The 72,089-nt window shown below is 37.7% G+C and overlaps 1 protein-coding gene across 2 annotated transcripts; it reads right to left on the reverse strand.

The window, feature by feature from the left end:
- Positions 1-6,448: 6,448 nt before the first annotated feature.
- On the reverse strand, positions 6,449-48,346 carry MTMR6 (myotubularin related protein 6). 2 transcript variants are annotated; one of them, XM_044249431.1, is made up of 14 exons: positions 48,155-48,346; positions 34,905-35,021; positions 31,204-31,366; positions 29,532-29,689; positions 28,869-28,997; positions 22,058-22,192; positions 19,787-19,919; positions 18,489-18,598; positions 17,951-18,076; positions 15,222-15,271; positions 14,599-14,799; positions 12,508-12,639; positions 12,296-12,422; positions 6,449-9,829 (listed from the first exon to the last, which is right to left on the reverse strand). In XM_044249431.1, the coding sequence occupies exons 1-14, from the start codon at positions 48,176-48,178 to the stop codon at positions 9,569-9,571; spliced, it is 1,866 nt and encodes a 621-aa protein (XP_044105366.1). In that variant the 5' UTR covers positions 48,179-48,346; the 3' UTR covers positions 6,449-9,568. The 2 variants fall into 2 exon arrangements, with proteins under 2 accessions (XP_044105366.1, XP_044105367.1); XM_044249432.1 differs by lacking the exon at positions 48,155-48,346 and adding an exon at positions 45,154-45,205.
- Between the last annotated feature and the right edge of the window lie 23,743 nt (positions 48,347-72,089).

Genomic DNA, 72,089 nt, shown 5'->3' on the forward strand with positions numbered 1-72,089 from the left:
GTGGGAATGCAAGCTGGTGCAACCACTCTGGAAAACAACATGGAGGTTCCTCAAAATGTTGAAAATAGAACTACCCTATGACCCAGCAATAGCACTACTGGGTATTTACCCTAAAGATACAAACGTAGTGATCCGAAGGGGCACGTGCACCTGAATGTTTATAGCAGCAATGTCCACAATAGCCAAACTATGGAAAAAACCTAGATGTCCATCAACAGACGAATGGATAAAGAAGATGTGGTATATATACACAATGGAATACTATGCAGCCATCAAAAGAAATGAAATCTTGCCATTTGCGATGACATGGATGGAACTAGAGGGTATCATTCTTAGCGAAATAAGTCAAGCAGAGAAAGACAACTATCGTATGATCTCCCTGATATGAGGAAGTGGAGATGCAACATGGGGGGTTAAGGGCGTAGGAGAAGAATAAATGAAACAAGATGGGATTGGGAGGGAGATAAACCATAAGTGACTCTTAATCTCACAAAACAAACTGAGGGTTGCTGGGGGGAGGGGTTTGGGAGAAGGGGTGTGGGGTTATGGACATTGGGGAGGGTATGTGCTATGGTGAGTGCTGTGAAGTGTGTAAACCTGGCAATTCACATACGTGTACCCAGGGGGATAAAAATATATTGTATGTTTATACGAAATAAAAAATTAAAAAAAAAAGAAATTCCACATACTCATCAATGTAACTGTAAAGATCCACAGGAAGAACTGATTAAGTCCCTCTTGGCCCTCACTTGCAGCGTAACTAAGAGAAGTTTAGAGATTTCAATTTAAATGTGACTGGGGGACATAAAGATCTCAGACCAGTAGAGTTGATTCCAGTTTCCAAAGTACACACCAAATACCAATGAGGTTTCAGTGGTGATGGGACAGTTAACACCAACTATAGTTCATTCCCATAGACAGAGGGTCCCTCTCTAAGTGAGGAAATATTGACAGCATATCTGAAACTATAGAGTCAAAAAGAAGGGGCTTGGAACATATGTTGTGATCTTAGAAGGATGCTACCTCTAAGGGAAAGAAAGCATTCTGAAAGGTGGAGATCCTGGGAAAGAAGAAGACAACTAAAGATGAGCCTTCTATTGAGACAAGATAATATAAATAAATCAGAGGACAGACAATAAAGGCACATTTATTAAAGAAACTGTACTTCACTACAGCAGCAGAAGAGGAAGGTCTTGAACTAAGAAACCTGGTAAGATATACTAATTCTTCCATTCTTCTTCATTGGATCACCTGCTACAACTGCTCCAAGAACAGCATCTAAGATATTTAGTGAAAAATTCTAGGGTACAACAAAACCGAGGATAAGGATGGAAGGATATTTCGGTAATGTAATATGCTCTGACAAAGTAAAAATAAAACACAGCTAAACAAGGCTGAAGAAGTGAGAGAGAAAGGGAAGAGTAGAATCAGCTCATTGATTGACATGTAAGTGACAAAGGAGAGCCAAGGATTATTACATATAGAGGACAATCAAAAATCAGAAACCTAAGGAAGGTAAAAAATGAACTGGATGCATTATATATAGTATCACTAGAAAGGGAACCACTTGAATACAAGTCCCAATATGTAATTAGTAAAAGAAATGTTTACAAATTTTAAATTTAAAAAGTCTACATGGTAGGAACAGAGTAGAGAGCCCAGATATGGACCCTCAATTCTATGGTCAATTAATCTTTGACAGAACAGGAAAAAATATACAGTGGAAAAAAGACAGTCTCTTCAATAAATGGTGCTGGGAAAACTGGACAGCTATATGTAGAAGAATGAAACTTGACCATTCTCTTACACCGTACACAAAGATCAACTCAAAATGGATAAAAGACCTCAACGTGACACAGGAATCCATCAGAATCTTAGAGGAGAACATAGGCAGTAATCTCTTTGATATCAGCCACAGCAACTTCTTTCAAGATACGTCTCCAAAGGCAAAGGAAACAAAAGCGAAAATAAACTTCTGGGACTTCATCAAAATCAAAAGCTTCTGCACAGCAAAGGAAACAGTCAAAAAAACAAAGAGGCAACCCACGGAATGGGAGAAGATATTTGCAAATGACAGTACAGACAAAAGGTTGATATCCAGGATCTATAATGAACTCCTCAAACTCAACCCACACGAAACAGACAAACACATCAAAAAATGGGCAGAAGATATGAACAGACACTTCTCCAATCAAGACATACAAATGGCTATCAGACACATGAAAAAATGCTCATCATCATTAGCCCTCAGGGAGATTCAAATTAAAACCACATTGAGATATCACCTTACACCAGTTAGAATGGCCAAAATTAACAAAACAGGAAACAACATGTGTTGGAGAGGATGTGGAGAAAGGGGAACCCTCTTCCACTGTTGGTGGGAATGCAAGTTGGTGCAGCCTCTTTGGAGAACAGTGTGGAGATGCCTCAAGAAATTAAAAATAGAGCTTCCCTACGACCCTGCAATTGCACTCCTGGGTATTTACCCCAAAGATACAGATGTCGTGAAAAGAAGGGCCATCTGTACCCCAATGTTTATAGCAGCAATGGCCACAGTCGCCAAACTATGGGAAGAACCAAGATGCCCTTCAACGGATGAATGGATAAGGAAGATGTGGTCCATATACACTATGGAGTATTATGCCTCCATCAGAAAGGATGAATACCCAACTTTTGTAGCAACATGGACGGGACTGGAAGAGATTATGCTGAGTGAAATAAGTCAAGCAGAGAGAGTCAATTATCATATGGTTTCACTTATTTGTGGAGCATAACAAATAGCATGGAGGACAAGGGGCGTTAGAGAGGAGAAGGGAATTTGGGTAAATTGGAAGGGGAGGTGAACCATGAGAGACTATGGACTCTGAAAAACAGTCTGAGGGGTTTGAAGTGGCGGGGGGGGGGTGGGAGGTTGGGGTACCAGGTGGTGGGTATTATAGAGGGCACGGCTTGCATGGAGCACTGGGTGTGGTGAAAAAATAATGAATACTGTTTTTCTGAAAATAAATAAATTGGGGGAAAAAAAAGTCTACATGGTAAAAAGATACAGTAAATATAGAAAGTTTCAGTAAATGTACACATGATGAAATAAGAAATTATGACAATGCTAACACCAAAGATGAGTCCATGTTAATGTAAATAAATGAATAAATTGAAAATTTGATAATAAAAAGGATCGTTTACATAGGCTCAAAATACTTTTCCACAAAATACTAATTAGTTTTAAAGAGAAAAAGTAATTTTACACTGAAGAAACCTGGGACATACTACTCTTTTAAATTATTTGTTTGCTTGCTTGCTTACTTTTAGAGAGAGAAAGGGGGAGGACAGAGGGAGAGAATTTTTTTTTAAAAAGATTTTATTTATTTTTTTCGAGAGTGAGAGCAAGCAGGGAAGGGCAGGGAGAGGGAGAGAGAATCTGAAGCAGACTCCAAACCCAGAATGGAGCTCAGTGCAGGGTTTGATCTCACAACCCTGAGATTATGACCTGAGCCAAAACCAAGAGTCAAGGGCTCAACCGATTGAGCCACCCGGGTGCCCTGGAACATACCATTTAATCAGGGGATCATAATGAATATCACCAGTGGCAGAATAAACTGATTTCACCTGATAGTACAAAATAACTCACGAAATTCAAGAAAACACTGAGAAACTGTTTGAACTGATTGCAGAAGCAAAGAGACTGGAGAACCAAATTCAACACGTGGATTCAACAGCTGGATTGTCTTTTCAAATAAAGATAATTTAGGGAACAGCTGGAAAATTTGGGGGTCTGAGGATTATACAGTGGTTAGCTTTCTGGTTTTGATGGCTGCATTGTGGTCAGATGAAAATGTCTGTAGGGAAAATACACTAAGTGCCCACTAAGGAGATAAGACAACATGTCGGCATTTTACTCTCAAGGGGGTTCAGGAAAAAAGTTCCTTTTGTACTTGCAACTTTTCTGAATAGTTGAGATCGTCTCAAAGTAAATAATAAAAATAAGAAGAAAACCCTGAGAAAGAAAAGTGACAAGGCAGGGTTAGCTTTACCATATAGCCTTGATAAATACAACTGTATGGCTCTGGTACACGAATAGACACACCAATTCTAAGAAAGAGAATCCAGAAGTACATAAACACAATGTCTGACATCACTGACAAGATGAATTTATTAATAAATGAATGAAACAACCAGATAACCAGGTGGGAAAAGATAAATTTGGATCCATATTTGTTTGTATATACCAGAACAAACTCCAAATCAGTCAGAGTGAAATGGAGGCAGGTGGGGGGATTGGGAAACCCTGTAAATAAAAACTAAAAAACACAAAGGTGAATTCTTTTATAGCTTAAAATTAGAAAGTCTAACTATAACTCAAAACAAGAAGCAACGTAAGATTAATAGAATTCCACCTCCAAAATATAAAGCTTTCTTTTGGGGTGCCTGGGTGGCTCAATGGGTTAAGCCTCTGCCTTCGGCTCAGGTCATGATCTCAGGGTCCTGGGTTCAAGCCCTGTGTCAGGCTCTCTGCTCTGGAAGGAGCCTGCTTTCCCTTCTTTCTCTGCCTGCCTCTCTGCCTACTTGTGATCTCTGTCAAATAAGTAAAGTCTAAAAAAAAAAATTCTCTTTCATGGCAAAAAGCACCAGAAGCAAATGACAAACAAGGAGAATATATTTGGCACATTATATCATAGAGAGTCTCCCTAAAATACAGAAAACTCTTAAGACAAAATAGAACCTGTTCAGAAATAAAATGGGCAAAAGACATGAACACACAATTCACAGAGAAGTTCAAATAGCCTTAAATATATGAAAAATAAAAAATATGTTGATGTTTTATCCATCAACCAACAGTATTTACCATACCTTCCCATCTATCTATAATCTATCTATCTACCCACACACACATTTTGAACAATTTGGGTAAAATGTCATGTCTGAAATCTGTTTGAATATATGCTAATAACAAAAAATGGTGGCGTATCAACCAAATGTGATTAGCAAACTGCCATTAATAATTGGTTCTAGAGAGATACATGAAAGTTCATTATACTACTCTTGTTTTTGAACTTTTGGACATTTGCATAATAAAAAGTTAAAAAAATAGGAATGACTTGAAGTAACTAATGAAGAATCTATACAATGAAGTATTATGCAGCCATAAACAAAGAAGAGCCTCAAGAGCTACAAGCTACAGGACCTTAACTAGATAGGAGTGCAAAAATAAGGAAAGGGCCATCTGGAGTTAATGAAAGACTGGATTTTAGATGAAATCAGATGATTATTAACTTCTTAGGTGTGCTAATGATTTCATCATTCAGGATGAACTAGGTTATGCTACAGTAACAAAGAACCCAGACTCTTAGTGGCCTAAAACAAAGGTTTATTTCTTACCCCTGTTGTGTAGCTCTTTTGTAAGTTTGATGCCCCCAAGCTACTGTTCTTCATACAGGAGTAATTGTGCATTTCCTTTAAGAACAAGAGGAATGCTTACTGATTGGGGTAGGTGGTTTAGAGTGTGATTCTTCTACCTTCTGCAACAGAATCTCCAAAATATTGTTAAATGCAAACGCTTCTGGGAGTTGCTTTCAGTTACCCATTCTACTATTTTACAAAAGTTGCTGTGCAAAGGGCATTTTACTTGCTTAGAAATAACTAGAGTAGCACTAATGTGTTTATACAAACAGAAGAAATTAGTGTTTTATTTTCTTACAAGACAAGTAGTATGTTATATATGCTGTTCTTCAGATATTCAGTGATTTTAGATTACAGTTGGTCTTTTTCTAGAGCCAGATTTTTTTTTAAAAGATTTTATTTATTTATTTGACAGAGAGAGATCACAAGTAGGCAGAGAGAGAGAGGAGGAAGCAGGCTCCCTGCTGAGCAGAGAGCCCGATGTGGGACTCGATCCCAGGATCCTGAGATCATGACCTGAGCGTAGAGCGTAGAGCCAGATTTCTAAAGCTTATAGATATGTATTTTTAAAAATAGGTTCTACATTTTAACTAACCAAAACATGTTAATGCTATCTGGAACTACGGCATGAAAACGCCAACAAAATAGCTAAAACTTGGCCAATAAAAATGGATCAATACCACTACTCTACCAAGCCTGTAACTGCTTTCAATAGTTTTGCAAATGAACAGAATTTCATCCAACTTAGAAGGCCAACTGAAAATGTTTCAGTACTCTCAAACTGACCTGGAAAAAAAAAAAAGAGGTCAGAAAAGGCTATTTGAGTGACCAAAATGCAGAATGCTGGCAACACTGAGCACTGGTGAGGATGTAGAACAACAGGAACTCTCTCATTCGCTGCTTGTGGGAAATGGAGCAACCACTTTAAAAGACAGTGTGGCAGTTTCTTACAAATTAAACATGCTCTTACTACATACATCCCAGTGATTACACTCCTTGGTATCTACCCAGAGGAGCCAAAAACTTTTATCCACACAAAAACCTGCACACAGATATTTAAAGCCAACTTTATTCACAATTGCTGTAACTTGGAAACAAGCCAGGTGTCCTACAATAGGTGAATGAACAAACTATTTATCCAGACAATGCAATGTACATCCAGACGTTGGTATATTACTCAGTACTAAAAAATGAATGAACTATCAGGACATGAAAAAACAGAACCTGATATGCATTTATTAAGTAAAAGACATTGATCTGAAAGGCCATACACTATATGATCCCCACTATGTGACACTCTAGAAATGGTAAAACTATGGAGACAACATAAAGATCAGTGGTTGCCAGGGGCTTGAGCACAGGGTGGGATTAATAGGCAGAGCACAGTGGATTTTTGGGCCATGAAAAATACCCTGTATGATACTATAACGGTCATTACACAGTGTCCAAAACCCACAGAATATACAATAACAAGAATGAACCCTAAGGTAAACTTTGGACTTGGGGTGAATATGATCTATTAGTGCAGGTTCATCAATTTTAACAAATGTACTACTCTGGTGGGGTATATAAGAAATTTCTGGACCTTCCTCTCAATTTTGTGGTGAACTTAAAACTTCTCTTAAAAAAAAAAAAAAAAAAAAGAGTCTTCAAAGAAAAAAGGAGGGGTTCCCTGATACTAACCCCCTGCTCTGCTACTCTACCAAGTAAAGAGAACTTTAACAACAACAAAAAAGACTTCCCTCCATCTTTATTTAGTTAGGGTTCCCTGAGCTACTTCTGGCCTAGCTAACCTTTCAAAAACACTTCCATATAAACTCTTTCCTGAAAGTCATTTTCTTCATCATGTTTATCTCCCGATCTACATTTTACCTTGAATTACAACTGGACACTGCCTTCCACCAAAATTAAGTGACATTATCAACTATATCTGCTGTACCTTTTAGCCCATTATGCCTATTTTAATATTTTGGAAATTATTTTTTTTGGAAATTATTTTTATATGTTGTTACTTATCAACATTGTCAACCTTTTGGAAAATGACTTGCTTAAACCTTATAGTGTTATGATTAGTATAATGTGCAGGTCCATTTGCCTAAGTGAGGAAAGAAAAAAACCAATCACAACTTGATCCCATTTGTTTGTTGTTTTTTTTTAAAAAGAAAAACATCCAAACTAAAATATGAACATTTAACTACCTTTAAATAATATGTAATAATTTACATGCTATACATTCCCAAATACACTGAACGTAAATTTTTCTAAGACATATACATAATCTGCTTTTTGCCAACATATACCCCGTAGGGCACTTAAGATGTTAACCGACTTCTCAGTCCATGAGTGAGCACATAAACACACATTTATATGCCTGAAGTTGAAGATACTAAACAACAACAAAAAAACACTTGAATATAAGAAGTCTGCCATGGAAGATTCTAAAACCATAATCAGTAACTAGAACCAAGTAACAAGGCACAAAAGTTTCCCTTTGTGGTCACAAAGATTAAGATTCCTGTCCCAGTGCTTAAGTATGGAAATAGGCTTGGCTAAATCACAAACTATATTTTATGGTACATTTCTGTTACTGTTTAAAAAGAAGTATTTTTCTTATTACATAATACATTACACAAAAGCATTGGAAAAATAAACAGATTAGTTAAGTTCTCATACAATAAAGCTTTTTTTCCATTTGAAAAAGATATTTATGCTCAAAACTAATATAATAGATATAAGTACAGTAAAGAGAAGCATTAGGGATTCTACACAGGTTACCTACTACTCCTGAATCATACCTCTTGCCAGTTATGTTACTTAAACCTTCAATTTTAAAAGCCAGCTGGGTGATACCATCAATTGCATGTGAATTGTTGGTTTGGGGTTTTTTTTTTTTGCCTTTTTTTTTTTTTTTTTTGGTCATTTAAAGATATGTTACTAGCACACAGAACAGTTAATTTAATATGGCAAAATGAAACTTTTCCTAGCATTTAAGTTGTTTTTGCTAAACATTAACTTTGTACTAGGCTATTCTTAATTTTCCTTTTTTATTCCTATGTTAACAGAGAAGAAAAAAATGTTCCACATAGAAATGGCTGCTTTAAAATTCATGCAACCAAGCAAAATCTAAACTATCAGTACTTCCCTTTAACCCCCAAATTTGGGGGGAACGGAGTTTGTTCTAGGAAGAGCAGCTCACTGAAAGATAAAACAGTATGTGTGTGTGTATACACACACATTCTTCATTGCGTCTAAGAACAGTTTTAGAGAGCCTTAGCTTTTTAAAGTTACACAGTTATCCAAAGAATAAAGCCAACTGAAGCCACCAAGTAAGAATTAAAAGGATGCAGTAATCCATACATAAAAGATACTCAAATATGTTTGTACATATTCAAGATATCAATAATCTAAGTTGTAAATAATGTCATCAAAGGTAGTACTGCATAAACTGTAATCAGAATAAAACCTTCAGTTTCGTTAATTTTGAATATGGACGTGGGAGCAGCTGACCATGAACTTAACAATGTACGTGCACATCTGTTTCCACAGGAGTGTTGTAGCATGCAGCCCCCTTAGTAACAACACTGCAATTCTTTCCAAATAAAACAAGGCTGACCAAAAGAAAAAAACCCAAAAAACCAAAACCTGCTCTTAGCTATAAAACTTAAGGGTAAAGAATAAACCGAGATTTTAAGGCTTTCTTAAAGTATTTTTCATGGCACTTCAATGTTAACATTACTAATAGGCAAAATATGTAAATACCCATAGTTACAGAGTTATATAATCAAAAGTACATGCCATGTCAATTATTAAGTAAGGGAGAATTTTGTCGAGTTTCGTTTCCTGACAATTATAGTTAAGGAAGGCTATTCATGTTTGGCTGTAATTTTAACATATAAATCATACAGAAATGTCAATTCACTAGTATACAGTACAAATTGTGTTTTGAATGAATCCACCACCACCACTCACTTCTTAAAGAACTGAAAGTCATTCTCCGCTGGAAATGCAATTAAACGGACTTATTTCTCTCACAAGAGCAGTTATTATCCTTTCTTCAACTATTAAGCTCTAAGATCATTACTTGACAAATTCCTTTTGGTCACGTGCACAGATCATTCTCACAAGAATCCACTTCTTGCATTACAGTCAGTCCAGAAAATACTCTGCGGATCTAACAGGTCATTCTGGCCACACCATACTCCAAGCTAACCACACCAGGTTCCGACTTGGAGAACTCTTCAGCGTATTCCCTGTAACGATTATCTGCTGGGTTGCTGCCCTCTATAGTTCGAAGAGCGTGATTCACAGGCAACAGAGTTTGCTCCTTGAAACACAAGGACGTTTTGAGGGTAGGTGATTCAGGATGAACTGAATGCAATAACTCCTTGGTGAGAATTCCATCTGTTTGCTTATTTTTACATTGCTTAATTTTCTAGAACAAATCCAAATTTGAAAACAATTACTAATTCCACACACTACATGTTCAACATAGCTTAGATGAAAGAAGAAACCATGCTTTTGTAAGTGTTCTCTCTTTATGAATACAAAGTTAAATCTCAAGAAATAAAGTCTACTGCAGAAGAGTAAGATGGTTGAGAATCCTAATAGTTTACAACTTTTACAGTGGAAAATGGTTATTATGCTTGACTGCAAAAGATCATTAAGTCTTGATATTTAAAAAAGGCACAGATTACCTAGGAAGTATAAAAAGACAGTATTTTATAATAAAAGAAAGGTATATAAGACTTCACCCTGAATCATAATTGTATAATATAGCAAACACACGCTTACTTACCTAAAGAGCTTTCTTACATGGTTTTCTTACAATGATTTGTTAGGTGAACATAACCAGCTTTAGAACACAACAGAATTTTAAAATATTTTTAAATTTTTTTTTTTTAATATTTATTTATATATTTTTGAGAGCAGGAGAGCAGGGGAGGGGCAGAGGGAGAGGAAGAGGGAGAATCTCAAGCAGACTCCCCACTGAGCGCAGAGCCCAACTCCGGGCTTGATTTCATAACTGTGAGATCATGACATGATTCGAAACCTAGAGTTCGAAACACTCAACTGACTGAGCCACCCAGGTGTCCCAACAGAATTTTTTTTCAGACAGAATCTAAGATTTTAAAAAGTATTCTTTGGCAGAGTATAATGCTCTCCAAATTCCTGGACTGATTTCTGGTCACTCTGCTTATATTTACCCATGTCTTGGATCTGCCTCTCTTTTTATACAACCCTCCTATCGTTTCCTCATGCAATCATTAATTACCTTCTTATGCAAGAGATGACTAAGGAACAGCCCAGCCTGACAGGCAGACACGACAGTGAGTTATACAACTGTCTAGGATTTTTAAAGTATGTACTCACTGATCCTTTTTGTTTATATGTGATGACAGAGAAAAAAATTACAAAAAAGTCTTACTGTGGAGAGAAACTTTTTAAACAAGATACAAAAGAAGGTATAAAACAAAAAGACTGATCAATCTGACTGCATTAAAATTCATAACATCTATACAAAACATACCATATATAAAATGGAAAAGATGAGAACAAACTGAACAAAACCACTAGTGATATATATATAGATATATATCTATATGTATCTATATCTATATATATATCTAACAGAGAATTAATGTCTGGAACTTTACTGTGAAGTAAAGAACTTTTACAGATCAATAAGGAAAAGGCAAACACGCCAACAGAAAAATGAGTGGAGGTTTGAATAGGCCATTCAGAGAACAGGAAAAATGAAATGGCCTGTAAATATTGAAGTCATTCAACTTCCTTTGTTATTATGGAAATCCAAAACTGAAAACCAGTTAAATGTTCTGCAGAGGCTGAACAGACTGTGATACATGCATATAAGAGAATTTTATATAGTAGTTATTAATAAAACACATGAGTTAAAGCTCTATGTATCAACATGGATAAATTTCAAAACAATATGGATAAAATGAAGCATGACAGTATAACCATCTTTATATGTTTCAAAACAGTTCTGTAAGCTGGGTGAGGGGTACATGGCCATTCATAATCTGCTGCTCTTTTATACCTTATAAAAATATATTCTTTTGTACTTCAATATAAAATAAAAATACTTCAAATCACATAAAACAGTATTATAAATTGTGGATAAAAACATATATAGTAGAAGTAGAAAAATATGCACGGGAATAATTAACAACAAATTCAGCCCAAAGTAGATGGAGAGGGCTATAGAGGGGTAAATTTCTTCAAATATATTTCATTTCTTAGAACAAAAACATGAAAGATCTAAAGCGAGTATAATAAATGTTAAAATCTTACAAAGCTAGTGGTAGATTCCCTGGTATTTATTATGTTCATATCTCTACTTTTCTCTATACAGTTGGCCCCTGAACAACACAGGGGTCAGAGGAATCAACCCCTCATGCAATAAAAAAATCCACATATAACTTTTGATGCCCCAAAATATAACTACTAATAGTCTACTGTTGACTGGAAACCTTACCAATAGCATAAACAGTCAATTGACACACATTTTTAAGTTGTATGTGTTAATACTGTATTCTCACAATAAAGTAAGTGAGAGAAAAAAAATGTTACTAAGAAAATCACAAGAGAAAATAAGTACATTTATAGTACTGTACTCTATTTATCGAAAAAAATCCACTTGTAAGTGGACCTGTGCAGTTCAAACCTATGTTGTTCAAGGGTCAACTGTACTTCGAATACTTCAATGCTAAAATTCAGGGAAAGCAATTCAAACTAACCTGAAAGCAGAGGAGATCTGATTTTGAAACAGTCATGTACTTAATGAGGTTTCTATATATACAAATTTACACAGAGAACATAGGAAATACACTAATTTAATATTCCAAGTATATTACATTAGACGCTTCAGAATACTTACAGATTCTAAGTCTTTAATGTCTTTCTCTAACTGTTTATTTTGCTCATCCATATTCATAACTATATTAAACACGGACTGTCTAGGATGCAATGTTCGATCAAATTGGTGGTACATGTTTCTCCAAAACCTTTATGACAAAAACAAAAAACAACAACTCAATAAATAGTGTTTGAGAAAAATCAAGTATAAATACCTCAATGATGCCAACTTACTTAAAATTGAAAGATACTGTATTTGGCTCCAAAACTGAAAATTTCGGAGATTTAGAACTGTAGAGAGGATTTAAGTACTTCTTTTGGTCATCCAGGAGAAATGGCCACAGGGAGTAAGTCTTTTCCTTTAACCTTAATGTAATGAGAAAAACAAAGATCTTTTCCACAGATGCTAATATTTATTTTTATAAATCAGGCAATTGTTTCTCAAGAAGATTTAAATTTTAATTTTTCCTTCTCTTTGCAACCTAACCTCACCTTGTCTCTGAATTGTGTATTCTCCCTTTTCTCCTTTCACTTATAAGGATGAAATAAATAAAACCATGTCTCTCTGAATATAATACAGGTCTACCATTCTCTCACAAACATACACATTAAGAGATTCCTTTCAACTCACGGTTTCATAAACATGGTCTCTTATACCTATTTCAAATCACCATACACATGTATAGAGCAAACATGGGTATCATTCTTTGGCCTCATTCTTAGCCCTATATCTGGGTTGTAGTAACATGTATTATTAAAGCAGGGATAAATTTAAGCGTGAGAGAGTAGCAAAAAGGGAATTAGGAAAAATCAGAATGTTATTCAACAGTAAAAAGATGCCAACCATACTGCAACTCTAAGAGTAAGTGAAGTAAGTGGATAAAGGGTAGAATGGTTTAGATAGTATATTTACCAAATAAACATAAAATAGATAGGATTACGGGGAAAAATGGACTTTGATCATTTTTCTATGACCCCTAAGATGACCAATAAATAAGTTCTTAAGAGAAAAACCACTAGGAAATAAGTGCTTTTATTATCATCTTCCTTTAGAAGAGGATGTGTGGCCCAGACTGAAAAGAGTTATTCCTAAAAGAGCTCTGTACTCTTAACAGTCCTCTGGTCTGGGACGCCTGGATGGCTCAGTGGGTTAAAGCCTCTGCCTTCGGCTCAGGTCATGATCCCAGGGTCCCGGGATTGAGCCCCGCATCAGGGTTTCTACTCAGCAGGGAACCTGCTTCCTCCTCTCTCTCTGCCTGCCTCTCTGCCCACTTGCGATCTCTGTCTGTCAAATAAATAAATAAACTTAAAAAAAAAAAAAAGAGAGAGTCCTCTGGTCCTAATTATGATACACTACTGTGATTTACTATAGCACAGCGCTAAAGTCTGAATGCTCTTGGATTTGTTCACCTCTGTCATACTCTTGTTCCACTTGTAATTCTCTTTACACATTTTTAGAATCTTCCAAGTGCTCTCAGTTCTGCCTTCAACTCTGCTGAGAGTTGAGAATATGTGGCTGTCTTCAAACTACTACCAGATTTAGCTTCTCTAATATGTCACTTGGACATTCAAGAATCTCTAACTGCTCTTTATTGATTTAGATTTATTAAAAGAAATCTAAACTCAGAAACCCAACCTAAAAAAAATTTATATTTAATCACTTCTCACAGCCTTACCCCACATTTCCCTTGCATCAAAATTTAGCCAGAAACCTCTATTCCCAAGACTGGTTAGGAAAGAAGAGGTATGCGACCCAACTCAGGGACAGACACACTACAGCCAACATAGATCTATTTTCCCCAAAGAATTATCTGCTTTGAAATGTGAGGAAAACTATAAGGCCTCATTTTACCTTAAAACAGCTTTTACCAACAGTTTTTAAATCCTTTACCAAACCTTAAAGCTTAGTGACCAATACTTTCTACGAAATGAAATAATGTTAAGATTTTTCTGTTCTAAATATATATGCAGAATAGAAAGGAGTAGGATGGTGGTTTCCAGGGTGTTGATAAGGTTTCTTGTTCTGGGTGCTGGTTACATAGATGGATGAATTTCAGATTTACTGAGCTTCACACTTACGCCATATCACTTTTCTGTATGTACGCTTCATTTCAAAACAAATTTTTAAAACGTGTTTTTACTATTAACCTCAGGATATGAGGGATAGAGGGTACTTAGCTTCAGAAATACCAGACAATAAAATCTTCACAATAAAATTAAGTTCTATTATATAGTGCCAAGATATTTTATTATATTCCACTATGATTTATGTTAGACTTCAACCAAGTAGGAAAAAAAGAGCCCATTTTATGCAAACTATCTTACTTGAGCTCTTCTCTTTCCTTCTGACAATTTCCAAGGAAGTTTCCAAACTGGCACGAATGAATATGTTCATGGATCTGAAGAAGAAACTCTTCATTGAATTCAAAGGCTTGTGGGAACTGTTCGGTCAAATGCCACACACACTCCAAGAACTGAGTAAACACCGGTGAGACTTCCTTTGGGTCACCATCCAAATGGCCACACCTAGCCCCCCAGAAAGTATAAGCTTTTAAAAATGCCTCTGAAAGAAGTCAATTATTCAGGTATTGTCAAATTTAAACACACACACACGAACCTAAAACTCAGTATCTACTGTCATAAAAAAAAGCATAATGTTTTTATTTGAAACAATTTAAATCTATGAGTTTTTCAACCACAACTTTAAGGGGTCTATTACCCTTCTAAGTACCACAATCCAGACAAAAAAGGAAGGTAATAAACTGCCACAAAAATTAACAAAGGTCTGAGAATTGAAAGAAATCACAGAAAAAAACTGAATCAGTTTTCATACAAAAACAAACAAACAAACAATAGCACGCTCACCTACGCAAGTTCATGAAGAACAGAAATATTTTGGCACTCTAAAACGGTTTTACAAAATATATAAATGTAAAACTATGACTCACCTCTCTGAAAACTTATGTCCAAAAGAGATCCAATCCTTTTCTATTAAAACCTTAATGAGAAAAAGCAAAATCCATTTTACAACTACTTTCAATTTCTTCTGTTTAAAATGGATTGAGTCCTATTATCTTAGCAGCATTTACACTTTTAACTTATAGTTGCAAACAAAACAAACTTTTGTGTAATTATAGGCAAAAGATAGCAAGAACCTGGATTAGAGATTGGTATAACAAAGGGTAGAAATGACACTTAAAAGAAATACAGTAGTTCTTTGACTTAAATAATTTAGGTTGTATTTATTACATTTTAAGTGCAAACTACATGTTATAAAGTGCTAACACATTTACATTTCTGTATGTCTAATGATGATATCTGCATAGAAGAAGGCTAAGAAAATGTAAATCAGAATGTTAACAGTTAGCTGTGGGTGGTAGACTGGGGTGTATGCTTTAAACCTTTTGGCTTACTTGTACATTACTTACACAGTACTTACCAGAGAAAGAATGATAAAAACACCAATAAAAAGTGTATATTCAAATTCAGATGGTGATATCTAACCTCTTGAATGGACTATCTTTATCTGTTTTCTCTGTCACAGCTCTACTGAAGTAATGGGCTTCTAATTTTTTTCAGTCTAATTTATACAACATATCTTCTTAGTATTTAACATATCTCATAATTTCATTATATAATCACCAAGTACATTCTTTACAGTGTCAAAACTGTCACCTTTGGGGGGAAAGCTAGATGGCAGCAGAGTAGGTGGATCCTAGGCTGGTCTTGTCAGCTGAACACAAATAGGTAATTATCAAATCATCCTAAATACCCAAAAATCGGCCGGAAGACTGACAGGACAAAGCCCACAACTAAGGGGAGAGAAGACTCATCAAAGATGCACTGAGAGGCAACATGATCTTTACCTTCAGCTGTGCACACTCTGGACAGGGAGGTTAAATTCCCACTGGACAAAATGAAAAGACAGAGAAAGTCACCCCAAAAGGAGCAAGGGAGGTAGTACTCACTGCCAGTGATTTAAAAAAACAGCCACCTTTAGCTTCTCCTTGTTGTAAATCTTTCCAGAAGGTGATATAATGATAGGGAAAGATACAGTTATCTGGAACCATGTTGCATGGGCTCAAATCCTAGCTCTGCCACTTCCACACCTGTGGTCTTCAGGCTTGGACCACAGGCAAGTGGTCTTCAGGCTTGGAGCTCCAGATTTTACTGTGGGCTCTCTGCCTGTCCTCTACACACCTACCTCTAAAACTCAACTCAGTATCTTTCTCACTGAATTTAGACTTCTGCTTCTCTCAGTAGGGAGCAAGAGAATGCCCACCCATCCTAGCAACTGAGTCCAGAGATGTTAATTCATCCTGGAAGAGGCCTCCTCTCTTCCATATCCAAACCAGAAATAATTCTTACTGATTCTTTCTCAACATCCCTGGAGGTTGAACCTATATACCTCTTGCATACACGTGGTATGGCCTTACTCCTGGCCCTCTTTTCTCTCCTGAGTTATCTTACCAGTTTCTACACTGGTCTCCCAGCCTCCATTTCTACTACCCTCCACCTAGAACACCAAGCTGTCTTTTTACAAAGCAGATCCAAGTAAGTTTCTGTTTCCTCTATTTAAAGTACTTTAATGGCTCTCACTACCCGAAAAGGTTAAAGGCCAAATTCCAGTCTTCTCTTACTGAAGCCTTCATACCACCATATCCTTCTGCTCCCAAGTGTCCCATTCTAACACCCTGAACTCCAGCCATCACACATCACCTGCATTCAGCCTAAGGAGCTATGCTTTGGTTCTCACTGTTCCTTTTGCCTGGGAAGCTCTCACATTGTCCCTGGGCATTTATTACATGATTTCATTTGAATATCTAGCAAGCCAAACATGGCAGAGAAAGTATTCCTCATCTTATACTCTTTCGGTAAGCTGCACATAATTTTATTAGTGGCACTTCCATTCAGCCTGTCTAAGACTCAGTATGTTAGTGCCATCAAATAATGGTGCTGCAAGGGATCTGGTGATGCTAAACCTTGCCCTGCTGTAAGATGGCACAGCATTTCATTATTCTAAACCAATGAAAACTTTCTACCATCTCTTCGCTTACTTTAGTTGTCATGAATTAAGATGTAAATTTTGGAAACATAAGTTAATCTGATCATGTGTCAAAAGACAAACAAAAACAGGAGGCAGAGTTTTAGCTTCACAAAGCAGAAAATCTATTCAACGAGAAATTTAATCTTCGGATATAAAACATGCCTCCTAATGTGTAATTACAATTAACGAACGAAGGCATTTGAAACAGAAAGTTTGCTCTAGAACATGATTTTTAAGTACTCTTATTTGTGCCTTGTTTTACATCACTCACATTTGTCGGATAAAAGTGAAGGAGAAAATACTGAATATTTCTACTATAACATTTTAGAAAAAAAAAACTTTTAAATTTAAAACTTGCTGTCAAACAGATGGCACAAATGGAAATCAGTCCAACTCAAGGTTGTTCAACCACAGCTACTACACACACTTTGGGCCAGTTAGGTCTTTGCTACGGGGCTAACCTCTGTAGTACAGAACTTTAGCAGTATCCCGGCCCCTACCAGCTAAGGGCCAGTTGCACTCTTCTCTTTGTAACAACCAAAACTGTCTCCTAACATTGCCAAATGTCTCCTGGGAGGACAAAAATCACTCCTATTTGAGAATCACTGGTCTAGCCAAATCACTCCTTACCATGAATCCTTTGATTGTTCTGTAGTAGGAATCCAGTAAAAGAGAGCCAAGGGAACAAACCTGGGAAGTCCTATCCCAACCATCAGAACAATGTACCAACACACTTGCATTTTCAACCATTATTGCCTGAAAAGAAAGATCACATACTTAGATTACAGCAGAATACATTTCTGGTACATCAGTTAAATTCTACTTATTCAAAAACTACACTAGCAAGTATTGCATTACACAGAAGAGCAAGGACTGTAATGATAATGCTGTCACAGCATAATTTCCAAAGAACAAGACAAAACACAAAACAAACAAAAAAATAAAACCAAAATTGTTGTTTCCAAGTGTCTGGTGATTTCTTTTAAAGTCCTTACATGAACTGCTATGTGATCTTTTAAAACTCAAATTAAAGTAAGCCTCATTAAAGAGGTAAAACATAAAAGTTCTCTGACTGGAAAGGGTACCAGCACCAGCAGCCAAGAGAATAAATTCATTCCTTCCTAACGATTATAAATCCCCAAACAAAATATGAACAACGAAGAGTTACTTTGGCTAAGAAGATTGCAGCGTCCATAACAGCTTTGATATGGCGAAGCCATCCTGAGCTCTCCAAACCAGAGTAGAAATCACTGACAGAAAGCCCTTTGGTACCATTGACTATGAAGGGGAAAAAAACATTTCATTAGAATGAGGCTAGCGTCTCCACTTCTCCTATTCAAGTTCTCTTTGCGTAAATTGGGAGGAAGAGGACAAAATAAAAAAAGAGACTGTATAAATGAAAAGATGCTATTAGGACCTCAATATTGGATTTTTCAGGTACATTTTTTTGGTCATTCCTTGTGCTTAAAAAAAGTTCCAATCTCTCGGGACACCTGGGTGGCTCAGACAGCTAAGCCTCTACCTTTGGCTCAGGTCATAATCCCGAGATCCTGGGATCGAGTCCCATTTCAGGCTCTTTGCTCAGCAGGGAGCCTGCTTCTCTCTCTGCCTCTGCCTGCCACTCTGCCCGCTTGTGCGCTCCCTCTCTCTCTTCTTCTTCTTTTTTTTTTTTAAGATTTTTTAAAAAGATTTTATTTATTTATTTGACAGACAGAGATCACAAGTAGGCAGAGAGGCAGGCGGAGAGAGAGGAGGAAGCAGGCTCCCCGCAGAGCAGAGAGAGCCCGATGTGGGGCTCGATCCCAGGACCCTGAGACCATGACCTGAGCCAAAGGCAGAGGCTTTAACCCACTGAGCCACCCAGGAGCCCCTTTCTCTCTCTCTTCTGACAAGTAAATAAATAAATAAAATCTTTAAAAGAAAAAAAGAAAAGTTCCAATTTCTTTTTTAAAAAAATTTGTGGAGTTCAAAGTATTTAAAAGTCTGATATTTTAATTGTTAAAACTCCACACCACAAATGGAAAGATACTTTAATACTTAAACGGAGCGTTATTTTCAACTAATCTTCACTGTACACACTAAGCAAGCATATTTATCTAATAATGACCTTTTTTTTTTTTTTTTGCAGAACCATTAGAACTGTCCTGTCCAATACAGTAGCCACTCCCCAAACTGACACATGGGTGGTATAAACTGAGATGTGGTTTAACTGTAAAATACATACTCATCAATTTTTTAAGACTTAAAGGAAAAAAACTAATGTGTCATTACTGATTTTTTTATACTGATTATATGTTAACATGTTTTAATACATTATGTAAGATATATTATTAATTTCCTTTTTTTTTTTACTTTTTTGAATGTGCATATAGGGAAATTTTAAATTACATCATTTTAAATTTTATAATGTGCTAACATTTTATTTCGATTAGACAAAGTTGCCTCAAAGGCAAAAAATAATCATACCTTCCAATAATTTTTGAAGGCTGGACCGCATGACATGAATATTTTCAATTCCAACAAACTGAAATCTAATGTTAGAATAGTTGTCTTCATTTTCATAACCTTTTCCAGCTGCTCTGTTGGCCATTGCATTCAGCTAAAATATAAAGTTTTAGAACTTTAGAGACAAATTGCTTTTATCACTTAACCTAGTTTACCAAAAATCATGAAAATACTAAACAAACTACATTTTAGCAGAGTTTAAAGAACTCTGAACTGAATATGTTACCATTTTTTTAATAAGCAAAAGTGTCACATATGTTATTAAGAGTAAAAAAGGACACTTTATATAAAGTAACAACATGATTGCTATATAATGGAAAGGTCAGACAAGAAGTTCCCCCACATATAATTTATGAAACTAATTCACTTATGTTTTTACTCAGTTTTCCGCATGTTTGTAATATTTCGAAATTTAAAAAAGAAAGAAGTATCTGTCATCTGAATCCTAAATGATTCAGAGATGAGCCAAGCTGGGAAGTTTCCTGTTATTGAATGAACCTATTAGATTCATTTCAGAGCAAGCCTGGGGAACACATGATCATTCAGAGAGCCACAGGGACCCTGAAAAATCAGATCTGAAATACATGTCAGATTATCTGAGATCCTCCATATTAAAAATTACTAGAGGCCCACACAGTATATACCATGGCATATAATCCCCTAGCTTGATACACCTCCAAGAACTGGGATAAAATTGGTCTCTAAGAAGAAAACAGACCGCCGGTAGGTCACTAGATCAAATGTTATCAGAGGCTCATTTAAGATTTGGTATGTTTAATTTTTTCAGACTTGGATTTCATATTGTACATTATTACAGTTTACAAAATATTCTTATGAACTTGGATGAAACAAAATCTAAATTGGAAGATAAAGCAGCTTTTCATTCAGTAGATGGGGGCCCAGGTTGGTAACAAGGAAGTTCAACTCTACCTACTGACTCCCTGGTTATTCAGCACCTATGATGACTAAGGTGAGAGTTAGATATTAAAATGCTTCTGCCTTATTACTAGTTAAGCTGAAGTTTAAACAGTATAAACAAAGCAATCTAAGAAAGGCCTGTTTTCTGTGTAGAAGGCAATTATACAGATAAGAGGTACTAGGTCTTGGGAAACAGATCATCCTCAGGCTTCATATTCAGAAACTTGTATTATAACCAGCTTTTATATCTATTATCACCTAAAAGTAATTCTGACCATTGAATCCACCAGATTAAAAAAGGAAGAAAAATAAAATTTGTCTTACAAGAGATATCACCAACATTCTTGACTTCTAAGAAAGTCTTTTCTTATTAACAAGATAAAAAATTATCAAATTATCAATTTCTAGTTTTTAATACTTCTTAATTTACTCAAGTTAATCTCATCTTGTTTCCTCCATTATCTTTTGTGAGAATGAATAATGATGAGAATAACTTCTAAAATAGCTACCATTCCTTTCAACAAAGCTGCCTAGAATTGTGCTCTATATCGCTCACTCGCTTTTTCTCATCGCTTTCTCTTATTTTCTCATCACTCCAGATTTTTGAAGAAATCCTCACTATAATTCTGCCAATGTCCTTTTGTGTAGCCCACCAGCTCTGCATTCGATGCTATAATAAAAATTAAAAGTAATGTTAGCTATTACCATTGAAGATTTTAATTACTTTAGTTTCAGGATCCTATATGAATTAGTGGCTTAACTGTGTTTATAAAAAGAAAAGGGGATTCTGACATTTGTCTCAATGACAAAAATTGAACCTAACATTACAGATGCCTAACAGAACAACTATTTCCTGTTCACTATTTAAAATTCTCTAGTTCAATGTTTTCTAACTCACTATTTTCCTTATTTTCTTGAATATTTCAAGTTAACACCCATTATTTTAACATGAAGTGTTCTGACAATTAAAAATTCTACTGAAAAAAATTAGTAAGATTTTCTAATTTTTCACAACACACTATTTAATATTTCTTCACAATAATATAAGACTTCCACACGATCAAGAGTTCCCAACATAAAAATCTGTTTTTCTAAATTTATACATAAATCAGAAGACATAAGATATCACCATCTGGGAAACAGGTCTCCTAAGTTGGTATTCTTTTAAAGACTGCCTTCCTCAGTGTCATTAGCCTCAGTTAATTTAAAACTGGGATTCAGACAGGTTAAATATGGGCAAACTGATCAACTCTCATTAATTAAAGTAACAAAGATAATTAAACTAACAGACTGTACTAGATTCAAGACACATACTTTGGGCCTGGTATCCATGACATACATATAGCGATTGACTGGATTGGCTTTACTAATGGCTTGAAGCAAATGTTCGTCCTCCAGGCACCTGGCACTGAATCCTGATAGTGGTTGACTACATCGACAAATGGCAGCCTAATTTTAAAGGACAGAAAACAACAGATTATCCAAAGATGTCTAAAACATGTCTTTAAAAAACGCTTAAAAGAAAAACAAAAGTTCAAATCAAATGTGTAATCTGTTTAAAAGTTGGCAGGACAATTCGAAGACATTAACTTTGAAATCCTATTTTAATTCAACACTATGTGAACATCTTGATGTTACATAAGTTTTCCCAATATTCTCTTCTGAAAAAGTGAAATGCCTCCTTATGTAGTTTGATGAAAAAAATCTTAAGTCCTAAGAAGCAACACTTCATCAATTCTCTATCATGTATCCTACTAAGATACTTGCATGCTACGCTCCAGATTACAAGACACTTTCAACTCAAGTTCAAGTAAGGGATTAATCAATAAAGGTAGAACAGGATTTTTTAAAGTAGTAACATTTGAGCTTTTATATTCCAAAAGTCTTCAGATCTCTATTTAGGAATCAGCAATCTTTATATAAAATGAGAAAAATGAACTTTAATTCAAGTTTGTGTTAAAATATAAATCTAAGAGGACAAAAATATCTGTTAGAGAAGTAGTGAATGGTGGATTAGATATTTACTCTTGTTCCAAGTCTTAAAAAAAGATTAGCAGATTTAGACCCATATACTTTTTCTCCAATCTCATCCATACCAACTCCAACTTAACCATAGCCCATCATTCCAACCATAGGATCATTAAGGGGAAAGAAAGTATACATAAATTCACACATTTTAAATTCACACACAAAATAAAACTATGTGAATTAAATAAAATAGAAGAAAATGAAATATAAAATATATAATTATTTTCAGACATACTTTCTCATTTGTTAAGTTAGGCACTGAATATCTGTTTTCAGCCTAGCTTTCCAATAAACAAGGTATACAAACATGGGTGTGTCAAACAGAGGCCATAACCAGTCATCATTCTCTATGACTTTTTTATGAAGAACAGATTAGGAATTTCTGTTTAAAATTTTACTTTTTACCTCTGGCTCCCTTCTAAAAGCCAACTAAAGTTCTAATTGGGACATCTAAAATGTATAAAATTAAAAGGTCAAAGAGAATGGAAAAGGAGAGAAAAATAGAGATGTTAACAAAATTTCAGAACATGAAAGCAGATTGAGAAGTTAGTAATGATCAATTTACCAGAACAGAGAAAGTTGTCAAGTTGTTAGGAGTCAACAATAAGCATTTTGAGCAGCTAAATCCCAGAAAGGCTTAGGATTTGGTACCTCTAAAAGCCTGATCTGGAGTATAACTGAAAATAGAATTGGTTGAATATCCATATAGCGACTGGTTAAGGCTCCCAGATCTTTGCTTGCCCTGAACACAAAGTTTACTCTATGAAAAGGATTAACCTGAAGACTCTAGACAATATGCACAGATGTAGGTAGGAGCGAAGCTCTATACCAGCCCCCACCCCCGCCAAATACAAGAGGATGAAGTAAAGCCTACAAAACAAAATGTGAAATCCTCCCATCCACCTTCCCACACTTGAATCCTAGAAAGAACTAACACACATATTGGGATGAAAATTAACAACAGAAAAGAATCCAAAGACAGAGATCACTCCTGCACACAAACTTCTAAAAAGCTTGTGGTACTTCACTTTTTAAGTACAAGAGCCTAGCCAAGAATCAGATACTTGAAAGACATGAAAAACAACAACAACAAAAAAACAAAATAAACAGAAAAAAGGAACTCTGAGCAACAGACAACTAATGTGGGGAGCAAAAGAATTCTTTTAAAAATACCCTTAACATCTTCAGAGAACCCAGTCATCATAGCCAAGAATAGAAAAAGGTCTAAAAAGTTCAGAAAATAGGAAGGAGAGCTTAGATTTTTAAAAATGGAATAGTAAAAATAAAGAGGTGGACAGGACGCCTGGGTGGCTCAATGGGTTAAAGCCTCTGCTTTTGGCTTGGGTCATGGTCCCTGGGTCCTGGGATCGAGCCCCGAATCAGGCTCTCTCTGCTCTGTGAGGAGCCTGCTTCCTCCTCTCTCTCTGCCTGCCTCTCTGCCTACTTGTGGTCTCTGTCAAATAAATAAATAAAATCTTAAAAAAAAAATAAAAAAAGAAAGGGGGTAGATTGGAAACAAAGTCAAGGAAATCTTCTAAAAACTACAAAGAGATGGAAAATAGAGAAAATTAAGAAAAACGGAGGTTTACAAAAGCCCACTTGCCAACTCACACACAAAACACAAGTACAAAGAAAAGTGACAGAAGAGAGAAAGTTACCACAGAAATAGAGAAGTAATTTCCCAGAAGTGAGTTTCTAGATAGAATTTTAAAAAAACACACTAAGGACTTCAGAAATTTCAGAACACTGGAGAGAAAAGATTTGAAAAGCTTCCTGAGAAAAAAAATCAGGTCACAAGCATTGGGAGTCAGAACTAAACTCCACAACTGGCTGGCTGTTGATATAGGAAAAGTGATTTACCATCTCTTTACAGGTTGAAAGTTACAGGTAATCAGCAGAGCCTACTTTATAAAATTATCATGGGACTTCTTGCATATAAAGCATCTAACACGGGGCGCCTGGGTGGCTCAGTGGGTTAAGCCGCTGCCTTCGGCTCAGGTCATGATCTCGGGGTCCCGGGATCGAGTCCCACATCAGGCTCTCTGCTCAGCAGGGAGCCTGCTTCCTCCTCTCTCTCTGCCTACTTGTGATCTCTGTCTGTCAAATAAATAAATAAAAACTTTAAAAAAAAATAAATAAAGCATCTAACACATAGTACCTTGTGACCTACTGTTCCAAGCTACAAAGGAAACTTTTGCTGTAATGAGCAATCCCTATTACAGCATCTCAGTATAAAGATGTCTCCTCCACCTCTTCGTACCGCAAAATCCTTCTGATTAGAAGTGCTTTCTATAAAAATTGTGAGCCTGAAATACCCTTGGCTCTCTTCTTTTTCTCAATAGTTGGTTTGTCAAAGCTATCTTCTCTTCTCAAATATAAGCAGGATCAAGAGAACCACAGGAAAGAAGAACCTATCTGTTCATTTTATTATTTTCAAGTCCCTACTAAAAGAAAGGAAAGGCTGAAGGAGGGTGGAGGAGGAAAGAAAGATGAAAAGTATGAAAGTTTCTATACATCAGGGTAATTTTAAAATTTCAAAAACGTAATCAAGAGAAAAGCCTTAGCGATTCGGGGTCTCTTCTGATTCCATACAAATTTTAGGATTATTTGCTCCAGCTCTTTGAAGAATGCCGGTGGAATTTTGATCGGAATGGCATTAAAAGTATAGATTGCTCTAGGCAGTATAGACATTTTAACAATGTTTATTCTTCCGATCCAAGAGCATGGAATAGTCTTCCATCTTTTTGTGTCTTCTTCAATTTCTTTCATGAGTGTTCTATAGTTCCTCAAGTACAGATCCTTTACCTCTTTAGTTAGGTTTATTCCAAGGTATCTTATGGTTCTTGGTGCTATAGTAAATGGAATCGATTCTCTAATTTCCCTTTCTGTATTTTCCTTGTTAGTGTATAAGAAAGCCACTGATTTCTGCACATTGACTTTGTATCCTGCCACGTTGCTGAATTGCTGTATGAGTTCTAGTAGTTTGGGGGTGGAGTCTTTTGGGTTTTCCATATAAAGAATCATGTCATCTGCGAAGAGAGAGAGTTTGATTTCTTCATTACCAATTTGGATACCTTTTATTTCTCTCTGTTGTCTGATTGCTGTTGCTAGGACTTCTAATACTATGTTGAACAAGAGTGGTGAAAGTGGGCATCCTTGTCTTGTTCCTGATCTCAATGGGAAGGCTGCAAGCTTTTTCCCATTGAGGATGATATTTGCTGTGGGTCTTTCATAGATAGATTTGATGAGGTTCAGGAATGTTCCCTCTATCCCTATACTTTGAAGCGTTTTAATCAGGAACGGATGTTGGATTTTGTCAAATGCTTTTTCTGCATCAATTGAGAGGACCATGTGGTTCTTCTCTCTTCTCATATTAATTTGTTGATTCACATTGATTGATTTGCGAATGTTGAACCATCCTTGTAGCCCAGGGATGAATCCCACCTGATCATGGTGGATAATCTTTTTAATGTGCTGTTGGATCCTGTTGGCTAGGATCTTGTTGAGAATCTTAGCATCCATATTCATCAGTGATATTGGTCTGAAATTCTCCTTTTTGGTAGGGTCCTTGCCTAGTTTGGGGATCAGGGTAATGCTGGCTTCATAGAAAGAGTCTGGAAGTTTTCCTTCTGCTTCAATTTTTTGAAACAGCTTCAGGAGAATAGGTGTTATTTCTTTTTTGAAGGTTTGGTAGAATTCCCCAGGGAATCTGTCAGGTCCTGGGCTCTTGTTTTTTGGGAGGTTTTTGATCACTGATTCAATCTCGTTATTAGATATCGGTCTATTCAGGTTATCGATTTCTTCCTGGTTCAATTTTGGTAGTTTATATTTTTCCAGGAATGCATCCATTTCATCTAGGTTGCTAAGCTTATTGGCATATAACTGTTCGTAATAACTTCTGATGATTGTTTCTACTTCCTTGGTGTTAGTTGTGATCTCTCCCTTTTCATTCATAATTTTATGAATTTGGGCTCCACCCCCAAACTACTAGAACTCATACAGCAATTCAGCAACGTGGCAGGATACAAAGTCAATGTGCAGAAATCAGTGGCTTTCTTATACACTAACAATGAAAATACAGAAAGGGAAATTAGAGAATCGATTCCATTTACTATAGCACCAAGAACCATAAGATACCTGGGAATAAACCTAACCAAAGAGGTAAAGGATCTGTACTTGAGGAACTACAGAACACTCATGAAAGAAATTGAAGAAGACACAAATAGATGGAAGACTATTCCATGCTCTTGGATCGGAAGAATAAACATTGTTAAAACGTCTATACTGCCTAGAGCAATCTATACTTTTAATGCCGTTCCGATCAAAATTCCACCGGCATTCTTCAAAGAGCTGGAGCAAATAATCCTAAAATTTGTATGGAATCAGAAGAGACCCCGAATCGCTAAGGAAATGTTGAAAAACAAAAATTAAAGCTGGCGGCATCACCTTACCTGATTTCAAGCTTTATTACAAAGCTGTGATCACCAAGACAGCATGGTACTGGCATAAAAACAGACACATAGACCAGTGGAACAGAGTAGAGAGCCCTGATATGGACCCTCAACTCTATGGTCAATTAATCTTTGACAAAACAGGAAAAAATATACAGTGGAAAAAAGACAGTCTCTTCAATAAATGGTGCTGGGAAAACTGGACAGCTATATGTAGAAGAATGAAATTTGACCATTCTCTTACACCGTACACAAAGATCAACTCAAAATGGATAAAAGACCTCAACGTGACACAGGAATCCATCAGAATCTTAGAGGAGAACATAGGCAGTAATCTCTTTGATATCAGCCACAGCAACTTCTTTCAAGATACGTCTCCAAAGGCAAAGGAAACAAAAGCGAAAATAAACTTCTGGGACTTCATCAAAATCAAAAGCTTCTGCACAGCAAAGGAAACAGTCAAAAAAACAAAGAGGCAACCCACGGAATGGGAGAAGATATTTGCAAATGACAGTACAGACAAAAGGTTGATATCCAGGATCTATAATGAACTCCTCAAACTCAACCCACACGAAACAGACAAACACATCAAAAAATGGGCAGAAGATATGAACAGACACTTCTCCAATCAAGACATACAAATGGCTATCAGACACATGAAAAAATGCTCATCATCATTAGCCCTCAGGGAGATTCAAATTAAAACCACATTGAGATATCACCTTACACCAGTTAGAATGGCCAAAATTAACAAAACAGGAAACAACATGTGTTGGAGAGGATGTGGAGAAAGGGGAACCCTCTTCCACTGTTGGTGGGAATGCAAGTTGGTGCAGTCTCTTTGGAGAACAGTGTGGAGATGCCTCAAGAAATTAAAAATAGAGCTTCCCTACGACCCTGCAATTGCACTCCTGGGTATTTACCCCAAAGATACAGATGTCGTGAAAAGAAGGGCCATCTGTACCCCAATGTTTATAGCAGCAATGGCCACAGTCGCCAAACTATGGGAAGAACCAAGATGCCCTTCAACGGATGAATGGATAAGGAAGATGTGGTCCATATACACTATGGAGTATTATGCCTCCATCAGAAAGGATGAATACCCAACTTTTGTAGCAACATGGACGGGACTGGAAGAGATTATGCTGAGTGAAATAAGTCAAGCAGAGAGAGTCAATTATCATATGGTTTCACTTATTTGTGGAGCATAACAAATAGCATGGAGGACAAGGGGCGTTAGAGAGGAGAAGGGAATTTGGGTAAATTGGAAGGGGAGGTGAACCATGAGAGACTATGGACTCTGAAAAACAGTCTGAGGGGTTTGAAGTGGCGGGGGGGGGTGGGAGGTTGGGGTACCAGGTGGTGGGTATTATAGAGGGCACGGCTTGCATGGAGCACTGGGTGTGGTGAAAAAATAATGAATACTGTTTCTCTGAAAATAAATAAATTGGAAAAAAAAATTACCTATGTGTAAAAAAAAAAAAAAGGAGAGAGAAAAGCCAACACTTCTCTATCAGCAACATTATAATAATGACCTTCCTATGTAAAAATGAGTGTTCATTTGGACATTTAAAACTGAAGAGGGGTTATGCCACATTTGTAAAAAAAAAAAAAAAGAAAAAAGAAAAAATATCTTCTTTTCTTACCTCTTTATTGTGATGATAATAGGAAAGAACTGGGAATCTTCCCTTGCTCCGGAATTTGGAACTACCAACAATTATTGGTTTGCTTGCTATTCGGGGAACATAAAGTTCTCTGGGATAAGTTTCACAAATCTGTAAAAATCAAATAAAACATATCCATTCTACACACAGTTCAAAAACTATGAGGTTAAAAATCACCTTTAAAAAACTTTAAGACTTATTAAATGCAAGAACAGTACATAGCAATATCTAGACAACTTCCTACACTACTATAACACTCTCCATCTCAGTACTAACATATTCTGAATTTCTCCAAAGGTTGCTAAGTTGAAATAAGTCAGTCAGAGAAAAACAAATACCATATGATTTCACTCATTATGTGGAATTTAAGAAACAAAACAGATGAGTAAAGGGGGAAAATGGGAGAGTGTGGCAAACCAAGAAACAGACTCTTAACCATAAACAACAAAGTGGTTACCAGAAGGGAGGTGGGTGTGGGATGGGGGAAATAGGTGATGGGGATTAAGGAGTGCACTTGTAACGTGCACTGGGTGTTGTATGTAAGTGTTGAATCACTATACTGTACACCTGAAACTAGTATCACACTGTATGTTAACTAACTGGAATTTAAATAAAAACAAACAAACAAAAATGTTGCTGAGTTACCTTGTATTCTCGGTTGGCATCAGACAGCTGCCAGTTTGAATTTGGCACTCCCATCCTCTTATATTCCTCAGCAAGATCAATGAGCTCCCAACCTTGTAGTCGTTCTGAATCATTTTGTTTGGGATTGTAAGAGAATGCATAGAGATCTTCGTATTTTGCTATCGTATACAAAATACATAAATGTTATGATGCAACTTCTAAGACTTAAAACTCTTATAAATAACAGTAATTTTTCTTTTTTTTTTTTAATTTTTTTCTTTAAAATTTTCAAAGAGATAACTAATACCCGAACAAATCTGGACTCAATTTATTTTCTCTGTCCTTCAATTCAAAGGATCATATCTAAAGGCATACACATTAAACTGAGATTCAATTTATTTAATCAGCAAAAGCTAATAAACAATAATTTTATATCAAATACTCTAATGTAATACTTCTTTTTCCTAAAAGTATAATTTTAATGACACAGATGCAGGTACGTCTCACCCACCACACTTCCCAAATGATACATAAAATGGAAATACTAAATGCTGAGATAAAAAACTAGAGGTGGCCTAAAGAACATGAACTTGCATATACATTCCTATATAGGGCAGTGGCAATGGTTGCACAAAGCTTCAGAGAGCACTTAGTCCTGAATAATATTAAGCCCCTAAAGTGACGGAACCATCTTTACTATAAGATCTGGCTTAACTTGGGAAAATGGGTAAATGCTACAGGCTTTATGTGTTAGGAGAGAAGGATGTGCAGATCCCTGCTCCTAGACACACCCTTCTCTCCTAGATCACTGCAGTCCAGGTGTTCAACAACAAAGTAACATTCAGTAACCAGTGTGCTATGTCTCCTGGAGAAATCTACATGGAGAAATCTACATAATTCAAGTCATGTTGGTGGGGGCAGCCTCCAGATCCCAAAGGCATAGTGACAGGATTCCTTTCTCTGGCCTACACTCTTCTCATTCCTCCTACTACCTACCTCCTGAAGTAGGATTCACCCTCTCTTTTCCCTCTGGTCATCTCACTTGTGCTCCACTATGATCAATTAAATTCATTGGTCCCAGTGCTACCAGAGGAGTTTGACCTTCCTTAACTTTTCATTTAACAATCAATTCCCAAGTTATTCCCAGTGGTTGTGGATACCCACTCGGGGGGTGGGGGTGGGGGGAGCTGCACTGTTGGCCACCGACAAACTTTAAAAACAGTAATATAAATCAATAGTTTTAAAAATCTGTATTCTAGGGGTACCTGGTGGCTCAGTGGGTTAAAGCCTCTGCCTTCGGCTCAGGTCATGATCCCAGGGTCCTGGGACTGAGCCCCACATCAAGCTCTCTGCTCAGAAGGGAAGCCTGCTTTCACCCCTCTCTCTTCTACCTGCCTCTCTACCCACTTGTGATTTCTGTCTGTCAAATAAATAAGTAAAATCTTTAAAAAAACAATCTATACTCTATTTTTTTTTTTTTAATGCTTAACTTTTTTCCTTACTCTTACCCGTTCTTTGGAAATCATTCTAAAAATTTAGAGCAGAAGCATCTAATTAGTTCCAAGCCCAATTTTTTGGAATAGAGTACACAAGAACTTAAGGGTAACTTCAATTATAAAGTAACAATGGCATATTACGTATCTTAGATAATCCATCTCAAAATTAAGTAAGCTTTGGTCTCTAAAAACAGTACCTTGTTTTGATAGTTGTAGCAAAGAATTGTAAATATCATGGCAATCTCTTTCTCTGGGAACAATGAAATGCACAATCCTGAAGTTCTTGCACTGAATCACAAGTGGGCATCCAGAAGTAGTCAAAGCTAGTTTCTCTACTAAGGCAATATGGTGGTGCAATATCTACAACATGAAAAAAACATGATCAGCATCATAAAAAAGGGCTAAATATCGTATTCTACTCCAGAACACATGCATGTTAGAAATGCCCTCTTCAAACAAAGTACTCAAAACTTGTGACTGAATGCCTAAGCCAGAACTATGCTCTCTGACTCGTTGTCCATCACTCCACATACTCAGTACATCATCAAACCCTGAGAACTACATCTCCCACATACCTCTGTAACCTCTCTACTTCTCTCCATGTCCACTGTCACTCCCCTAGCTGTAATGCTCCCATTGTAAGTAGCCTCCTAAAAGTTCTCCCCATATCTACTCTTGACCCCCTCTAACCCATTTTCTACAGGGCAGGTGAGTGACCGTTAAAAAGCAATTAAAAAAAAATAAATAAAGGGTAATCTAGTCATGTCATTTACTAGACTCTGGCTCTAGACTCATTTCAAGTCCTTCCCCACATCAAGTTTGAGTGACAGAGTCCTCTCTTTGGCTCCTCAAATGCACCAACCTTCTTTATATACACTGAGTTGCTCCTACTAACTAGGAAATCATAGATCTACTTCTTCATCTAGGGACTTCTAGTATTATTTCTGGCCTTTGTTTAAACCTCATCATCAAGAAGAACAGCCTGAAGACCCCCATTGCCTTTCCCAAGTAAGTTAGATCCCTTCCATTTTCTTATGCCTATACTTTTCCTTCACTTAGAACATGAGTAATTCTTTGTATAGTGAATGTGTATTTCTCTAGCCAGATGCTGGGAACTTCGTAAGGAGCAATACTATGACTAAGCTGAGCATCATTCTATCTCTAGCACTTACCACGGTATCTGAAGCATTATAATCACCCTATTCAAAAAAAAGTTACAAATGTTATACCTTATAAATCCAAACTTAAAATTTGACCAAATGAGCACTACAAGTGTCTTTGCTTATACCTCTATCACAATGTTTATTGAATGAACAGAAAGTCCTACTATAAACTCAGTATTTTTAAATATGATTATCATTCATACCAGTTCTAATATTGTTTGCTACTAAAAATAAAAAGTTTTCTTTTTCTCAATCCCATTCCTATGAATTTAAAATATTTATAAGATGTTTTTCTAGAAAGTCAAAGATCTTAGAGTCATAGCAGGTTCCTGAGTGATAAAACTCAAACATGGCAAGAAATCAATGCATCACAAATTAATCTAAAACTTTAATACAAGTACAGTAAAAAAATCCCAGACTGCTTTTTCCTTTTTTGTGGCAGAGTAAGAGATGGATGATTATATATACCACACATATATATTATATGATTATAATATTAAATGTTAATATTAATTACTTGTATTTTCTAAAGTTCTCATGCAAGATTCAGTGCATAAAATAATGAAGAAAAGCTTAAAAAAGATTAATAAGAACTTGTTCTACAGACATAAAAAGTATATAAAACACAGATATTTAGTACTTGCTACAAATAACCCAACCGGTGGCTAAGATTTAGCACTGACATTTATATTAGCAGGCCTGTGCCAAGTTATTCAAAATGATCTGAATAATAGTAACATCAAAATAGAGAATAAGAGACAATAAGCTACTACATCACTATTGTGTTTCTAATTAAAACCCAATATTATTTGCAAGAAGAAAATGTTGGAGAGACCTGGCTCTGCCGCTAACTAGTTATGTGATCTTGAAAAAATAATAATCTGTAAAATAAGAAAAATATAAAGTTAGTAAGCCTCCTTCTAGATCTAAAATGTTCATTTTTATGGACCAAATGTACTAAACAGATTTTATTCAGGAGAGACATATGGGAATATACTGACAAAAAAGCATTTTAAAGACAATAATCAGAGAGAATAATACAGACTTTTTTGCTGCTCCCAAACTATGTTCCCGACATCTGCAAGAGGTCCATCGGGGAACTTCCCTGTCTATCTCTAGGAGATGGAAAACATACTGAGAAGACACTGAGGCAGATGGACAAATGAAGGGTAGACTGAGTGAATGAGAATGAATGATCTGACAAGGCAGGCCCTGCTTGGTGAAACCCTTGACAGTTCCTGGGCCAGCACTGGACAGGGAAGAGCTCCAGTGCCTTGAGGGAATACATCTCTGAGATCAACATCTCAGGTAAATATCTTGACTTATTTAATGCAATCACATATAAATTGGATGGCCTTCCTGGGGAAATGAAGAGAGTACAATAAAAGAGAAATTGTATTAAAAAGCTAGAGTCAATAAAGCAGTATGCTCCTGTAAGTGGAATCAATATATCAAAAGAACAGAACAGAGTTCAAAAGCAAACTCTCACTGTATTTATAACAGAGTTGATACTACACATTAATGCACTGAAACTGTCGATAAATGGCACCAGTATACATATAATAATAAAAAGAATAAAAATAAAAATGAATCCCTAAGTTATATCATCGAAGAAAATATTTTCCATATTATTAACAACTTATACTTGAAATACAAAATGTAAACTTTTAGAAAAAAATACAAGAGAATCTTTATGACAGTTAGAATCCCTAGTCAGAAAACAGCATAAACCATAAAAGAAGAAATGAAAAATCTAATACACTAAAATTTTAAACTTTAATTCAAAGACATGTATACATTCAAGATAAGCCACACACTGGGAGAAATTATCTACAAAACACATACCAGACAAAACATTAAAAACCAGACTCATATAAAGCCAATAAAAAGACAAACAGCCCAAGAGAAAAAGCAAAGGAAATCTAAAGTCCACAATATCCGAAAGGACAACTTCCTTGTAATCAGTAATTTAAAATCACAATTGCACATCCACCAGAGAGGCAAAAATTTTAAAGCTAACAGTATCAATGGTGCTGACGACGGTGGACAATATATCACACTCTACTGATGAGAATATTTTGAGACAACTACTTTGGAGTGGGGCACATTTAGTGAAGGAAAATACATACTTATCTAAGCACCAGTAATTTTACTCCCAGGCAAATACAGGAAGAAATAGACACAAAATATCCATTACTATATTATTTGACCTACAATCGATTAAAAAACACCATAATTGCAATTTAGTATAAAGATACCATGGATCAGGTGCACTTTTATTCTCTCTCTCAAATAAATAAATAAAATATTTTTTAAAAATACCATGGACTATGCCATTTAAACTATTAAATATTAAACATGTACATCTATTACTTAAATCATTTTTAAAAACTGAAAGGAACAAGCAGGTATTTTATAATTATTAATGCAGATAAAGAATCGTGCTATATCCTATAAAAGAGCTCCATATTCTCCCATCCAAGTACTAACCAGGCCCGACCCTGCTTAGCTCTGAGATCAGACGAGATCAGGCATGTTCAGGGTGGTATGGCCATAGACAAGAGCTCCATATTCTACACGGTATCCTTGTTTTATTAGGAGAGAGAGGAGATGTGATCATGTGACTATGAAAAATTTTTTCATTAAATTTTTTGTACTGATCAAAATGAAATACAGCAATAGGCTAAGTCCATTACTCTAAGTATGGTAGGCAGTACAGCAGATGCCCTTCTTACCCAGGTTTCTTTCTGATGAGTGTCTATAAATAATAGATGTGTGGCCGTAAGATAGAGTGTTCCTGTTAGCGACTTGTTGCTGGTACTGAATCGGTCAAGTAATTTCACTTGCTCAACCTAGAAAAAAGGAAAAGAAAAGAAAAAAAAGTTATCTGTCATTTCAAAAATCATACAAATTCTTTGTTATCTCATGATTTAAATGCACCATTTTCAAATTTTTCCCCTTTCTATTAAAAAACATGAGTCTATTTAATGTTGAACATTAAATTTCACATATCTTGGGGAACATGTAAACCACAAATAACAGGTACAATTTAGAGTTAGAAATACAACCCATAAAGGAACTCTGTTAAAAAAAAAAACAAAAAACAAAAACACACAAATACTAAGGGGAACAGGAAAGAGGCACATGATAAACAACAGTTTTCATATCCAAGAGCCCATATATTTTTTAATTTAAATATTATTTAACATACAGTGAATACTAGTTTCTGGAGTAGAGTTCAGTGATTGATCACTTACATACAATACCCAGTGCTCATCACAAGTGCCCTCTTACATATCCACCACCTATCTAGCCCATCCCCCACCATCTCCCAGTATCAACCATGAATTTATTCTCTACCATTAAGAGTCTCTTATGGTTTATTTCCCTCTCTTCTATGTCTCCTTTCCTCTTTCCCATATGTTCATCTGTTTTCTTTCTTAAATTCCACATATGAGTCAGATCATAAGTTATTTATGTTTCTCTGACATTATTTTACTTAGCATAATATCCTCTAGCTCCATCCACATCATTGCAATTGGCAAATTTCATAATTTTTGACAGCTGAGTAATATTCCATTATATATATATATATATATATTCACACACACACACACACACACATTTTCTTTATCTACTTATCAGTTGATGGACATTTGGGCTCTCTCCATAGTTTGGCTATTGTTAATAATGCTGCTATAAACACTGAGGTGCATATGCCCCTTTGGATCTGTATTTTTATATCTTATGGGTAAATAGCTAGTAGCGCAATTGCTGGATCATAGGACAGTTCTATTTTTAACTTCTTGAGGAACTTCCATACTGTTCTGCAGAGTGGCTGCACCTGTTTACATTCCTACCAGCAGTGCAAGAGGGTTTCCCTTTCTTCACAACCTCACCAACACCTGTTGTTTCCTGTGTTATTAATTTTAGCCTTCTGACAGATGCAAGAGTCCATATATTTAAGTTAGCAAATCAAGTAATATATCGAGCATCATGGAGGTAAACTATCAGAAAAATTAAATCAAGAAACACTTAAATGGTTGCAAAGTCCAACTTAATTTCTATATTCTCCTCACCACTCCACCCAAGACAGTGTTTCGTGGTCAGCTCTGTGCTTTTACTCATACTCACACTCATTCTCCCTTCTTAAGACAGTTTATTCTGCTTAGCCAAGTGCTAAGCATTCTTCGGGGTTTGATGATGCCCTTTCTCCTAACTGGAATCCTCAGAAAATTAACTGACTTACTTAATGTCTCAGCTTTTTAGTTAGTTCCTCCTGGCTCCGAATTCCATTACAGATTATATCATGTACTGGCTCTATGTCTTCTAGCAGCTGAGACGGTGAGGTACATAGTACTTCTTCTTTAATAGTACACACACACACACACACACACACACAGACACACACACACACGGCTGCCACTTGAGAGTGGGGTTAGAGTTGGCCAGGACTGTGTAAGGGACTACTGTTTTGAAAACACAATTATTTATTGCTGTCCATTCTCTTCAGGAGGGGAAAAAAGAGTAAAACAACCAACATAAAATTTTTAATTCACAGCTATAACAGCAGGTTGTAGATAGTTCTTTAACTTGTATGTCTTCAAAACCAGATTACTAACAATTATCTCATTAATTCTGTACTTCTCCCCACATATATTTTCTTTTTCCTTACTAAAATAGAAGTAAAATGTCCCTCATTATGAAATTATGATTTCCAAAATAATAACTACCATGTAAAAAGCTAATTAACTCCCCCAAAGAAATTTAATTCCAGGGCTTTTTTAAAAATTTAAAATAACAGCTGTTCAAGTAAGTTAAAATTTATTTATTATTATTATTTTTAAAGATTTTATTTATTTATTTGACAGACAAAGATCACACATAGGCAGGGAGGCAGGCAGAGAGAGAGAGGAGGAAGCAGGCTCCCCGCCAAGCAGAGAGTCCAATCAGAATCCTGGGATCGTGACCTGAGCTGAAGGCAGAGGCTTTAACCCACTGAGCCACCCAGGTGCCCAGTAAGTTAAAATTTAAATGTAAAATTAAAATGCCTAGGGGCTCCTGGGTAGCTCAGTGGGTTAAGCCTCTGCCTTCGGCTCAGGTCACGATCTCAGGGTCCTGGGATAGAGCCTGCATCGGGCCCTCTGCTTGGCGGGGAGCCTGCTTCCCCTTCTCTCTCTGCCTGCCTCTTTGCCCACTTGTGAACTCTCTGTCAAACAAATATATAAAATCTTTAAAAAATTAAAATGCCTATATTTGATACAAAATTTTATTTGTATGGGGTGAAAATGAATTTGAGTTTTAATACTTTCTTCTGGAAACTTAGAGAGATATGACCTAATTTATGTAGCTCAGGTCTAACAGTTGATCTGACACATAAAAATTGTCAGATCAGGGTGCCTAGGTGGCTCAGTGGATTGGGCCTCTGCCTTTGGCTCAGGTCATGGTCTCCAGTTCCTGGGATCAAGCCCTGCATCGAGCTCTCTGCTCAGAGGAGAGCCTGTTTCCATCCTGTCTCTCTGCCTACTTGTGATCTCTCTCAAATAAATAAATAAAATCTTTTTAAAAAATTTAAAAATTGTCAAATCATTATACACATTGTCCTTTAAGCTAATTGGAAAACCTCCTTCTTATAACCAGTATGAAAATTTCTCTTGGAGATCAGCATTTACTTCATTGTCTAGGACCATTTCTTCCTTAATTAAAAATCTAACTTCATTATACAACTCACTTTGAAAAAAAACCTTAAATTTAAACCCTTTTAAAACAATGGAATTGGGGCACCTGGGTAGCTCAGTGGGTTAAGCCTCTGCCTTCGGCTTGGGTCATGATCTCAGGGTCCTGGGATCCAGCCCTGCATCAGGCTCTCTGCTCAGCAGGGAGCCTGCTTCCCACCCCACTCCTCCCCCTCTGCCTACTTGTGATCTCTGTCAAATATATAAATAAATTCTTTAAAAAAAGAAAACAATGGGATCAATTACTGTTGACTCCCCTTCAATTGCACTAGACTTGAAACTAACCAAGAGCAATACCATAATATAAATCTCATCTGCCTTATCTCTGAAGCAATTAAAGCAAAGTGTTAATGGCTCTAAAGAAGAGAATTAATGAATATATATGGAAATAAAGGTTACTATAAAGTATCAACACTACTCAAACAATTTGTGCCAACATCATTTTGTAGCACTTCACAAACTACTCAAAAGTGATATAAAAAAGGATTTTGGCAAGTAGTTTAAAGGGAGTGGTGGTTGATGTTTACCACTTACTTAACTGAACAGTAAGGTTGCTTTTTTTTTCCCCCCAGCGTAACAGAATTCATTGTTTTTGCACCACACCCAGTGTTCCATGCAAAACTGCCCTCCTTAATACCCACCACCCGGCTCCCCCAACCTCCCAGCCCCCGCCCCTTCAAACCCCTCAGATTGTTTTTCAGAGTCCATAGTCTCTCATGGTTCACCTCCCCTTCCAATTTCCCTCAAATCCCTTCTCCTCTCCATCTCCCTATGTCCTCCATGTTATTTGTTATGCTCCACAAATAAGTGAAACCATATGAAAATTGACTCTCTCTGCTTGACTTATTTCACTCAGCATAATCTCTTCCTGTCCTGTCCATGTTGCTACAAAAGTTGGGTATTTATCCTTTCTGATGGAGGCATCAACGTGTGTTGGAGAGGATGTGGAGAAAGAGGAACCCTCTTATACTGTTGGTGGGAATACAAGTTGGTGCAGCCACTTTGGAGAACAGTGTGGAGATTCCTTAAGAAATTAAAAATAGCTCTTCCCTATGACCCTGCAATTGCACTACTGGGTATTTACCCCAAAGATACAGAAGTAGTGAAAAGAAGGGCCATCTGTACCCCAATGTTTATAGCAGCAATGGCCACGGTCGCCAAACTGTGGAAAGAACCAAGATGCTCTTCAACGGACGAATGGATAAGGAAGATGTGGTCCATATACACTATGGAGTATTATGCCTCCATCAGAAAGTTTGCCTTTTTTGAAGTCCATATGAAGTTTTTTAATCTGTGGATTTTCAAAAGATCGTAAACATTTCTTGTTAGGCTTCAATCATAAGCCATAAATAACTTCTTGGCAACACACAAATTCTCTACACACAATTGTCTACATGCAAAACAACCACACCACTTTCATTTGCCCTCTTCTGTCCATCCCCTATTCATTACTATTCGTCTTCAGGGGCTCCATTCTCTATAGGCATCTTATCCACTGTCATTATTTTAACCTATACGTTAATGACTCTCCTAATTAAATGCCCAACTCTGAGCTTTCCTGAGTTCACACTGCCTGCGATACACATAATAACGATAATAATTACTGACATAGTATTGAGGTCTTATTATATGACCAGTACTAAAAGTGTTTAACATACATTATTTAATTTTCACAATTCCTATGTAGTAAATACTATTAATCTCTATATGGAAACTGAGACTTAGAGAAGTTAGTTAAATGTCCCAACACCACACAGCTAGTAACAGTAGTAAGTTGAGTAGCATAGTAATAACCCTATGTCATAGGTCTGATTCTTGAGGTAGAACACCATCCCACCATACTATACTATATTGCTCTACTTAGATGTCTTAAGATTCATGTTAAGCATACAGAAAATGAAACTAATTTTCCCTCACCCCTCATAAGTAGGTTGTATTTCTGATTAGAGTTAATATAACTCCATCCTCATCCAGTCACCCACATTAGAAATCTGGTAATCATCCTATGACTTCCTCTTCACCACCAATATTCAATTAACCACCAATTCCTAACAAATTTTATAGCCTAAATATTTTTAAAATCTGCACCTTCCACTACTGTTGGAGTAGTTTCTACATTGTAAAGCATCTGTTCACGTGTCCATCTCTTCCACTAAAGCTGTAACACACCCCAGGACAAGAACTGTCTCTTATTTATGTCTGGCCACCTAATGACTGATACAGCACCTGACACAATAAATGTTTGTTGAACTAGAGTGAAAGGCCATAGAAACATTTCCCACAGGGGGAAAACAGAAGGTGCCCACAGCTTACCAGTGGTCTCTTGCTGAAATCACTCAAGAGATTTATTATATCAAGTTCTTCTCTGTAACATTTACTGTCCCTCATTTCTCTCTGCCACCTTTTCCCTACATAGAAGGTGAATAGTAAATATTCAGTAATTTACAAATAAATGAACAAACTTAAAATAAGCAGAAAAATTACTAAGAGTGTACAGTTATAGTTCAGCTTTTTTGGTTTTTAAATACACGTGTGCACTCTCAGTCTGCTATTCCCACCCCATCACCCAATTATGACAAAGTCACTCTTCCTCTAGAGTTGCATAACACTACATAGTTCTTTCGGGCTTATCAAGATTGGAAATTCAAGTTAAAAATACTCTTCCTTACACTCCACGCCCATTTCTTGATTCCCCCTAATTTCTACATCCAAAATTATCTGAAATTCCATTTATTGATCTTTAATTCTGGTTACCTACATTCAAGTCCCAAAACCTAGCTGTTCATTTGAATCATCTCGGAAACTCTGCATAAATATAAATCCTAAACCCCACTCAACTTCACTCAGTCATCTCAGGAGATGGATGGAGAACAAAAATTTGCCTTTTCCTTAAAGGTTATTAATTATTTATTTATTTGAGAGAGCGAAGGCATGCACACAAAAGGGGGAGTGGCAGAGAGAAAGGCAGAAGCAGACTCCCCTCTGAGCAGGGAGCCCCACATGGGGCTCGATTCCAGTACCTTGGGATCAGATGTTTAACTAACTGAGCCACCCAGATGCCCCCAAAGATCAGTATTTTTAAGAAGCTCACAGGTCATTTTTACACAACTGATATTCCTTCTAATCCCTCTTGCTCTTAACTTTCATTAAGTTAGGTTCCTTCTCTGTCTTTATGCTCTTTTCCCAATATTTAAGGCCCCAGCTTGTGTAGTCCTCCCACTTAAAACTATGGTCCCTTAAAATACACAACTGCATTATGGTTGTATGCATACCCCCCCAACACACATCTTTGAAGAACATCCACATAAACATACATTTTCAGGAAAGACAGTTTATTGATTCACTCCACAGAAATTTACTGGCTATCAACTAAAGTCCAAATTGTCTGGATCTCATTTTCTTTATGTATAAAATAAGGACAACAATCTCTTCCTTAAGGGTTGTAGTAAGTAAGGTTGGATAATATATGTAGGTACTTTACTCCAAGTTTGCTTGACAAACCGTAAGCAATAAAGTGCTCAGACGTTTGCAAAAATGACTACTGTTAGCAAGTTAGTAAGCTGATGAGTTAAGTTCTGTTTTAAACTAATGTTCAAATTCAAACAGAGAAAGGAAGGAGGAGGCACATAGACTTTAAAAGCAAATTCAATATTCTAATGTGTCATACAGCTGGAAAAAAAAAGTTTTCGTAATATAATATTGAAAGCAAAGCTGAACAAAATTTTCTTAACTATAACACAGAAAATACAGAATTCTCAGTAGAAGAGAGAGAACATAAAAAGGGGACAGGCAATAACATTTGATGAAAAAGAAATACCTGTTAAGGTAGAGCATCTATGTTGTAGATAAAAGGATAGAGTATTTTAAGCACAGTAGCCTGTGACCAAAATACGGTTTTACAGTTTTAAAGATCTTTCCAGTGGCAATGTGGAGAAAATGCAGAATAGAGAAGAGAGTGGAGGTGGGTAACCTGGTAAAAGGCTAATGATGTTATCTAGGGCTGCCTGGGAGAGATATGATAAGCTACAATAGACAGGATATGATTAAGCTACAATAGACAGGATAAAGAGAAAGCCCATCTTGAGATAATGAAACCAATGTGAGAAGGAAGGAGAAATAGAGGCTTCTTGAAGATGTTAAGCTTGTCAGACTGGTTGCCATTTACTAAGATAAGGTATAAAAAGAAAAGAAAATCTGAGAGAAAAGAGACTATGAAGGACTTTAATAAATTGAGGATTATTTATTACCTTAGTAAATGGAAAGTTATATTCAAATCAAGAACATATAATAGAAAATTCATTACATGACTGCTTCAATATGGCAACTGCCATATGTATATGACTGATAATAAAATTAATCTGAACATTATTCCAAAACATTTATTTAATACTTTAGGCTCTGGAGAAACTTTAGGTTCTGAGAAAACTTACTGATTGATTATTCTGTTCTTAGCTGCAAATAAGGTAAATATAAAAAACAAAAGAAAGCAGAGCTTTTTCTTTGCTAAAATTATCAGCACAGAAATTTCAAACCAGAGACGTAGCCAACTTCTAAGCACCAACTGCTGCCTCGTATTTCCTTTTTTCACCAAAGAACTGAAAGTACTTTACAGATGTCGCCACAGATTTTTCCCAATGCTTTCCTGGAAATGTTTTAAGTCAGGTATTTAGGAAGCAATCTCTTCCTGGTCACTAGCACTGAGATGCTATGGAAATAGTGTTCGGACCCTTTAATTATAGTTATGATCATGAGGAAAAGAGAACGGGGAAGAAAAACAAGCTTTTGGGAAGAGAAAGAATAAACAAAGTAGAAATAGAGTAGGGAGAAGGGAGAAGAGAACTGGAGGGTGTAGTCATTATGGTAAGGATGGGGAATGCCAACACATTTTTTGAGGCACATTTAGTTGAATTGTTGCCAACTTTGGGCCTGCACTAAAAGGTACTCTAAACAGGAAGTTCAAATTTCAGCTGATTATACAAAGCTGGAAATGAAAAAACATACAGACCACACATACTCAGTATCATATCCAGAATATTCAGACATCAAGTGGCCTTTGGGACAAAAAAGGACCAATGGCCATCTTCAATCAACGTTCGGTAGCCAACAGTTGTACTTTACAACTACATAAAACAAGGGCTATTGAAGCAAAAAACACACTGTCATGGCTTCTCTGACTTGTAAGCTACCCCTATAGCCAGGCACCCATTTGGGACTCTTAGTATCATTATTCCACACTCTTTCAAAAAGAAAGAGCATCAAATTGCCTTTGTGAAGTGGAAGATAACCCTCAACAGGGCAGAGATTTTCATCTTTCTTTGCTCACGTATCCCAAGTTCCTGCAACAGCTTCTGGGTGCATAAATCACCAAACAAAACAGATCATAAACCCAAGGGCACTTTTCAGTCCGATCGTATTTTGTTTTTCTGCAACACTGGACACAGGTGACTTTCCATGAATGGCTTCCTGTCTCACTCAGTAAAAGCAAAGATTTCACATCAGCTTTCAAGGCTTACCCCTGTCCCCAACTTTAATTTCCTACTGTGCTCTCCCCTTCACTCCCTCTGATCTAGCCACACCAGTCTTCTTGCTAGTTTTTACTAACTAGGCATGTCCAACACAGGCTTCTCCCAGCCTCTCCTCCCCACTCCTTGCCCCTGGGAAGATGGCTTGTTCCCTCATCACTTCAGTCTGTACTCATGTCACGATCACTGTAAGGACTTCCCTAACTACCCTGTGTACAACTGTTCTCCCCCAACCTCACCCTGGCACTCTCTACAGCATTCAATACCATCTACCATATTATATATTTGCCTTATTAACTTTGCTTACTGTTATGTCTCCCCCAGCAAGAAAATAAGTTTTGGAATGGCAGGGACTTTTGTCTGCAAACCACCATTTCCCCATACACAGAACAGTACCAGGCCCTAAGAAAAGGAGAAAGCAGAAGAAGGGGCAGCAAAGAAGGAAATCAGAACAGGGAAGGCTTCCCTTCTTGTGATTCACCTCTTCCCATTAAATCCCTAATACTCTTTCTCTGAATCCTCTTCTTCTGCTTGACCCTTTGGAAGTATTCCTAGGGTTTTAACTTTCAAGCCTTTACAAGTACTCCTTGCATAAACTCATCCGTAAAAGAAAACATCAATGATTGCCTAAACAATGACAACTCCCAAATTTATTCTTTTGGACCACACCTTTTCCCTAACCCTATACCCTCAGAACAGGCTATTTACTAGACCAAATCCTATCACCTAAGTTACTCTCCTCCATCCCCTATGATCCTTCCAGTCCTACTCATACTGACCTATCTTACTACTCAAATCTATTTATTTAATTACTTTAAAAAGATTTTATTTATTTACTTGAGAGAGGGAGAGGGAGCATGTGCAGGTGCACAAGTGGGGGCAGGGAGGAGGAGAAGTAGACTCCCCACTAAGCAGGTAGCTCCATCTGGGGCTTGACCCCAGGATCCTGGGATCATGACCTGAGGTGAAGGCAGACACTTAACTGAGCCACCCAGGCACCCCTCAAATCTCTTGATTAGACCATTACTCTGTGAGGCAGAGGAGTGTTACCGTTAAGAGAACAGGACTGGTATCACAAAGACCTGGATTCTGGGCGCCTGGGTGGCTCAGTGGGTTAAAGCCTCTGCCTTCAGCTCAGGTCATGATCCCAGGGTCCTGGGGTCGAGCCCTGCATTGGGGTCTCTGCTCAGCAGGGAGGCTTCTTCCTCCTCTCTCTCTGCCTGCTTCTCTGTGACCTCTGTCTGTCAAATAAATGAATGAAATCTTTAAAAAACAAAAAAAAACAAAGACCTGGATTCAAGTTCCCAGCTCCACCTCGCCCTTATTAGAACGAGCTGTTTGAGTCGGGACAAGTTATTTAATTTCTGCAAATTTTAGTTTTCTCACCTATATAATGGGATAATATTAGTGAGTCAAAATAGCACTTCATGTGAGGAAAAGCATTCAGGTGCTGCTCCCCACAATCTACTGGCTCTTACTCTTAGTCATTCTTAGTTTGCATCTCTTTTCCTCTTTGTAACTGATTCCACATATTTGTGTACATAACACCTATGATTGCACATTCTAATGACAAAAACGGGTAGCAAGTTAAGAACAAACTAGGTGTTACTTTTGGAATAATTCAACTTGAGCCCTAATGGGGTCAGATTTTCATGGGAGATTGCATTCCTTAACAAACTCTAGAGAGCAGTCTTCCATATATAGTTTAGGAAAAGATTCTTCCGTACAGTTCTGTAAAGTTCCATTCACAAACAGCACTTCATTGGACAGCAACAGATGATGTCAGCCAAAGCCCCGGAGCCTGGCAGGGAAAGGAGAAAGACTGCATAAAGAAGAACTGTCTCTGCGTATTTACCGTTGTTTCCTGGCAAGACTACCTCATTATGGCGAAATTAGAACTCAAAATGATAGGCAGAGCTTGGAAACAGTCTTTCAGAAATACAAATTCAGACTGGACATCTTTAGTGATGCTATACAGGAAGTAAACGAAATGTGACCAAAACAGGATGGTATTATATCTGTTCCTGAACTTTATCACTATAAAGCCATTTAGTCAGTACTCAGCTAAAATATTTATCTGATAAATCTCTGGTTCATAAGCGGTAACAATTTAAAAAAAACCATAAACAATACAAAAATGTCAAGAAAAGGGTTTAGAGGGAAAAAAGCTCTTAGAATTATCATTAGGATTCACTTCTGAGTATTAATACATTTTAACAATTAGTTTAAAACTAGAGAAGTAACGAAAAGAAAATGATGACAAACACTAGTTTAAATCTTCACTCTACCCCCTCATGAGGTAAGATTACTTCAACTCTCCAAGCCTATTTCCCTCTCATCTGCAAATGCTGATAATGTACCCAACTGGCAGGGTTATTTAAGAAATTAGGACAATTGTGTATAAATTAGCATTACTTGTGAAATTATAAATTCTATAAAGTAATATTGTGTAGTTAGCTACACTGACATAGAGTTGCTCAAGAAATGGTAATTATTACTTTTCTTTTTTAAAGATTTTATTTATGTATTTGACAGAGAGAAATCACAAGTAGGCAGAGAGGCAGGCAGAGAGAGAGGAAGGGAAGCAGGCCCCCTGCAGAGCAGAGAGCCTGATGTGGGACTCGATGCCAGGACCTGAGATCATGACCTGAGCCGAAGGCAGCGGCTTAACCACTGAGCCACCCAGGTGCCCCTAATTATTACTTTTCAGATATAGCTGTCTTAATATAGAACAAATAAATAGTTACGTGGGACTACTCTACGGTCAATTCTTGATCATAGTGACTAAACTGCATAGTTCAAAATAGCTAAGTAAACTTAAAAGCAATTCATTTTTAGTTTTGAAATACAATCATTTTTGCAGTAAATTAACCATGTCCAAGTGAAGGTTATGGAAAATAGTATAATAATGCAATAGGGTACGTTCATAACAATCTTCTAATAATAAGTCATAATTTGTGAAAATATTATAATTCACACAGCAATTATCATAATGCACAGTGAGATTCATGTCTATCGTGCTCACTGCTCTATAGCCAGTGTCTGTCCTGTGCCTGGCACATAACTGGGACCTAGTTAGTATTAGTTTCAATGCAGCGTACCTACAGCCACTTACGATTATGCAAGATTACTGGTGGTCTTATGCTAGAAGAGGAATTCAAAGTAATGAAAGAGCACAACCTGAAAAGTAATTTTAATAGAAAATTATTCACGAATCTTCTGCTCCTTAAAGTCATAAAAGGACCTCACTAAACTGTCAGGATAGGCCCACTGTGAAAAACTACTATATAATACACAGTTGGAACCCTGGAACCAGGACAAGAACCTGATCTGATGCATGATCTAGTCCTCTTTTCCATCTCTGTGTTTTCTACTAGTTTGGTTATTTACTAAACCACCCTTCCATTTTCAAACTTTAAGAGCCAGCAACTTGAATTATAGTTATTTTACCATTCTTCTCCTAAGGAAAAAAAAAAAAAAAGATTCTTCTCTCCCATCCAAGTACCAACCAGGCCCTCCCCTGCTTAGATTCCGAGATCAGACCAGATCAGAGGCTTTCAGGGTGGTATGGCCATAGACAAGGGGAAAAAAAAAAAAAAAAAGATTTTTAAAAAGGGGTTAGTTTTTAGCATCTTCAATTATTATAGTATGTGCAATGTTATAAACAAGCTCTAACAAAAATCCATGACACCTTAAAAAGGTTCGTGAAGCATTTTAATGACACAGACCTCAAATTATTATCGGACAAATGAAGATAACGTATGTCGCTATTTCTTCTAAATGAACTGTAACTTTAGGATGCACGGCAATTGAGTGATGGCTTTAGCAAAACACCAGGAGTCAGGATTCACAATGGGTAATCGCCCTGATTTTGTTAGGCTCCAGGCGATCTTAAAATTACATTATTCAGTTCTTCTTCTTGTCCTATTTATGCTTTCTTTCTCCCAAGGCTGAAGCTGAACTAAGTAATTCTTGGTAACGTAACTTGTTACTATGTTGATGCCATTTCCTTCCGTTTCAATATTTGTAATGGAATTATACTACTTGTTCGTTTCTAAAAATAAATGCCTTTCACACGGAAAAATTAAGCATGGGATTAGTAAAATCAACTGAAAAAGAGTTCCATCAGACACTTAAACATATGGGATAACATGTTTTGCTTCTCCGTAACTCCTCTGTTTAACTGACTATTGACGCTAAAGACAATGAAGTTTTGAAGCACAGAGACGGAGACAGCAGACCGAGACAACAAAGTGAGGCGGAGCAGAGTGCTGATCTCAGCGCCTCCAAAACTTGCATCAAGAATCTGGGACACGGGACAATTCAACGTGAACAAGGAAAAGCTTACACAATATCACAGTGCTGATCTGGGGACCCACCCGTTTCCCGGTCTTTGGGGCAGCGAATGCCTGAGAGCAGCTGAAGCTAAAGCAGCCCCACTTTTGCCCAAGAAGTGTAGCGCGACCAATTTCATGGGACTCAACCCCCAGCTGCCCAAACCGTCCACATCCCAACACCAAAGACTGAAAACGGGACTCCCACTCGCATAGGTGCAGGTGGCCTCCGCACCTACCCTGGCCCAAACTGCCCTGCCCTCCCACACTAGGCCCGGGTACGGTCCGCGGGGCCGGTCCTCAGCCCCGGTCGGGCCAGCCCAGCCACCGTCGCCCCCCACCTCTGCCAGGTCAGACTACGGCTAGTGGCTAACAGTTCTCCGCGTCGGAATACCTTGGTGGTACGGATGTGCTCCATCCCGAGCAGACGTCCGCCGGCAACGCCACTCACAAGCGTACCATGGAGCGAGAGAGCCGGGCGGACCCAAGGACCCAGGCCCAGCAGGAACTACCAGCCGCCCAGCGCCGCGGCCCTTCAGCCCGCCCCCTGCCAGCGTCAACCGCGCTGGCGCAACCGGCGGGCGCCGTCTCCTAGAAACGCTTTCCCGAACCCGAGGCCTGGGTGGGGGCAAAGGCTGGAGGGGTAGAGTGTCCTCCGAGAGAGAGTGGCGTCTGGTTCTTCCGGGGCTGCCGTGGGTCCTACAGCGCCACCTGCTAGTGGAGGCTCGGAACCAACAGCAACTCCCACCCTCCACTCCCCCAGAAGAACCTGTTAAAGGATCATCAAATAGATTTACTGTAGCCTTAATGTGAACAATCAAAATTCCCAATACTAGGGTCTCCGGGGTGGCTCAGTCGTTAAGCGTCTGCTTTCCCCTCAGGTCATGATCCCAAGGTCCTGGTATGGAGCCCCGCATGGGGCTCCCTGCTCAGCAGGAAGCCGGCTTCTCCCTCTCCCACTCCCCTTTTGCATTTGCGTTCGCTCTCTGGCTGTGCCTCTTTGTTAAATAAATAAATAAAATTATTTTAAAAATTCCCAGTACTGGGGCGCCTGGGTGGCTCAGTGGGTTAAGCCGCTGCCTTTGGCTCAGGTCATGATCCCAGGGTCCTGGGATTGAGTCCCGTACCGGGCTCTCTGCTCAGCGGGGAGCCTGCTTCCCTCTGTCTCTCTCTGCCTGCCTCTCCATCTACTTGTGATTTCTCTCTGTCAAATAAGTAAATAAATAAAATCTTTAAAAAAAAAAATTCCCAGTACTACACAATTACTTATGTAGAAGTGTAGTTACGTCCTACACACCAGTTATCCATTAAAAATAATGGAGCAGATCTTAAATAAATATACAAAGGGCGAAATATATATTACATATTGTATATATATAACATGCATATATTTTATATATATAGTAGATCCTAACAAGTAAAAACTGAACAAACTGAAAAACCATCAACTTTTCCTAGATCTGCAAGAGAACTGAGGTCACAGGGCAAATCGTTATCCCTAAAATTAGATAGAGGGGCAGGCAAATACACAAGTTAAGGGAATAGAAACTCACAAGCAACGACCTTCCTGGGAGATAGTGCCAAGAAGCAACCTTACCGGGCACCAGTGTTTGGCAGCTTCTTTTACCCACTACATCATGTTCAACAATTCAGAAAACCTTACAAGGCATACTGAAGAGCAGAAAACAGTGTGAAGACACAGAGCAAGCATCAAAGCCAGACTTGGATATGACAGGGATGTTGGAATTATCATATTGAAAATTCAAAATAATTAGGACTAATATGCTAAAGACTCTAATTTATCTGCATAAAGGAGACAACGTGCAAGAACAAATGGACAATGTAAAGAGAGAGATGGGAATCCTAAGAAAGAATGCTAGAGACAAAACAAAACAAAACAAAACAAACAAAAAAAACACTGCAAAAGAAATGAAGAAAACCTTTGATGGAGTTATTAATAATTTGGACATGACTGCGGAAAGAGATCTCTAGCCACAGAGAGCTTGAAGGTATCTCAACAGAAACCTCCAAAACTGAAAAACAAAGAAAACAAAGGTTGAAAACAAAAAACAAAATTGGAGCAGAATATCCAAGAACCACTGGACATGTACAAAAGGTGAAATGCAGACACATGTAATAAATATCTAAAGATGAGAAAAAAGGAACATAAGCAAATATTTGGAACAATAATGTCTGAGATATTCCCTTGAATTAATGCCCTACACCAAAAGTCAGACCCAGTAAGTTCAGAGAACACCAAGCAGCATAGATGTCAGAAAGACTGCATATCATTTTCAAACTATAGAAAGTCAAAGATAAAGAAAAATTCTGAAAAAGCCAGAGGGAAAAAACAGTTTACCCAAAGAAGAGCATAGATAACAACCACATTTGACTTCTCTTCACATGTGATGAGGCTGAACAAGCAAGAGAAGAGTAAAGTGAAATAAAGACTTTTTCACACAAACAAAAATTGAGCAAGTTTATTGCCAGTAGAGCTGCCTTGGAAAAAAAATGTTAAAAGATACCCTTTCGAGAGAAGTAAAATGATTCAGGTCAAAAACTTGAATCTACTTAAGGAAAGGAAGAACACTGGAGAAGGAATTAGTGAAAGTAAAATAAAAACATTTTCTTATTCTTTATTGATGTAATAAAGAATATTTTGTTCAAATATGTGTGTACGCACACGTATATGTGTGCGTTTATGTATAATTGAAATGAAGGGGAGGACAGCAATGATTCAAGGGATGGGAAGGAGGAAGAAGGAATTATAAAGTACTCGCACAACCAAAAAACCCAAAACTATGCTGCAGAAGAATATTACATAACAAAAATATTGATGTTATATTAATGAATGAAAAATATGCTGGCTATAGAATGGTAAGATCAATGTGACTCTGTTTTGTAATTTTTATTTGTATAAACAAAAAGTTTACATTTGGGGGCACCTGGGTGGCTCTGTTGGTTAAGTGTCTGTCTTCGGCTCTGGTGACGATCCCAGGGTCCTGGGATCAAGTCCCACATTGGGTTTCTTGCTCATCAGGGAGCGGGCTTCTCCCTCTGCCTCTGTCTTTCCCCTTGCTTGTGCACTCTCTCTCTCTCTCTCTCTCTCTCACTGTCATATGAATAAAAAAAAAAAATTTTTTTTAAAGTTTACATTTCTAGATGGGAGGATCGTGGGTGACTTTTTGTAATTCCTGTGTTTCAGTTTTTCTCAGTCTCAAGTGATTCCGTCCCCCGGGCTATCTGGCCATCTGTGGAGACATTTTGGGTGATCACAAGTGGGTGCACGTGTGGAGAGAACTACTGACATCTAGTGGGTGCAGGTTAGCTCTGCTGGTGAACATCCTACAGAGCACCAGACACCACCCCCGCCCCCCGCCGCACCTCCCCAAGAAGAATTATCCAGACCAACAGGTCAACTGTGAAGAGGTGGAGAAGTCCTGCTTTATGTCTCCCAGGGGTTTTGTAGCAAGCAATTTCACTTATTGTAACTAGAAAATGCTCTTTGTAAAACACCATCATCATTTTTACATCATCTTTCTTGCTGTGTTTGATGCTACAAAAGATTAGCACCTAAGTTTTCTTCTCTAATTAAAAATTTGCCAGCATCTCATTTTTATTATTTATTTATTTATTTTTCTTTATTTTATTTTAATATTTATACAACTTGTCTTGGTGTTGGTTTGTTTTGGTTTGTCTGTTTTTTGGTTTGTTTTCGTGTTTTGAATGCCTGCTCTGCTCCAGACAGATTGCCAAAGCAAATACTTATTAATCTCAGCAGTCTTCATGGTGAAAACTTACTTCTGTAGGTATATGTGAAATAAGAATAAGATCAAGCCACCTAGACACCAGCGTTGGTACAGTATCTCATCCAAAAGAAACACAAATCCTGCTTTAAAACAAAACAAAACATTGAAAACTAATATAGCTTCTTACTGAAGATCTCTTGAGAAGGTAGAATAGGGTGAATTTTACTAAATAACATCCATCAAGACTCCCTTAATAAAAATTCTTTGTATACTGTTTCTCCCACATTTTTTGTCATTTTCCCTACTTCCTGTTCATCTGCAGTTTGCCCTCACATACCAGGCTACCCTCCCCCACTCTCTTCTCTTATCATTTCTCTTTTTTTTTTCTTCTACCAATTTTCATGGAGAGGTAATAACAGTAACTAACACTTACGAAGGGATTATCAGGAGACGGAAAGTGTACCAAATGCATCACCTGTGCTATGAGGAAAATACTGTTCCTTTCCTCAGTTTAAAGATGAAGGAAGTGGAATACAATGAAGTTAAGTATCTTGCCCAATATCACAGAGAGTTAAAGCCTAGATCCATGATGTAAAGCCAGACAGTCTGACTCGAGAGTCTGTATTCTTTTTTTAAGAATTATTTTTATTAACATATAATGTATTATTTGCCTCAGGGGTACAGGTCTGTGAATCATCAGGCTTACACACTTCACAGCACTCACCATAGCACATACTCTCTCCAATGTCCATAACCCAACCACCCTCTCCCTACCTCCCCACCCCCCAGCAAACCTTAGTTTGTTTTGTGAGATTAAGAGTCTCTTATGGTTTGCTTCCCTCCCGACCCCATCTTGTTTCATTTTTTCCCTTCCCTAATCCCACGACCCCCTGCCCTGCCTCTCAAGTTCCTCATATCAGAGAAATCATATGATAATTGTCTTTCCCTGATTAAAGAGTCCATATTTTTTTTTTTAGATTTTATTTATTTATTTGAGAGAGAGAGAGACAGTGAGAGAGAGTATGAGCGAGGAGAAGGTCAGAGAGCGAAGCAGACTCCCCATGGAGCTGGGAGCCCGATGTGGGACTCGATCCTGGGACTCCAGGATCACGCCCTGAGCCGAAGGCAGTCGTCCAACCAACTGAGCCACCCAGGCGTCCCTAAAGAGTCCATATTTTTAACAGCTATTCTATACTGATTTCTTTTCCAAAATCTCTATATAAGTTCCACTTATGATAATATAATAGGCTAGGAAATGACCCTGTCTTTAAAAAAAAAAAAAACGAATTAAGATAACAAAGTAGAAATCAAGTTCTGTAAAGCACCAGGTAACTGACAAGTTAGTGAGAAGGTACAAGAGCAAACTATAGGAAAGTGTATACCCAGAGAGGTAAGCAGAATAGTGAAATTGTGACAAAAGGACCATTTAAATTTCTTACAGGACATGAAATTCAGAAGTTAAAATCTCGGGCCTAATGAATGGGGAGTCTAATGAGGTACTCTTCCTACATAAAGCCAGGGACATATAAAAATACAACCAACCCAAACCATAGAATACATCAGAAAATTTGCATTGACATTGAGAAATTGCCTGTCTTGGATATATTACAACCACAAAAAAGTTAATAGATGGATTTGCAACCTATATTCTTACTACCCAAAAAACTTCTCCCAAATGTCAAGCTGTGCATATAATTGAAAATGCTTGAAATTAGTAGTGCCTAAGAATTTTATTACAGCAAATACAAATTCTTTTTGATTGGACTGTCTCTCTACGATAGGTTTCAAAGAATTCTCACAATTAGTTTTCAAAGGAAAACAATTTATCACAACAACAACAACAAAACTAGTACACAAGGAAACAATTCTCAAGAGATCATTGGCAGTTACAACCTGATGGCAATAAAAGATTTATAATTATCAGGCTTTGTTTATAAAGCAACTGTTTTATTTCAAGAAATTAAAGACCCTTAAAACATCTGCAGTGTATGGGAAAATGATTTTTGAATGATATAGAAAATATGAAGAAGAACCAAATATAAGTTCTACAACTGAAATACAAAAATTGGAGTGGCAAGCTCATTGGGTGAGTTTAACAGATTAGACAAATTAGAAAATGAATTAGAAAACTGGAAGTTACTCAAAGAAGATTATCCACAAAGAAAAGGAATACAGAGAGACAAAAAGATTATATGAAAAGAGGTTAAGAAAAATGAAGGACAGAATTAAAAGATCTAAAGCAAACTTGATCATAGTTTCCCAAGAATAAGAGAGAAGGAGAGCGACTGGGGCAAAGATCATATCTGAGAGATAATGCCTCAATTTCTTTTTCAGAATGCATGATAGACACCAATCCTCAGAATAAAGCAACCATCGAATTCCAAGTATATTAAAAAGAAATCCACCTCTAGACACAGGCGAGTGAACTACGGGCTCACTATGGTGAAATCATTATGGCAATGCCAAGGACAAAAATGGGGATTTTTAAAAGCATCCAAATAGAAGTACAAATTACCTCCAGCAGATCAACAATTAAACTTCCAATAGACTTCTTATCAGCAATAGAAGCCATGTACCATTGCAAAGGTATCTTCCACATACAGAAAGAAACAACTGACAACCTCAAATACTTTTTCCCAGGAGCACCTGGCTGGCTCAGTCAGTGTGGCATAGGACACCTGGTCTCAGGGTTGTAAGTTTGAGCCCCATGCTGGGTGCAGAGATTACTTGGGAAAAAAATCTTTCAAAAAATGAATATAAATAATAAATAAACAAAATACTTCTCCCAGGAAAAAATATCTTCCAGAGAATAAGAGTAGGGAGGAAAATTCATTTTTCCAACACACAAACAAACAAACAAACAAATAGATCCATGATGCCGTGATCCATACTAAAGCAAATTCTAAATTTATACTTAAGAATAAGGAAAATGATCACAGATGGAAGATCTAAGCTACAAAAGAAATGAAGTTTTTTTAATGTAAAGAAATGAATACATGTAAATAAACACTGACTGCATAAAACAATAATAATAAAGTTTTATAAAATTGAAAAGCAATTTAAATATATGAGTGAGGACTGAAATAAAGTATCTTAGGATCCTTGCATCATCTTGGTAGAAATTAGGAATGCTAGTTAACCTTAGTCTTAAAAAGTTGTGTGTAGGGACGCCTGGGTGGCTCAGTCAGTTAGAGCATCTGATTTTTTATTTTAGCTCAGGTTATGATCCTGGGGTTGTGAGATCAATCCTGCTTAAGATTCTCTCTCTCCCATTTCCTCTGCCCCTTCCCACATATCCCCACCCTGCTCTCTCCTTCTTTCTCTCTTTCTCAAAAAAGAAAAGAAAAAAGCTGTTTATATTTTTAATTGCTAGGGAAACTGCTTTTAGAAATAGCATATAAGTTCCAATTTAATAGAAGATGAAAATGGAATTGTATTTGCCACAGCATAAAAATAATGTTAGATGTCAATGAACAAATTTAACAAAATATGTGTAAGGTATTTATAGAGAATGTTAAAAAACTTAAAAAATGGATGGATGAAAAGATATATTGGGGTAGATCTATCTCAATTTCTCTCTCTCCCCCTGCCAACACACACACACACACACACACACACACGAAGACCTAACTAAATGGAAGGATGCACTATATTCATGGAATAGAAAACTCAATTTTAAAATATTTCAATTCTTTCCAAACTAATCTATCTATAAATTCAATGTATTCCCAATCACTATCCTAACAGGTTAGTGTGTGTATATATTTTGGGGGTGCAGGGAAATTGTCAGTATGTATGTGTAATGAGCTGATTCTACAACCTTTACGGTAATGTAAAGGGCTAAGAATAATTCTGAGGAAGAACAAGAAGGCAAGACTTTCCCAAATTATAATACTTAAGGTGGCATGTTGCAAGAATAGGCAAACAGAATGAGAGTCCAGAAATAAAACCACATATATGTAGCTATCTGGTTTATGAAAAAATGTGATATTACAGATCAGTATGGGGAAACTCTCTTTTCAATACATGGGGCTGAGAAAATTTGCTGTCTATATGGGTCAAAAGATGAAATTTGATCCTGACCCCACACTATGCATTCCTATGCTGATTAAAGACCCAAATGTGAAAGGCAGCATTATAGACTTTTGGAGGGTAGGTGAGAAGAGTCTCATGACTTTATTATAGAGGAAATTATTTAAAACAGACTATACAAACAGTGTAGATAATAAATTGACCAGTACTTAAGTTGTACATTTCTATTTCTTAAAAAAAAGACAACAATAAAGCAGTACAAAGACAAACCATTAGAGTGTAAGGCAGGTTTTTAAAAACTATTTTATTTATTTGAGAAAGAGAGAGAGCATAGGGGGAAGGAGCAGAGGGAGAGGGACAAGCAGGCTCTGTGCTGAGCACAGAGCCCCACGTGGGGCTCGATCCCAGGACCCTGAGATCATGACCTGAGCTGAAATCAAGAGTTTGAGGCTTAATCGACTGTGCCACCCAGGCACCCAGAGTGTAAGGCAGTTTTAATACATATAATATACAAAGGAGTCATATTAAGAAAATATAAAGAACTTCTATAAATAAATTAGAAAAAGATAGAGGCTCCACAGAAGAATGGGAAAAACATTTAAACAGGACTTCACAAAATAAGACAGCCAAAAGTTCAGTAAGCATAGGTGAAAGGATTTAACTTTATTTTTAATCAGGAAAATTAAAAAATGTTGACACTAACATGTTTTGGCAAGGATGTATAACAGCATGGACTCTCAGACCATGGTTGCTATTGGGGTGTAATTTGTTACAAAGCCTTTCAAGAACAATTTATCTTCCTCTTATCCAGTGGATCACATACATTACCTAGGAACCATCAACTCACTCCTAAATGTGGATTCTAGAGGATTTTAAGCATATGCAATGAGATACATATATAATGTTTATAGCAACCCCATTCTAATAGCCCAAAACTGTAAACAATAGCAACAGTAAAATAGGTATATGGTGATATAGTCATAAAATGGAATGCTATGCAGCAGTGGAAAGGAACAATCTTCAGTTACGTATAACAAGGATTAAACTTAAACATAAGGTGGAGCAAAAGATGCAAGGCACAGGGGCACCTGGGCGGCTAAGGCAGTTAAGCATCTGATTCTTGATCTCAGCTCAGGTCTTGATCTCAGGTTTGTGAGTTCAAACCCCACTCTTGGCCCTACACTGGGTGTGAAGCCTACTTAAAAAATAATTTCAGGGCGCCTGGGTGGCTCAGTGGGTTGGGCCGCTGCCTTCGGCTCAGGTCATGGTCTCAGGGTCCTGGGATCGAGTCCCGCATCGGGCTCTCTGCTCAGTGGGGAGCCTGCTTCCTCCTCTCTCTCTCTGCCTGCCTCTCTGCCTACTTGTGATCTGTCTCTGTCAAATAAATAAATAGAATCTTTAAAAAAAAAATTTCAGAAAAATACACAAGGCACAAAATGATGCATATGGTATGATTCCATTTATATTACAGTTCAAAAATAGGCAAAACTCAACTATGTTTAGGGGTGAACATGTAGGTATTGAAACTGTAAAGAAAAGTGGAGAATATATCCTTACAATAGCTAGGATAATGGTTACCACTGGAGTGTGATTGAGGAAGTCAATCACTCGAAGTCACTTCTAAGTCTCTTGCAGCACTCAGTTTCTTTTTTTTTTTTTTTTTAAAGATTTTATTTATTTATTTGACAGAGAGAAATCACAAGTAGATGGAGAGGCAGGCAGAGAGAGACAGAGGGAAGCAGGCTCCCCGCTGAGCAGAGAGCCCGATACGGGACTTGATCCCAGGACCCTGAGATCATGACCTGAGCCGAAGGCAGCAGCTTAACCCACTGAGCCACCCAGGCGCCCAGCACTCAGTTTCTTGAAGTGAGTGGTGGTTACAATGTGTCATTTAGGGATGAGGGTGTCTAGTTATACAGTACTTGTACCCTTTGTGCATTCTTCTGCAAGTACGATATTTTCACAATTGGGAAAATCTATGGAGTAGGAAATTTGAACTTTTTACCAAAATAATATACAATGCTTTAAAAGTTCAAGAGTAGCATAAAACTTATAACAAAATTTGATTATCTCATGCTTCATCACTATTCCTACTTCCCCAAAGCACTCATTTTGATTTTTGCCTTTTTCCTCTTTTTTTTTTTTCACTTCTATATGTCTAAGTAACTTAGTTATGGGACTCTTTCCTGTTTTGTTTTTTTTTCCCCACTTTTAGATAATCTCCATTTACTTCCTTCAGTGAAGGTCAGAATTTCACTATCTTAACATAGGTACCCGCTCACAGACTTATACCTGCTCCCTCCCCTTGTCCTCCTAGAGTTTTAACACTTTAAACAAATGTACATTCATATTGTCATTATTATTCTTATATACTGCTCACTGTTAATCCAAATTAAGTACACTACTTAGAGTTTCTTTCTTATACAATCAAAATTTTGTCCTGGCTCAATGGCCACTTGGGGTAATTTGCTTAGCCTTCTTTGACTCTTGTGTTAACTAGTCCCACACTAGATCCACTATTCCTCATGGTTAACTCTGGCAGATAATCTCTCAGTTCCATTGTTTTTTCTTGAGACATCTTTCTAGAGGTCCCTGGATATCTCTAGGGACCTCTTCTGCTCTTGTTCCACTCTGGTCTAGTTATTCTCTGGGCCTACCAAACAGATACTATCTTTGGGTCTCCCCTTCACCATCAGCCAGGGAAATGTCCTAATAAGTAGCACCCAGTTCTGATTTTGTGGATCTCATATGGCTAGGTATGCGGTACAATAAAAATAAACTAATTTATTTATTCACTTTGGCTTCCCAAATTATCTCTACTCCCTCTAGAGTCCTTCTACTTTTGTTGTTTTGGTTTCTGACTTTCCTGTCACAATTGTTCTCTAATACCTGATGATCTTTGACCATCCTTTCAAGATATACAATGTTAATTAGAAAGAATCTTTGTAGGAGAATTTGACAATTGGCAAACTAAGCTATAGAGTGATGAGGTAGATGTTTTGTTGGGGATCCCCCATGTCATTATTTAAAGGGATTGTGCATTTGAGGGGCGCCTGGGTGGCTCAGTGGGTTAAAGGGACTGTGCATTTGAATGGGCACAAGGAGTTTGGGAACAGATGTCTTGTTAGCAACAGTAGCCAAGCCTGAGTAGAAGGCCCAGTCAGGCACCACATATGAAATCCAAAGGATCCAGGCCATTTGCTTCTTTGTCAGTAGCTCTACCCCTGGCGATTATTGCAAGAAACAAAGAGCGCTAATTCCTCTGTCACTACAAAGGGGTGCACTCAAGGGAAATAAAGAGACCCCAGAGAGGAGAAGAGATTCATTGATTTAGATGTGTTTTCTTATTAATGTTCTTCAAGTATATGGTCCAGGTTAAGAGGACTGCAATGCGCAACAATGTTCCTAAATCCTCCGTTTCTCTCAAAAAGTGGGAGCACAATAAAATTAATCAGATTAAATATTCCCTGCTGTCTTCAGCTTATCACTTCTGTTAATAGGGCACTTATAACAGTTGTGAGTTCACCTTTAACTTCACCTTTCCAGTGAAGGAGTCAGTCCACTGAGGCTAACCCAAAGGAAAACCAGATAACCAAGAAGAGATCTGCTTTTTAGGGTTAATTAGACTGGTGAATATAAAAATACTAAATTAATCATTGACCATGAGAAATAGACTTTAAAGCACAGTAATGAAGTCAACATATTCTCTTCCTAGAAAGGTATGCAGACACTTTACAGTGGAGAAGTTTGCTTAGTTAGCATGAATTCAGAGCAAGGGAAAAAATGGTGTGGATAGGCTATTCTCATTCAGCCAAAATCTTGATGGATCTGTAAATCCTATTGGGAGGAATCAACTGCAGGACAAGATAGTAGTGTTTCTGGGCCAGGGAAGCCTCTGGAGGCAGCCCTGAAGGTTCATTATTATAGGGGTGTATCAAGTAACCCTAATTTAGGCTTTATTGCTGAAAAAGTCTCCTTCTGAGGGTCCTGTTGTTTCTTTAACTACGCCATTTGGCCACCTAAGTTCCTGTAAGTCATGGTGTAGACACCACACTGTCTTTATGGAGTCCTTAGATGTTAGTTCTTTGATTAGTTTTGTTTTGTTGCATCTAGTTATAACTTCCTTTGTCACCCAAGTTCTAGGGGACACTTAAATTTTTCCTTATATGTGCCAACAAAAACAACTTACAATAGGGATGTGGCTATTGTTATTGGATGAGTTTAATGAAATGGCATTTTCTTAATTAAAGATGATAGTTTTTTGCATCAAAAATAACAAACACAATAAAGCAGACACTTAACTGACTGAGCCACTCAGGTACTCCTAGGCCAAGCATTTTGAACTTACTAATTTTATGTTGATAGTGTTCAAAAGTTTTGGAAAGAATACACAATGGAATTAAAAGATGTAGGGAGCCACATTCTATCTTCCTCCAAAAATCATCTGGATCTTTTTTTTCCAGTCAAAATACCCTACATTTGGGGCACCTGGGTGGCTCAGTGGGTTAAAGCCTTCAGCTCAGGTCATGATCCCAGGGTCCTGGGATCGAGCCCCGCATCGGGCTCTCTGCTCTGCAGAGAGCCTGCTTTCTCCTCTCTCTCTGCCTGCCTCTCTGCCTACTTGTGATCTGTGAAATAAATAAATAAAATCTAAAAAAAAAATACCCTACATTTTTTCCTCATACTCCTCCTATTAACCATCTTACAAGTTATCACTGATAATAGCATTTTCTAGATCACTGAAGCTCTAAAACCCTCGATATTTCATTTTTTCCTCCTCCTGTTCAGTCACTATGAAATTTTTCTTTAAATTACAGTTCAAATACATCACTTTTTAATTATTCTTATGGTGATGTCCATAATATCTAAAATGCTATTTAGGTTTCTTAATTAAACACACACAGAGGTAATGTGTAAGTGCTCAGGCTGCCATAACAAAATACTACAGTCTGGGTGGCAACCTAAATTTCTTGCAGTTTTGGAGGCTGAGAAGTTCAAGATCAAGGTGCCCATCAGCTCTCCTCTTGCCTAAGAAGGCTGCCTTTTAGCTGTATCCTCAAGAAATGGAGAAATGGAGGTCTCTAATGTTTCTCCTTATGAGGGAATTAATCCCAACATGAGGGCCCCACCCTTGTGACTTCATCTAAACCTAATACCTTCAACAGGCCCTATTTGCAAACACGATCACATTGGAGGTTAAGGCTTAAACACATGAATTTTAGAGGGACAGGATTCAGTCCACAGGAGGCAGCAATGTCCAACCTCAACACTAGAGAAAGTGCTGCGTAAAGAGGAATTGTGAGGCCTGAGCTTAGATTTGTCTTATGGAGGACGAATGCTAGCCTAAAGGGCCACTGGGTGTTTCATCAAGGCAGTGCAGTGGTGAGAATTGTGTTTTAGGAGAGCAAATTTGGTGGTTGCTTATGAGATGAATTTTACTGGAAGAAATCACAAGTAGGAAAACCATTTGCGGGAGTAATGTAACAATCTCTGAATAAAGACCCACATTATGATGACAACACCTCAAATGCACCAGACATGAAGCTTCTCCTGATGCTTCTACAAGTGGGGATCTCTTCCTTACATCTACATTTTTCTTATGTTTAGGGGTTGCTCTTGACTCTTAAATTCCTCACTATATTGTGCTTGTTTCTGCACTTAACGCTTCCACTTGGCAGTTCCTCTGGTAGGAAGCAAAGAGGCGTCAGAGCAATGCAAAACCCAAAGCCAGAAGGCAGCCATGGCCGCGATGGGCCCGGAGACCCAGACTCCTACCCAGCAGGATATGCTGCAAAAACTTCGTGGACTTGACCACATCGTTTGACGTCCAGGGGTTTTGCTCAGCGCCACCAACGGGATCGGCCACCCCCCACCAAAGGACGCTCTCTGAGCTTACTGGGTGGCAACTCGCGAAGACTGCGCTTAGTGGGCTCCAAAAGTTGTGGAGCGGATGAATGAATTGCTATCAGTTCATTTCCGAACTGTCAGGGAAAGACAAGCAACCCGTCCTTCTCCGAGAAGGGACGGCAGCCTACCGACGACTGAGCGCGCCTCCTTTTCTCTAACAGGGCTTGTCTGCTCAATGGGGCACTCCCCACCTTGGGATTCCACGCATCCTTTTAGCAGTAGGGAAAGACATAAGCAATAATATTCAACAGCCATGAAATGCAGATTACGTCAACACATATGCAAATGTAGATCTAAAGGAAACGGTTTTGCTGTTTAATGCCAAGCTCCTAACCCTTAATAGGACCGGAGTCCCAGCCCGCACAGCCCGCCCCCTCCCAGGATGGCCTCCGCGAGCGTGATCCACACCCCCCATCCCAGGGTGCCTTGCGCGGCGGGCTCGCTCCCGGTGGCTTACGTGCGCGCGGCGGGAGGGGAACGTGCTTTGGGGTGGTTGCCCCTCCCACCTTGGCCTTGTCTTTTCAGCCTCTAGGGCTTCAAGTTCCCGCCAGGTCGCGGCTGGGCAAGAGCGATGCTGCCTGGCCCCCCTTGGCTTTGAGAAGCGAGGAACGTCCAGAACCCCCTGCAGTTTCCTTCGGCGCTGAGCCCCGGCAGCCATGTCCACGGGGTTCTCCTTCGGGACCGGCACGCTGGGCTCCACCACCGTAGCCCCCGGGGGGACCGGCGCAGGCGGCGGTTTCTCTTTCGGGACGGGGGCATCTAGGTAACTGCGCTTCTGCGCCTTCCCGGCCTGGGTCCTCTCCGTGAGACTCCCGCGGGTGGGCCCGTCCCTCTCCCTTCGGCTGGGATCCTTTCTAGAGGGTCTGGGAAAAAGCAAGACAGACTTGCGCAGCGCCAGCCTCATAGTCCTGCCGTTTGGGGGCCTGGTCGGGAGGATGCTCATAGGGTTGTGAGATCCCCAGAATCCATAATGGTTCACCCAGTGTCTCTGTCCAGTGGGGTCTGGCTGGGTGGAAGGGCCTGGGACATTCCACTGCTTTAATGATTTCGTGGTATTTTAAACGAGCTCACCTCTTGGTACCTCATGGAACCCTGTCCTTTGTTACTGTAGTTTTTTGTTTTAAATACGTGTTGCAGCATTTCTTGGTGGTAATTTTCAGCATTGTGCGTATTAGTATACGTGAGTGTTATGGTGGAATGACTCACATTGTCTTCTAGTTCCACTGAAAAATGTAGGTAGCCTATTTATCGTTTTTGTGCAACCTGCTAAACCACCGCTTCAGGCGATGACGAAATACAGCCAGCAGAGGTTTAGAAAGAGACATTAATAATAGACAAAGGTCATTTTCATGGTGAGAGATTTAATTTTTAGAACTCAGTCTTTTTTTTTTTTAAGATTTTTTTCTTTATTTATCTGACAGAGATCACAAGTAGGCAGAGAGGCAGGCAGAGAGAGAGGAGGAAGCAGGCCCCCTGCAGAGCAGAGAGCCGGAGCGATGCGGGGCTGGATCCCAGGACCCTGGGATCATGACCTGAGCCGAAGGCAGATGCTTAACCCACTGAGCCACCCAGGCGCCCCAGAACTCAGTCTTTTTACGATAAAAGGGGAGCAGTTCATTACATCAAGAAGTGTGCATAGAAAATGTTACAAGGTATCTCCTGAAGCTTGAGGGATGTCATTGTAGAGTAAAAAGCCAAAAGTATCTTCCTTATATTAAAAAGTACAGGGGTGCCGGGGTGGGTTAGTGGGTTAAGCCTCTGCCTTCAGCTCAGGTCATGATCCCAGGATCCTGGGGATGAGCTCCGCATGGGGCTCTCGGCTTAGCAAGGGGCCTACCTGCCCGCTTCTATGCCTACTTGAGAGCTCTCTCTCTCTGTCAAATAATAAAATCTTTTAAAAAACATAAAAAATATAATTTACCAAGAAGAGGGGGGAGGTACAGACTACATAGTCAAGGAAAAAGTCTGGGAATTTCCCTTAAAACCTCCTTTTCTCTCTGCACCCTTAATCAGCAAGGCCTGCTAATTTTAATTACCTAGTTTCCATTTGCTTCACTTCCAGTGCCACTGCCCTGTTGCAAGCTCTTGTCATTCATGGAACAAATATTTATTGAACACAGTCCCATATAATGGACTCTGTTTTAGATGGTGAAATAAATAAGGGTACTTACTGGCTCTTTCTTCCAATTTTCAACCAGTAACCCTTCTCCTATTTGGCGAAAAATATTCCTATCATCCCCTACTTAGATTAGTTCAATGGATCGCAATTGCTGTGTCAAAAATATACTTTGATGTCAATCTTTTTTAACAAAGTATAGTCAGAGTCATTTTAAAAATTCCCATTGCCTGATTTTAATGATTTTTCATTATCCTTGGAATGAAGTAAAAATAAATCTCACCATGATCCACAAGCAAATAATCTAGAACCTTGTCAGATTAACTGTCAATAAAACTTAGAAAAGGAGAATATGTGATACTGGTTATGATTTCCTGGGATCTGAAATCTTTTGTATGTGACTTATTTTTAAAGAGAACAGGAGAATATTTGAATTGGGTTGGTTAAAAATAAATTGTTAGTTCTTTTTGTATTCTATGGCAATATATTGAATATGTCAAAAGAAAGAAGGTGTTTACCCTTGAAGACTTAATTTTTATTTTTCTTAAGGAAATACTGGCTCTAGTAGACTTTATTCTGTGTTTTTTATAAATAAGCAACCCTTCAGTGGGGCTCAATTTTGGAACTCTTGGAAGCACTGCACTTCTGCAACGACATCTGCTCCTTCAGGTGGTTTCGGAACCGGGCTCTTTGGATCGAAACCTACCACTGGGTTCACTCTGGGAGGAACAAAGACAGGTAAGGAGGATTGTCACATTTCAGGGAGTAGGTATGGGATATTCTTTTTAAGGTTCTGGTTTATATCTCTTCCCTTTATAGGGATTGTCATTGGTGTCAGACCTAAAAATTGGTAGATATTAAGATGAAAAAATATATAGGGATGTGGAATTAAGGGCCAGTGATAGGCCTAACATTGGTTATGATCTATTCTAGTATAAAAGAAAACACACATTTAGGGGTTCTTGGATGGCTCAGTTGGTTAAGGGTCTAACTCTTGATTTCCACTCGGGTCATGATCTCATGCTTACAGAATGAGACCTTCTTTGGGCTTGAAGCTCCTTGGGGAGTCTGCTTGAGATTCTCTCTCTCTTTCCCTATCCTCCTGTTGCATACTGCACCCCCCCCAAGCTCTTTCTCAAAAATAAATAAATCTTTAAAAAAGAAGAGAAACAAATTTAAAGAAATGAGATTTTTTTTTTAAGATTTTATTTATTTATTTGACAGACAGAGATCACAAGTAGGCAGAGAGGCAGGCAGAGAGAGAGAGGAAAGCAAGGCTCCCTGCTGAGCAGAGAGCCCAACGTGGCACTCGATCCCAGGATCATGACCTGAGCCCAAGGCAGAGGCTTTAACCCACTGAGCCACCCAGGTGCCCCAAGAAATGAGATTTTTTAAAGAAAGATTTTATTTATTCATCAGAGAGAGCGAGAATAAGCAGGGGGAGCAGGAGGCAGAGGAGAGGCAGGCTCCTCACCGAGCAAGGAGCGCATTGTAGAACTTGATCCCAGGACCCTGGGATCATGATCTGAGCTGAAGGCAGCCGCTTAATAACCAACTGAGCCACGCATGCATCCCAAGATCTCTTTTCAAAATAACTTCATTTTTGGTATACTTGACACAAAGAAGATATACCTCTTTAAATATAAAGAATTAATTTAATTTTTACATTAGAGTATATAATGCAGTGTTTCACCTTAGTGAAGAGAAGTCAAGTTTACCTTTTTGGACGTTAATTTAATTTAGCATATGTAGGGCAGTCAGCACCCCTTCTTGCTATAACATTATAATTTACCTTCCTAAGAGGCGTTTTAAGTTTTTATATTATTAGAACAGTTGTTTCAATGGGAAAAGGGCAAGAGGTCAAGTTTTCTGGCAGACATTTCAATAATAAAAATCTGTTTTTTAATACTTAACGATATTTGGTTATTAAAAATAAGTTTCAGTAATGCTGCCATTTAAGAAGCTTATTTCTTTATTTACTCCTTATTCTGTACCCTCAGGGCCTCTTGGTCTCTGTTACCACTTTATGCATTGACATTCCAGCTTTGATTGCAACTTTTCACAGCCACACATAGAAAATGTAAGAACTGCGGGAATGTGGGAGCCTCCAGTGAGCTCCCTGAACCGACTTTGTGTGCCAGTGTTTGCTTAGAGTAGCTTTTTTTCTCCTTGCCTAATGTTGTTATTAGCAGTAGTTGTTTGCATTTATAAATCTTATTCCCTATATAATTATATAAAGCCTGTAATATGAAAACCAGTGCTATAGGAAGAACGTTTCTATTAGCGGTTATGGTAGAAGATACTGGTTGTTATTTATCATATCCTGAGGATGACTCTAAGTCTTGCCCTTGTAACAAACCCCCCAAAATGTCATCTGCCATTGATGATCAAATTTTATTTCTCTTTTTGTCCCCAGGAATAGCAACAGCTATAACTACAGGATTAACTCTGGGTAAGAATTTTTGAGGAAAGATTCCAGATCTGTGGTTTTCTTCTCTTCTCTTTCTTAATATCTCACAGAGCTGGGGTATAGAAGGAAGCATGTAAGGAACCTAATATAGATCACAGACACTGACTCATTATACAGCCTTTCAGTACTGGAGTTTTTTAAAAAGTCAATGACTTTTAATTCAGAAAAAACCCTTTAAATACAGAAATGGTTTTTTTCTCTGGGGGTTTATTTTACATTGTATTTTTATAGTCATTTGAACCATTTTAGTGAAAAAAAAAAAAAAAGCAACAAACTATAGACCAGAAGTCTTAGAATTAAGCCCTGGTTGTACCTCCAAATCATTGTGAGGTCTTAGGTAGTCATGTAGTATCTGGCAGCTTTTCTTATCTGTAAAACAAGGGTAGGACTGGAAAGTTTTTGGATTTCTTTCCAGCTCAAAAACGCCATTGTTCTCTGTAGCGATATGCCAAAGGGAATGTGAGTAAGTAGGATGACAGTTAATAATGTCAAAGGAAATGAATGAATGAAAGGACAGTGAGGAAACTCAGTTAAAGTTAAATGTATTAATTTAATTAACATTTGAAGTAAACTAAAGATTGGTGGACTTTGTTCATTTGGATGCTACTCACCCTGTTACCAGCAGAAAGTGTAACCCATCTGTTCACTACCAGAGTTTTGGACAGGATTGGCTTCCGGGCAAGCAGTTGGATCTCTTCTTTTCTGAGATTTTAGAACCCATACAGGATTTCAAAGCACCGTACTCTGGCAGGAATTTATGGTTGTGGTAAGGGAAATCCAGAAGTTTAATTTCTGGCAGCTGCTTCTCTCAGTGCCTTTAGGGAAAGACAAAATGCAGGTCATTATGTATTTTCTCATTTAATAGTTTTGAGCAGCTACTACTTCCTAACTCCGTGGCCTTGGGTATACATAATGCTTTGAACATTTCTTATTAGCTGTTGGTGTGGTGATGCTACTGGTGGTACAGGTGGTACTAATGATGTCAAGAGCATGAGCATGAGTATGAGTAAGGCATTCAGTGGGTGATGAGGTGAAGGTGACTGGCAGGTATAGTAATATGTTCTTGTATGACCTGAGAAGTGCTCTAACATGTATGAAAGGCACCAAGGGAAGTAGAGGAAGATAAGAGTAGAAGTTTATTTTGGGGGCAGGAACCATCATTCCTGATGGAGACGTGCAACAGCCCAGTCATAAGGGGATTTAGGGAAGTAGGAAAAGTACTTGGTTAGAATTTAGGATTCAGAAGTGGGAATGGTAGGGAGAGAGGGGATGTGAAGAGCAGATTGGAAGTAGATAGGAAAGGTGGCTGTGTGCCACGCCTTTTGACTCTAGTGTAGAGATAGTATAGAGCTCATAAGAGCCTTCAGGCAGAGAGAATCACCAGGGTATTATTTTTTGTTGTTGTTCTCTCTTCTTTTTCAAGTAACTGAAATAATTCCAAGAATAGATTAAAGTTTAGAGGGACTGATAGCACAGAAACAAATTAAGAGGTTACAATTGTTCTTGAGAGGAAGAAGACCTGAGCTAAGGGTTTTGAGGATGCTTGTAATCCAGAGCTATTTCTGCAGTAGAATCAGCAGGATTCGTGGCTAGTAGAATGCAGGAGAGAGAAGGGATGTCAGGGGTGATTATGGTTTCTGGCTTGAGCAACTGAGTGGACCATGGCAGGGGGTTTAGGAAATGTTTTGTGTAGGGAGGCGTAGAAGTGCAAAGTTAAGGGACGTCCCGGTAGAGCTAACCAGTGGAGACTGGTAGGTGTAGATTTAGACCCGTGTTGCTCTAGCTGAGATTCGGAAGTTGGGAAGTATGGGAGCAGGCCTGGAGCCATAGGCAGTGTCATTTGAGAACTGAACAGAGGAAGGAGATGGACAAAAGCAGACTGGAAGGAGTAGCCAGAGTTGACAGAAGTAAAGGAAGAGGAAACAGTAGAGAATGGTGGTTTAAATAGCCTTGGAGGGGAGGAATATTTTTCTGTTGAGTATAGAGCAAAGGAAGGGTAAGTGCTGTTTTAGGTAAATCCAGGGGTAGAACTGAAATTGGATTTCAATATTACCACATTGATGGGACTTTCTCTTGCTTTTCCTAAGATCATAGCATCCTCTTTTAACTATTCACTATATTTTGGTTCCAACTTCTATATTTTCCTTTTTCATACCTACCCACGTATCCTTCTAGCTACAAAAGTAGGGTCACAAACTTTTAGGGATCCGGATTGAAACCGGTGTAATCCATACACAGTTCTGGTAAAATAGGATTTGTTTGTTTGTTTGACACAGGAACGTCAGCTACTACATCTGCGTCTACCACATGTTTAGGATTTAGGATTTCAGTAGGATTCAGTAAACCTGCCGCATCTGCCACACCGTTTGCTCTCCGTATTCCTTCTACCTTAGCGGTGGTCTCACTCTTTCGTTTGCTCTGACGTCAATTCCAGCAGGTGAGGCAGAATGGGAAAAGTCACGTTTTTTGGTTGAATTTTGTTTTGTTTTTGGCTAGTGAGTACAGGTATCTACCTTATTAAAGATAACTTCAGTTTTGGAAACTTTTTATTTTAATCGCTCAGCAATTATGATCCTACAAAGATCATCATTGGCTTTAAAGCCCAGGGGCCGTCCTGGAAGTTGATCTCTGTTTACAGAGCAAAGCAGGGACAGGGTGAGAGGTAAAATGTAAAACTATTAAAATTCACTTTGTTTTCAAGGAGCAAATTGGTGACAAGAAAGGATAAAGAATTTGCATAAGCCTTGCCTGCCTTAGGATTCATTCCATTTTGAAGGCAAATTTGGCGTCCTGGATTGACAACTCTTTATTATTCTCTGGAATCAGTTACCTTATAACACATTCTAGTGTTACCTAGAACTCTTATTTGTGTCACGGGCGTTTGCCTTACGGTCTTATTTCTCTTTATTCTTAAGTATATGTAATTTTATCTTTAGCAAGTAGTTTATTAGGAAAAACTAGAGTGAATTTTGTCATGGACGTGAGGGCTGTCTTTTTTGGTGGTGGTGGGGAATGTTTTGTATTTTCTCCAATGTTCTTAAAAATGGTGTTTCCTTTTGAAGTCTTACAGTTTTACTTTTTATAGCATCTACAGGATTTACCCTGAATAATTTGGGGGGAACAACAGCTACAACTACTACCCCATCAACAAGCCTTTCCTTAGGGGAACCCTTTGCTGGTTTGGGAGGTTCACTTTTCCAGAGTTCAAATAAAGCCACATCAGGTAATTAATGGTATTCATTTTCCGAAATAGTAAATATTTATATTTAAATTTTCTTTATCTGAAAAAAAAAATAAATAAATAAATTTTCTTTATCTGTATTTTGTCCTTTTGAACAGACCACTTTGTCTCTTTAACCTGAATGTTTTTGTTTAGTATGAAAACTAAATTATAAAATAATGGTTTGCATGCATAATTGGACATCTTAGCCGTATTGTAGAAAAAAATTTTTCTGCTTCTCAGTATTGACTGACTATATTAAGGAAAAAAAGAAGGGCCTGTTCAAGGAGACTATAAGCTATTCTAGAGAAATTTATCAATAAATGGCAGTTGTAGAGTCTTGGATCATTTGGTATCTAAGTTCATTGTAAAACAACTTGACCTTTCAAGCCCTGGTTTTCAGAATGGCTTTCCATTACAGGCATCAGGAAAGAGTATTGGCGTGCTTCAAAGAAAGGGTTTTAGAACGCAAGTATTAAATTTATTACAGTCAAGCAAAATACTAAAGTATCAATTCAATGGCAGAGAATACTTAATATTTTCCATCTTGGATTGAGTTTTCAGTTATTTCTTATTTTGAAATTAGCTTCATGTTAAGGATTCTGTCGATGTTTTGAAAATTGGGAATGAATAATAGAGGAAACACGATACTATATATAATGTAATAGAATACCATGTAAGAGTGAGAAGAGCTTTCCTCTGATTTGAAAACATTGTATAATTATCTCACATAGCAATATAATATCAAGAATTTCTCTTTAACAATTTATGAGTTAGGAAAAACACATTTTTTTGGCATTGAAACATGTTAAAATCATAGCATTTCCAGTAATACATATGTTCATGTATAATGGCTATTTAATTTCAGAAGTTTTACTCCACACCTCATAGGTGTCTAATACTTGGTCATGTGGGAGAGATAAAGGAGTATGACCTAGTGTTTTGTATTAAGCAGGTCTTTCATGTCCTCTGTTCAGGTACTAAATTTAGTGAAGAAACTCTGGGTCAGTGGAAGGGGAAAAAAGGAGTTGGTGAAGATAATCTATAAAAATTTGTAGCATTCAGGTTTGCATTATCTTTCAGATACTTGTCTTTGTCACTGTAGTCTCACCTTGTAGGTATTCAAAATATCTCGTAATAACTAAATCACTGGATGACTATAACTTACATTTCTTTGTAGGATAAGTATTTAAACATCTCTCCTAAAGAATCCTATGAGAGCAAAACACAAAAATGACAGAAAGGGGAGGTGGAGGATTGTTTTTGTTTCTTGATAGAGTTTTTAGGCCTGCCACAATTTTTATTAGGCTCTAGACACACGTCAGTGCTTGATTTATGGTTGTGCTAACTAAAGATACCCCTGTTGTTGTTTTTTTTTTTTTTTAATGGACATTTATTTAGCTGTATTTTTTTTTCACACATTGTCAGTATTTAAATCCAGTCTTCATATATCCCATGCTTTTATTCAGTACATCTACTGTTTCCTCTGTTTAAAGTAAATAGCTAAAAAAAATAGCTTTTTGGACAGCCAAAAAGAACGACAGTTATGTGAGCTTGGTAATGCATGGACTTAGATAGTTTACCAATGCGTGGTCTTTAAAATTTTGCTACTTGATTTACAAGCATACATTCATGACTTAAGATTAACTGTAGTTTAGCCCCTTCAATTCCTTTTGTCAGTGAGGTAGGATTTAAATAAATGAAGTCTATTTCTCTCATTAAATTTTTTTTGAAAAAGCTTGGGAGTATGAAATTTGATGTTTGAACTGTAAGGCTTCTAACTCTCAGTTCTTTACATTTCATGAATAATGAAACTATTTGCTTTATGGTATACTGAAATCTTATAAATCATTACTAGATTATTTTATTTATGTAATTTATTTATTGGTTCCCAGCTTCTCTGAGGTATAATTGAGAAGTAAAATTGTAAGATATTTAAAGTGTAGCACATAGTGATTTCCTATATACATGCACATTGTAAATGCCCATCAAGTTAATTAACACATCCAATACTTGATTATTTTAAAAGTATCCAGTTCCAAAGCATGACTAGAAGACAAGAAGTATTCACTGGAAATATACAAACTAAAACTGCTTTTTCAGGAGGATTTACAAAAAATAAGTAGTATGTTCACATTTATTGAATTAACAGATAAACTCTGACCTTTTTAGTAAAGAAAAATAAATAGACCCATAAATACAGAGAACTGATGGTTGCCCGAAAGGGTGGGGAGGACAGCAAAATGGGTGAGGGGGAGTTGGTACAGCCTTCCAGTTGTGGAATAAGTCACAGGGATGGATATAATCAGTGGTATTGTAATAAGGTTGTACGGTGACATTAGGGTAGTGACACTTGTGGTGAACATAGCATGTATAGACTTTTCAAGTCACTGTTGTACACTAATGGACATTGTGTGTCTACACTTTAGAAAACTACCTAAAAAGTAAAGAAGTTAAAATTATAGTATCCAGACTACATACACCATTTAATCTCAGCTTTAGACTTAGTCCATGTTATTTGCTTAAACCAATTATGAAGAAAAATGGGATCCAGCTTGAAAGCATTTGAGAATTTTGTCCATTGAGGGAAAATCATTGTAAAGACTTTGTGAATTATATTTGGTTTATTTGTAGGACTTGGACAGAATGCTTTAGGCTTGACTTTGGGAACCACAGCAGCTACTTCAGCTGCAGGCAATGAAGGTCTTGGTGGTATAGATTTTAGTACCTCATCAGATGAAAAGAGTAAGTAATGTTCTGTTCTAACCGTAAGTTAAATTTCTATGTCAGTAACATTTTTAGTTATATGTTCAGTAGTAAAGTTTTTACTTTTAA

Source organism: Neovison vison, chromosome 5 (assembly GCF_020171115.1).
Source record: "Neovison vison isolate M4711 chromosome 5, ASM_NN_V1, whole genome shotgun sequence".
NCBI lineage: Eukaryota > Metazoa > Chordata > Mammalia > Carnivora > Mustelidae > Neogale > Neogale vison.

Coding starts and splice junctions, on each gene's coding strand:
- MTMR6 (XM_044249431.1), bottom strand. CDS start 48,178: ATGGAGCACATCCGTACCACCAAG. Junction 12,640..14,598: donor AAGGAAAGAGAAGAGCTCAA/GTAAGATAGTTT, acceptor CATTACATTAAG/GTTAAAGGAAAAGACTTACT. Junction 12,423..12,507: donor ACAGTATCTTTCAATTTTAA/GTAAGTTGGCAT, acceptor TTTGTCATAAAG/GTTTTGGAGAAACATGTACC.